This window comes from Triplophysa rosa, unplaced genomic scaffold (assembly GCF_024868665.1).
Source record: "Triplophysa rosa unplaced genomic scaffold, Trosa_1v2 scaffold34_ERROPOS4128799, whole genome shotgun sequence".
Taxonomy (NCBI): Eukaryota; Metazoa; Chordata; class Actinopteri; order Cypriniformes; family Nemacheilidae; genus Triplophysa; species Triplophysa rosa.
The window spans coordinates 67,763-139,851 of NW_026634355.1; the positions used below are offsets into that span (position 1 = coordinate 67,763).

Below are 72,089 nucleotides of genomic sequence, written 5' to 3' on the forward strand. Positions count from 1 at the left end.
AGTGCATTTGCCTTTTTGGAGCTGCGAGATGTAAAGCTTTGATTTGATGCCATCCAGACGTTTGAACCAAACTTCATCATGGTTAATGGTGGTTATTATGGCACTTGAAAAAACAAAGTAAAACATTAGACAAAAGACAATTCTGTCACAGCACATGTACACTTGTAAAAGTACACACCTGGTGGGGTATTCGTCCTTCCTGATGATGTTAATGGCCTGACCTTGACTGTACCACTTGTTGTCATAAAACAGGCGTCCATCCTCTGAACGGGCCACGTGATGATGTCTCTCAGTTTTCATAGGAACTGAAACATGAAGAATGTTTTAATATACACCAGAGAACTGATCTTTTTCAATAATGACAGATAATTTTATAATAATCTATAAAACAGACGACGTGACGCTTAATGAAAGAAAAAAAAATTAAATGGTTTAAAATCTTTCTTACCATCCATTTTTACTCTATGGGGACCCATAGATGCTATAGCCTACATAAATGTAGTATATTAATGCGAGAGAACATCCAATGACTGAATTTGAAAAAAAACTGATCAACTGGTCCAAAAATTATTTAAAAAATAAACACCTTTCTTATGGCAGTCCAGTCTTCAAGTATATCCAGGTCTTGCAACATGTAAACAATGTATGGTCGTAGGACCGTTCAGGAAATAATGTCTTACTGACAGAACTATCCAAATAAAAGTACTAAATTATTGACAAAGTCCCATAGAAAGATGATATCTAATTGTACTACATAGAAACTTTTTCATTTTTGTTAAAATACGGTTTTAAAAAGCAGCAATATGTTCTTTGTTTAATTATAGTCCTTTACTACTTTAATTTACATTTATTATTGGAAGTGTTGTCTGTATATGGGTAGTTGACAAATAAACCAGCAAAAAATATATAATTATATTAATTTTTATTCATAATATTTATATTCATAATATATATTTTGTCAAAATTTTTGCTTTGTCACACCATAAGACAAATGTACAGTATATTTGTCTGCTACTCATATATCATTTTTACTCAGCAAAGAAACTTTCAAGAAAGTCCATATATTGTGTAAGCCAGCTGCCATGAAGAAACGTAAATCTAAAAAATCTCATAAAAGACTTCAGATGTGCAACATTACAAAAGATATCTGACACAACGACAGGTTTTTTCTTCTTTCCGGGACTGAGAGGATCTTTCTTTTTATTCTTCCTCGACTGCAGACCATCATTCCACAACTCTGGCAGAAGAACACACAAATTAAAAACAAGAAGGTATTTACTTGTATACTGTAGCTGTATAGATGACAGGGTTTTTCCTGGCTCAAAATGAGGCGGAGGTGGTGCCATCCTGATCTTGCACACACGCACGCACGCACGCACGCACGCACGCACGCACGCACGCACGCACGCACGCACACACGCACGCACACACACACACACACACACACACAGGCCTACCGTACCTTTAAGTGTCTGAAAAGTTCAATAGTTTAAATTAATCGGTTCAAATGAGTAATTCGTGTGCGAGTCGTTGTGAACGCAAAGTGAGTTCATACTGGCGAATTAGCTGTGTACAGTATACGCTGATTCAAAGATCCAACTGCACAGCTAAAGAAATTACAATGATGTGCGTCATGTTAATTTAAGAAATTTCAAGCAATTAAACATACTTGAATGCAGGGCTGGACTGAGAAGAAAAATCGGCCCAGGCATTTTTAGGCCCGCATCAGCCCTCCACCGAATCTATCGAGGGGGGGATGCATGCATACGTGTCTTTTGCATTCGCGTTGCGTGCATTCGCATTTATAATACGTCCGTCTAAGCGGCCAACGCCTCCGTTACGGCCCCATAAGTTAGCGGCAAACGCGTCCGTTATGGCCCCATACGTTAGCGGCCCACCGGGAAAACGCCCGGTACGCCAGATGGCCAGTCCGCCCCTGCTTGAATGCAAAACAAACAGCCGCGAAACACAGCCAGCTCTTGTTCTGAGTCTGTTAATGCACACAGCATTACTTGTGAAGACACCCGACAAAGTTTGGGCGAGAGTCTGAGGCAGCACGGCATTTGATGGAGGCGGCCGCCTCCAACTTCTCTATGCAGGAAAAACCCTGGATGATTGAAGTATTTCAATCTGAACTGTACCTGAAGTTATATCTATACTGTGTCTGTCCTCCTCAAGTCGCCTGATCTTCTCTTCCAGTTCACTCTGAACCGTGTCAAAAAGCAAGAGCTTCTCACTCTGTGAAAACAAACATCATCAACATGATATGAAATCTCAACTGAACAAAAAATAGGGCCTAATGCTAATAACAGGAGGCAATACACTACCTCCCAATGCTGGCTTGCTGCCTGCATTTCACAGTCATATTTGTTTCTGACAGACTCCAAACAGAGTTCACGATAGATACCTGTAAAACATACATTGCACCAGAATAAATTACCTTTGCAGTTTTAGTGGACAAGTAAACACTGCTCTAGATATACATCCTAAAGAAATATTAAATATAGAAACATATTTCTTATATTTACAGACTGTAACATGCATACTTCATTTAATATCATAAAAATTATGCATGTAGTTTTTGCATGGATGTGAAGCTTTTAATGAATATAATTTTTATTTATTCACTTTAAATTTAAATATGAAATTCATATATGACAGATTCCAAACAGTGTTTGCCTGTAAAAACAAAGCATCAGTATGAATCAAGTTTCTGTGTATGCATGCACTGCTCAAATTGCTACTTGTTAACTGTATTTTCCTGGTACTGACCTGCAACTTTGGTTCGGATCTGCATGTTCTCCTGCAGGGTGGCCAGGGGTTCGAGGTATTCTGGAGCACAGCCAGCTATCACTTCTTGTAATTTAATATCCACCTGACTGAGCCTCTCTTTATACAACCTAACAACAGTTCATATAAAACAAGCAGGACGTCTTTAGTTTAAAGGGATACTTCATCCAAAAATGAAAACCTGTGAAGTATGCCTTTAAGTTCAGTGGTTCTTAATTAGTTTTGACCTGAGACAGATTTTACACTGTGGTCAAGTTATTTAAAGTAACAAAAATGTCCTTTAAATCGAGCAAGACCTGCATAAGCCTATTACATAAACATTATTAAAATTACACAAACTGGCTATTTTGTACATGAAAATATCGCCCAAATATTGCATTTTGCTTATTTTAACAAATGACTGGTAATTCAGCACCAACTTGTTATAAATGTTTTTTGTTGTTCACAGTTTAAAACCTTGACAGGCCTTTTTATTTTGCTACCCTAACTAAGCACAATGGCTAGAGTAACTTATTTGTATCTGCATTTTTTTCTCCCCAACCCTATGGTTTATAATACTCATAATGTCCTGATCTTAAAGAGTGAACACTTACTGATCTTTGAGGTCTGTGAACTGTTTCTCAAGGTTTGTCATCTCATCTAAACACTCCATTCGCCTTCTTTCACAGTCTTCATCATCCATTTCTGCAAGGTCATCATTATGAACATACACGTAAACACATAATATGGTGGTGTTCCACATGATGCGCTATACAATATGTTATGTGTGTAATTGATCCACCTGAAGTATCTCCATCCTGCGATGCGGATGAGCTCACATAATCATCCTCATCTGAGCTACTGGCGTCCTGTTCAGGATAATCTACATCCATTTCTTCGTGATTATTGTCTTTTCTATCACGCGGGTGTACTGGCATAATTTATTAAATCGTCACCGTAAACAACTCACTGGCACTGCGATGAGGACGAATCCACCAGCCGGCGAGCAAAATCCACGTTTCAAACATGGGCTGCGTACCAATTCGGGGGCTGCGTGCTTTGAAGGCTGCATTTTAAGGAGTAGTATCTGACTGCAATATCGGAGGCTGCACTCTCAGGACCGCATTTCTGGGGACGCACTTCTAGGACCCTGCGACAACGGAAGTGACGAGTCGAGTGCATCTTTCCAGAATGGACGACAATCAGAGTGTGAGTGTCAAATTTGAATTAATTTTTCTTAGTTCAACATTAAAAACATTTAACATTTTATTGGAAAGTTAATGTAGCCGAAGTGAGTTGCTAAATAGTCTTGAATGCAATATATAGCCACAATATATGCTTCTAATGCTGTAAAACGAGTTGTATATTCGTTTAGCAAAACTGTACACGACTGGCAAGCGTATGTTGATTTTGTGATTATGGGATGATTATTAATTCTAGACCTAGCTAGCACAATAAACTGTAGCACTCTTCGTTGTGCAACCTTGTTAATTACTCATTGTTTTTCGATTTTAAGTCATTTAAATTAATCTTAATGTTTTAATTGTCTCGTGCTCACAGTCAATTTGTTAATCCCACGATGCATGTCTCTTCATTTTGACACTGTTTTATAATATTGATTGTTACATTTGACATCATAATAATTGACTGTTAAAATACCATGTGCTAGATTTTGTAATGTACTGTGTAGTCTATTCAAGGACACAGCTCAGTGCAGGCTGTTGTATGACAAAAGATGAATAAATAAATGGGTCAAGTACTGGGCTTCGGCCTAATTTAAGTCTATTTATTTATATTGTTTTTTTTGCGTGTGTGTGTGTTCAACTGTTCAGTTGTGATTTTAAATAAACACAATCTTAAATCTGCGCCCAGAGTCATCATTGTGTCTTCACTCTGTACTTGAAATGTGGTTGATCTAGTGACTAAAAAGGGAATACCATGATTTCTTGTTTAATTAAATTTTCATACTTATTATATTATGCTAGTTAGTCATAATAATTACTCAACATTCAGCTGTTAGCAATAAGGTTTAATTGCATGAAATATAGTATTTGTGTGTAATAAACCTTTTAAAAACTAAGTGATAAGAATTGGGTGGATATACTGTCTTAAACCCTATTCGCACGGGATTAGTATTACCTGGGGACCTCTGGTCATTTGTAATTGCAGAGATTGTCTGTGATCATGTAGCGCATTCGCACGGGATAAGTGAAGCCTGTGATTTTACTCAAATTTACTGACTTATTTCCCGGATGTGATGGCAAGGCTTTGCATATAGTTTGAATAGCCTATTGTTGTATGGTGTTTAATGATATATGACCTGTCAGCATTTGAGACCCGCGATCGCGGTGACCTTCTGTCTGGTGCGCGATCACGGGTCTCAAATGCTGACAATGTTAAATCCCCATTCACACAGCCCGCTGATCCCGGAAAATTGCCAAAAAAATTGCCAGAGTGCCTTCTGTGTGAACGCAAATGCATCCCAGATAGATCCAAAAAATGATTCTGGAAAGGGGACCTATAACATTAACGGGAACAGTCCCGGAAAGCGCCCTGTGTGAACAAAAGGCAGAAACAATGCCGTAAAAGCCATGTAGTGATGGCACACATCTATAATAAATCGTAAATAATTTGGCTACGAAAACAAATATAGTTAAGCGATTATTTTTTTTCGTTTGTAAATCAAAAACTACTGTTTGTCTTTAGCTTAAGCATGGATGAATGCAAGAGTCCTAATCACCAAACATAAGGTCAGATGCGAGAATAGAGTTGTCTGCTTCTAAACGCTGTTTAAACTTGAAATTACTTCTATCAAAAATATTAACACGAAAATACACAGCGCTTCAATAAACTTGATCGCTTACGAACCTTGAAAACGGCTGTGTGCACCTTCCGTGCTCGTGCTGCGGAGAAGCCCATGTAACGGTGCTATAATACAAAAACTTTAATTTAGTAATGACCTGCAGCGTTTAAATACACACGTGACTGTGGTTCCGTCAGGCATGGCTGTGTCATTTTATGAAGCTTCACAGAGATTTAATAATGTTCCGAGCATGGATTTACTTTATTACACGTAAGGATTTAAACCTTAACTGGCACTACAGTTTGCTGTCACGTTAAGAGTGCAGATGTGATTGAGCCACAGCACGTCAGCTACTGAAGATCAAATGGTCTATTGGTGAAAATGCTAGCGTTAGCTAATGCTAAAGAATAAACGCTGTGGATACATAAATTTGGTTTTATTTGTCCAATTGTGATGTAAATAAAAATAATGTAAATATATACTTAGACATTAATGTACTGATGGATTAAAGTGAAAAAATGTCTTCTGACTGAATTTCTTATAAGGCCAAGTCATATTCCTTTAACCGACACTTTATTTAAATAGTCAAGACCAATATAGTGTTTTAAGGGGAGATGTTTTAAATCGCTTTCATATTGCCAGTTTGCGTATTTTAAAAGCTATTTTTAATCTATGAAAACATTATACTTACATTGACAAATAATCAACCATCTACATAACTTCAGGGCATGTTTTTTGGGGCTTGACATTAAGCGTGGTCATGTGGTTGTCCTTTGGACAAGTACATTTGTCATTCACTTGTCCGAGTACAAAAATTAGCCTACTTGTACGAACATAAAAAAAACTTCATATGAGAGTGTCAGTATAATTGTTTCGGATTCCGAGTGCTCAAGTTTGCTTCTAAGCGTTTTACCTAGTGTCTGAAGTTGGTTATACTCTCCTTGATTGCTATAGAACAAAGGCAAGCAGTAAATATTATTAGTTCAATTCTATTTATTTATATAGCGCTTTTCACAATGTGCATTGTTCCAAAGCAGCTTTACAGGAGCAAATAAGAAAAACACAGAAAGGTAAAACACAACACAGTGCATGGTGTTTATAGACCAAGCAAGATCATTCTAATAAATAATATCTAATAAATAAATGAATAAATAAATAAATAAATGCAGTCTCCCGGTGAACATGCCAACACTGCACTGCTGTGGCGAGGAACCCAAACTCCAATGATGAATAAATGGAGAAAAAAAAACCTTGGGAGAAACCAGGCTCAGCCGGGAGGGCCAGATCTCCTCTGACGTGTCATAGCTGCACTCAGTGACCCCGACCAAAGCTACCGAGCAACGTCCAAGAAGAACAGGGAGAGCCCACGAGCCGCGACCCAGGAAGCCCCACCCGCTGAAACCGTGCAGGTCCAACCCGGTCCCATTCCGTGATCAACAACAGACAACAGACGAACAACCAGGGAAAAATAGTAATGGCATAATTAACTTTATTCCTCTGTTGTCCGACATCGACCACAAAACAAGACCAACCAGACCAGACCCACACAGTCCCAACAAATGAAACGCCCCGAACCACAACCAACAAGCCCCCCCACTCCCTACAAACACCCACCCAGCAACCTCCAATCAAAGTCACTGAGTGCAGCCATAACTTCAAACTGCTGTCATGTGATGTAAGTTTAGTATTAAATACCAAGTATTGTAAATTCAGCATTAATGTGACAAGTAGTCCGTCTTTGCTCTCGGTTGGGGATGGAATTGTCTGAGCTGGGCCGGTCAGATGGTCACCTTTTTCTTGGGTGGTGATGGAATTGCCTTGGATGGAGCTGGGATGGTCAGTCAGTCCGCAGGCTCTCGCAGGAGGATGGCACGGGATTTTCCGATGTAGCTGGCGTAATCTCTAGTTGGGGATGGGCATATGACGTTCATCTGGGCCTGGCGGAATCTCTCCCTACCTCGGGATGGGCATCCCGAGGCGAGGGCAGAAAGAGAATAATTAGCGTAGCTGCTGTTCATTAGCTATGTATTAGTGAATGCTTGGCTGAAAAGATGTGTTTTAATCTAGATTTAAATTTGGAGAGTGTGTCTGACCCTCGAATAGTATCAGGGAGGCTATTCCAGAGTTTAGGTGCTACGTATGAGAAAGCTCTACCCCCTTTGGTGGATTTAGTTATTCTAGGTGTTATCAAAAGTCTGGAGTTTTGAGATCTTAGAGAGCGTGATGGGTTGTAGTGTGGTAGAAGCTCTGTTATGTAGGTAGGGGCTAAACCGTTTAAGGCTTTATAAGTAATTAAAAGAACTTTAAAGTCAATACGATACTTAATGGGTAACCAGTGAAGGGTTGATAACAATGGGGTTATGTGATCGTATTTTCTGGACCTGGTTAGAACTCTGGCAGCTGCATTCTGAACTAACTGTAGTTTGTTTATTGATGCTGCAGGACAACCACTAAGCAGTGCATTACAGTAGTCAAGTCTTGAGGTCACAAATGCATGAATAAGCTTCTCTGCATCAGCCACACATAAAATATTTCGCAATTTGGCAACATTTCTAAGGTGGAAGAAGGCTGTTTTTGTGACATTTGAGATGTGATTTTTAAATGACAGGTTGCTGTCTAATATAACGCCAAGGTCTTTAACTGTATTTGTTGGAGTAACAGTGCAGCCTTCAATTTGCAGGTCATAATCCGAAATATTCTGCTCACGTGTCTTTGGTCCGATAAGTAATATTTCTGTTTTATTAGAATTTAAAAGAAGGAAATTACAAGTCATCCAATGCTTTATATCGTCGATGCACTCTGCCAATTTGGATAGTTGGAAGGAATCATCTGGTCTTGATGAGATATATAGCTGAGTATCATCTGCATAACAGTGGAAGCTAATTCCATGTTTTCTAATAATGTTTCCAAGGGGCAGCATGTATATGGAGAATAGCAAGGGTCCTAAAACCGATCCCTGAGGTAATCCATAATTTACTTGCGTTAGATTTGATGATTCCCCATTTAAATGGACAAATTGATGTCTGTCTGATAAGTAAGATCTGAACCATTGTAGTGCCTGTCCCTGAATACCGGTATAATTGTGTAAGCGATCTAGAAGTATTTTATGGTCTACAGTATCGAACGCAGCACTAAGGTCAAGCAGGACTAGGAGTGAGATGTTACCTTTATCTGATGCTATAAGCAGGTCGTTTGTAATTTTAACGAGCGCAGTTTCAGTACTATGATGCGGTCTAAAGCCTGACTGGAATTTTTCGTGTATGTCATTATTTTGTAAGAAAGAGCACAACTGAGTGGACACTACTTTTTCTAGTATTAGTGGCAGGGCTGTACGTTAACTTTTACATAGCACTGGTGTTACAGAGGTTTTGTAGCAAAGGCCAAACAGTCGTAGCTAGTGTTGCAGTCGAGACACCTAAACCGAGACCAAGACAAGACCAAGACCAGAGGGTGTCGAGACCAAAACATGACCAAGATGTTGAATGGCCGAGACCAAGACAAGGCCAAGGCAGGCCGAGTCAAGACAAAGACTAGTACTCTCTAAAATTCTAAAAGATCCACATTAAAAAGTCATAATTACAGAATCATGCGTTCTAAGCGTTCTTATCTATTATTCAGTAGCAAAATATCATGTTTTCAGATCACGTCAGACTTTATAATATAAAGAAACAAGATCTAATACAAGTACCTTTTTTGAAATCATATCTTGGATATTGTGGACCTTTGTATTCATTTTGTTGACAGATTTCTTGTAGGACATTCCCCCATTTATCTGGCACAACAGTCAAGGCTTAACTTAAGCCAGGACTATGCCTTAGTTAAATTAGGATATTTAAGTCACTTTTATTAAAATGCCTTGGATAAAAATACTGCTGGTGTGCATCTTGAGACAAAACAATGGCAACGACATATTTTAAGATATGTCAGGGATATTTATTTCCAGTTAAGACAGCTCAAACTTTTATTTTAGTCTGGGACTATAGTCTTAAGCCTTGTGTGTGAAACCGGGCATTAAAGTTTTACATCCAATCACATTAATAATGTTAACACTTAAATCAGACAATGCACCATCATTTTATTGTAATTCCCACAGTTGTGGTCTTGAAAAAAAAACCAGAGACCACTAAATCTGAGACCAAGACAAGACCGAGACTAAAGTCCGTTGAGACCGAGACAAGACCATCACAAAATGGTTGAGACCGGACTCGAGAGACCAAGACCGGTCTCGAGTACTACAACACTAGTCGTAGCACAAGTATAAAACGTCTGTTGTCATCATTAAAAAATGTGCAAGTGCAGTTCATCACATGAATAGGCAGGTAACTGACAAATGACATTAATGTTACATACAGATGGATAAATTAAGGCCATATAATCTTTTTGTTTACCTAAATTTGATTTAATATTTATAAGTAACGTTGCTGTGTTTTTATTTTTTTACTATACAATAGTGGTATATTTGTCCACATTAATTACTGTAGTATATTACAGTATTTACTATAGTAAACTGCAGTAAAATTCCTAGATACTAGTGTTTTTTAACTTTATTATATTATACTATGCATTTACTCTAGTTTATCAATTTACTACAAGGGTACTACAATTTTCGATAGCACATACTATAGTACACTACAGTATTTTTTCGTCTGAGTGTTCAGTTTAACGGGACTTTTATTTTGACGACTTGTCGGAAAGACGGCGCCCGAGTTAATGTTTTTGACGATAGCTTCACTCAAACAGTACAATGCTGGTAAAATAAACTCTTAGCAACTCTGGAGATGAAGTTCATGTGTTCATATCCTCATATAGTGCATACGCAGACAAATCCTAGACCAACACTTGTGTAGTATTTTAAATTGTGCACTTCATTCCCTCAGACACACAGCCAGATGACATAATTAAATAACAGGATTCAGTGTCGGCGAGCCATGCGCTATTGATTCATGTCACACACAAACAAGCACAACGACAAACGAACTTCACACAAGCACGTAGCTCTGTCTAATGCACATATTCTTATTATATGTCGCACAGTGTTATTTTTTTCAAGTTACTTGTCCGGTCGGGCAAGTAAAATTCTCTCTTCTCTCGAGCCTGGTTGTGATAGGTAGCAGGATTGAGTCGGTCTCTGGCTCAGTGCCAGTCAAAGCGTTGAATGTTCTAATCACACCGGTGTGATCGTACGCGTCAAAGGGTTAAAATCATGAAAAGTGAATTTATGACATTAAGCACAGGCTGAAACTCTGCAATTGACGGAAATCCGTCGTAGACTCGCTGCAATTAACGGAAATCCGTCGTAGCGACGGAGAACTTTAATCCATGTGTACTGTACATATTTGTTTCTGTACGTAATATGCATTATATGTGCTTGTGCAGTCATCCATATCTTAGTTCTTAGTGTGTACTTTTTTGTGTGTAACTATTTATTTATGTATTAATGTAAGCTTGTATATAATAACTGATACAGAGAAATTGTCTGGTAAAATGCAAATACAAAAACTATCAAATACGTCAAACAAATGCTTTTGATTTAAATAAGGTTTCATATTGGAATATTGTAAAGTAAAATATTTCAAATGATTAAAATGAATGGACTATACGAAATTCTCACAATACACAGTAAAAATGCTCACTACTATTTCAAAAGATGTTCTTCTCATGTTACCCTGGCTCTTAACCATTTCTCATATTTCTTGTGGTTAACAGTACGACTTTGTCTGTGATCCTTGGAAAACTTCACAAAATTATTAAAACAATAAATTGAAGCTTTAGGTCACAGCTATCCTTTGGTGTGTCCTGCTTCTGAAACATGTCGTCCTCTCCATGATTTCCTGTCATCTGATTCTGACTGGGAGCTGAGAAAATACATATAGCCTAGTATTAATGATTTGAAAATCACACTCGTAACATATGTAACCGGGTGAAAGTAAAATAGCCCACAAGCTGTATAGTTGCCCTCTTTTAATCCCCTGTGCATGTAAAGGTAATATGTGAAAAGGTGTGGCGGCTCCTTTAAGTGATTATCTCCGTGTGTGTGTGAGAGAGAGCGCCTATGCGAGCGTAAGAAGCTGGGAAGCGAACGGGCCTCGATGTGGTGAGAAAATACGTTTATAGAGTTCAAAAGACGTTAAAATAGTGATAAATATCAACTTATAAGTGTATATTGATTTGCCTTAAGGGTCTGGTCGGTGGATTGTTGCGTATTTTGCACGTCCGTTCAGCTTTCTCATTAGTTCGTGGGAGATGTCTTCACATTAAGTGTGCTCTTAAGAGGCGTCTGAAGTTAAGAGCGTGAGTGTTTATTTCAGTTTACGGTTATAATATACACTGTCATGTAACTCATATGTCGTCTGTGTTTATGTAAAGTTGCAAAAAGTTACTTAATTACACTCTCGTATTGTATTGGAGGGGAGAGGTGAAGCACGTTTACTCGCACGTGAGCTGCGGTCCACGTGAGCACTCGGGTTTGAGAGACTGCCGCAATGTGAGTTGTGATGATATGTTTCTTTGTTTTGTTTTATATATCTGTTTTTTGTTTCTAACGGAATTGAACTGTGTTCAATGTGTATTTGTGAATGCTTTTGACCTGATGTATGTAAGCAGCAATAGTATAGTATGGTTTTAAGTGCTGCAGATGTGCTGCATGTGCTTATATGTCTTGCAGTTGTTAACGTGGATTGTTCCATGATGTGTATTTTTCTGTTTTCCTTTTCTCTATAGTCACTACCGTTGTTTATTTGGGGTGGTTAAACATAACTATTGTTATTGAGCCACTGAACAGGCAGACTTGGTTTTTGTTGTTGTTTTGTTTTGTTTTTCTTTTACTTAATACTTTGTCTACCAATTGACTGATGCTGAATTTCTCATGTCCAAAATGTGGCATTGTTTCTCCTAAGCCTGACTTAGTTTTTCTTTAATGCTGCATCCCTTTCGGGTGTAGTCGGGAATAAAAGAACCCCAGTTAATGTGTAGTCAGTGTTTTGTCTTGATTAACAAGTAATAATAAACCCGGCCACATACATTGGTACCAGGAGTGGGGTTTCCTTTTTTTAGTTGGGTTTTTCTTTAATGTACACAATTTGGTGGGTGGTATTTAAACAACGGTAGTGGACAGGAGCGGCAGAGTGCTGGAGGGACCGCAGAGCGAGTCGTCTGTTATTCCTGGAAGAGCCGCTGGAGGGCCAAGGACCAGTGCGCCACGACCACTGAAGGATAGCGCTTTTTGAACAGACTGTTTATGAACTGAGACTTCCTTGCATTGCGCTTCAGTGATGGATGCAGAAGGTATGGATGATGCAGTTGTCCAAGCCGAGGACATTCAAGGAGCAGCTGCTGCGGCTCCAGAACTGGACATTGAGGGAGGTAACCCCATGTTACAGCTTCAGTCGCAAATCCTGGAACTGGGAAGAAGGCATGATCAAGTAATGTCAACTTTGGCTAATATGAACAATGTAAATACCAGATCATATGTGTACATTCCCAGAGAGAAGCAAATTGTACCCTTTAGTGGTGATTGTGGTAAAGACTGCAAACTGTAGACGAGTTTATTGAGGAACTGGAAAGAGTAATAAGGGTGAGAGGGTTGAACACAGAGGATCGGGTAGATTTTATCCTCTCTCACTTAAGGGGCTCAGCTCTTGATGAAGTCAAGTTGTGTATGGGGGGAGAGAATAAACTGCCTCATGATCTGTTCACTTATCTAAGGGCTGCCTTCAGAGAAAAGCGAACAACCTCCCAGTTATTACATGCTTTCTATGCACGAAAACAATGGGACGGTGAGGATTTCCGAGATTATTCACATGCCCTATCGGTGATGTTACATTCTGCAATTCAGCAGTCGCCCAACATTGTTCCAAACATACAGCTTGCGTTGAGGGATCAGTTCATAGAGGGGGTGAGGGATTCAGCTCTTCGCAGAGAACTGCGTAAGGTAGTTCGTGAGCGGCCTAGCGTTACGTTATTTGATGTCCGTGAGGAAGCCTTAATGTGGTTTTCAGAGGAAAGACCCTGCGGGGCAAATGTGGCTAGAAGTCGAAACCTATTGGGTGTGGGTACAGGTGAAGATACGGGGCATGTGAATATGACCACCACCGTACCAAGTGACTTGGGTGTAGCCTTTCAAGAAATGGTTAAAGTAATCACGCAACAAGGGAAAGCTATCAGTGAGCTTACTAATGCTGTCCGTGATCTCACTACCCAGAGGTCCAATCCAGGGGGCGAGAAATCGAGTAAAGCTAAATTTAAGCCGAAGTACACCCGTGATGGCCAACCTATTTGTCTTAGATGTGAGGGCATTGGGCACTTAGCCCGGCAATGCACCACACCGCGCTCCCAGGAAAATCCCGCCTCTGCTGTGCCAGAATCTCCGGTTCAGGGAAACGGGGCGCCTCCATTGTGAAGAGCCGAGCAATGAGAGGAGGGTCAGATGGCTCAAAGACTGGTCTGCTGACTAAAGAGCAGTTCCTGGAACGTGCAGTGGGGAAATGCCCAGAGGTAGAAATTCACATTAGGGGTGTAGCTGTCAGGTGCCTTTTGTATACTGGCAGTAACGTAAGTACCCTGAGTTAGAGTTTCTTTAAAAAGCATCTCCACGGAAAAGACAAAGACATGCATTGTACTACCAAATGGCTAAAGATTACCGCTGCTAACAAGTTGCCCCTTCCGTACTTGGGGTATGTTGAACTAGATATACAGGTGATGGGGTTGACTTTACCTGGGTGCGGGTTCTTAATCGTGTGTGATCAGGATGCCACAGAGGATGACTCAACACCTCCAGGAATAATTGGTATGAATATAGCACAGCGTTGTAAACAGATGATTCTGTCAGAGTTTGACAATGCCCTAGAGGGGACATTGGACTCAGACTGGAGAGCCGCCTTTAGCAAGGTACAAGAGGCTTCTCTGGTTGAGGCAACCACTATGGTCAGAGTAGCAGGAGATAGCAGGGTGCACATACCTGCAGCCTCTCTGGCTATAATTCAGGCTAGAGTATCAAAAGAATTCACAGGAAACAGAAGCTTGGTGGTGTTCGAACCAGGGAACACCCAGTTGCCCAGAGGTCTGGTCCTGGTACCTACCGTGGTGCCACCTGGGAAGCGCGTGTTTCCAGTGCAGGTAGTAAACCTCTCACCTGAGGATGTGTGGCTACCTCCCAAGGTTAGGCTAGGGAATCTTACCCAGGGCCATTGTGTGGAGAGTAGCACTTGCGAAGTGAAGTTCCAGCGGCTCTCTGATGAACATGAGGAAGTCACTGTTAGCCAAAGAACAATTACAGTGGTTGAAAAAGATGTGCAGTGCCCCCTCGAGAAAGTACAAATAGGTGGTACCTTTACCCAACAGGTGGAGATAAGGGCGCTTTTGATGAAATACCTGGATGTGTTTGCCATCTGTGATGAGGACCTTGGTTACACGGACCGGTTAAAGCATGAAATTCCATTGACGGACAACATTCCTGTTTCACAACCGTACCGCCGAATACCCCCGAACCAATTTGAGGAAGTGAGGAAGCATATCGCTGGATTGCTAAAAAAAGGGTGTCATACGAGGGAGCTCAAGTTCATATGCTTCGCCGGTGGTGTTGGTTCGGAAGTCGGACGGCAGTCTGCGCCTATGCGTGGACTACAGGAAGTTGAACTCGAAAACTAGGCGTGATGCGTTCCCACTACCGCGCATTGATGAAAGCATAGATGCTCTGGGTGCCCCCAAGATATTCTCATCAATTGATCTCGCAAGTGGCTATCACCAGGTGGCAGGTCACGAAAATGACAGGCTCAAAACCACGTTTATTACACCATTTGGTTTGTTCGAGTATGAAAGAATGCTGTTTGGCCTATGTAATGCGCCAGCGACGTTTCAACGTCTCATGCAAACCATAATGAGTGATCTGGTGTTTCAGATGGTACTTGTCTATTTGGACGACTTGCTCGTGTACTCTAGTACATTCGAAGACCATTTAGTGAGGCTTGAGACTGTGCTTCAGAGGCTGAGGGAGACCGGGCTGAAGATTAAGGTGGAAAAGTGCCACTTTTTGCAGTCTCAGGTAAAGTTTCTGGGGCACGTCGTGTCAGCTCAGGGAGTGAGCACGGACCCAGAGAAGGTGAGTGCCGTGCAGCAGTGGCCGGTTCCTAAAACCCTGAAGGATCTGCGGTCCTTTGTAGGATTTTGCAGTTACTACAGAAGATTTATTGAGGGCTTCTCTAAGGTTGCGGGCCCACTCCATGATGTTGTGAATCGCTGCAGTAGCCATGCGAGTGCTGCTCAGGCCAATAGGTTGTTTAGTCTCTCTTGGACACCCGAGTGCCATCAAGCCTTTGAGCACCTCCAGGAGAGATTGACCTCGGCTCCAACACTGGGGTATGCAGATTTCACCTTACCTTTCGTGCTGGAGACCGACGCCAGCAGCCTGGGTCTGGGGGCCGTGCTGTATCAGTACCAGAATGGGAGAAAGACTGTTATAGCCTATGCAAGCCAAAGGTTGAGGGGCGCGGAGCACAATGACAGAAACTACAGCAGCATGAAACTGGAGCTCCTGGCCCTTAAGTGGGCGGTGGTGGAGAAGTTCAGGAGCTACCTACTGGGATCTAAATTTACCATACTAACTGACAACAATCCCCTCTGCCATCTTAACACTGCCAAGCTGGGTGCCATAGAGCAACGGTGGGTTGCTCAGCTTGCAGTGTTTGATTTTGAGGTGCAGTACCGTCCAGGGCGGTGTAATACCGCTGCTGATGCACTATCCAGAAGGCCAGGGCTAGAGGAGAAAGAGGAGGTAACTGAGGATTCAGAGTATGATGGCTGTGTAGCAATTTGCAATGCACTTCGCACAGGTACTGTGGTAGAGATGGACTTGGCAGTGCGTGTGGCCAGGGAAGAAGCAGGACTGCTTCAGGCTGCCATAGTGGATGAAGATGATGGAGATGGCACTCTTGAGAACACTCCGACGTTGCCTGGATATACTAGGGATGAGCTTCACCGGTTTCAGGAGGAAGACCCCACCATTACTGTGCTTAGGAACTTCTGGTAAAAAAAAAAGAAGCCCACAAAGCAGGATAGAACTGGTCTATCTCGCTCAGCGCTGTCCTTACTCAAACAGTGGGACAGGATCAGAGAAAAAGGAGTGCTGTTGTACAGAGCCATTGAGGACGTGTTCAATGGGGAATGTCTCCAGCTGCTGCTCCCTGCGTGTCTTGTAGAACCGGTGCTGCGAAGTGTTCATGATCAAATGGGACACCAAGGTGTCGAGAGGACGCTAGCCCTGCTCAAGCCGCGCTGCTATTGGATAGGAATGTATGATGCAGTGGAGAAGTGGGTGAAGTCATGTCAACGATGTGTGTTGGCCAAAATGCCACAACCTAAGATAAGGGCACCCTGGACTCCCTTCTTAGCTTCACAGCCATTAGAAGTAGTGGCAATGGATTTCACTATACTGGAGCCTGCATCGGATGGGCGGGAGAACGTCCTGGTCATAACTGATGTTTTTACCAAGTTCAGCCAGGGGTTCCCCACCCGAGATCAGAAAGCGGACACCACGGCCAAAATCCTTCTGAAAGAATGGATCCTCAAGTACGGTGTGCCACAGCGCCTCCACTCAGACCAGGGAAGGAACTTCGAGAGTGCGGTTATTGCCGAGCTTTGTATGCTGTATGGGATTAAAAAGTCTCGCACTACACCACATCACCCGCAAGGCAATCCGCAGTGTGAGAGATTTAACCGTACGCTCCATGACCTCTTGCGCTCATTACCACCTGACAAGAAACGGAAATGGCCGGAGTACCTACCCGAGCTGGTGTACGCCTATAATGTGACCCCTCATGCCTCGACTGGTTACTCTCCTTACTATATGCTGTTTGGGATGGAGCCACACTTACCAGTGGATGCCTTATTGGGTCAAGAGTCAGTGAGAGAAAAGGAGCCTACCTGGTTGGCCATCCACAGGGAGCGGCTTCGGGACGCACATGCTAGAGCACGAGAGTATGCTAAAAGGAAAGCGGCAGACCGTGTTGCCAAGCGTGAGAATGAGGTATATTGTCCAGAAGTGGCCTTTGGTCAGCAGGTGTACTTACGATATCGTCCCCTTGGACGGAACAAGATCCAGGACGCGTGGGCACCTACAGTATATCAAGTGATGGAGGTTCATGGTACAACCTACACTGTGGCACCAGTGGAGGGAGGTCCTGCTAAAAGAGTCCATAGGTCCGACATCAGGCCCTGTCCAAAGTCGGTTCCAGTGCCGATGCCAAGGAGCAGAGTTACCCCTGTGGCAGTACCCACCCCTAAAGTGATGGAAGAAATGCCTTCATCGTATGTGGAGTGTGTACTCGTGGAGGAAACCAGAAGGACTGAGAAGAACCTGGCAGATCAAGCATGTGGGGAGTCTCCGCAGGCCAGCGCAGAACCAGGGGATGGTGTGGAAGCTGTAGTGGAGGAAGAACATGAAAATTGTGAGAATGTGCAAGGGATTAATGAGGCTGGTTGTGTCAGAGAGCGTATCCAGGCTGAAACTGAGAGAACCGATTTACCTCCAGATGTGATGGTGACAAAGCCGGTCCCAGTTCTTCGATAGCCTCGGACCGAAAATCCTTCGGCAGAAGCACCCTGCCCCTTCCCACGAAGATCTCAGCGCTCCACTGCTGGTATTAACAATAATCTGAACAGGCTGCCAAAGTCTGCTTGTAATGCTGTTTCTATCAGTCCCGATGTTCTTTCCCAGGTTTTAGCTGGTATAGTTTTGTATACATCTGGGAAACTACAAGGAGTAGTTGATAATTAAATGGTGGTTGCTGTCACCGAGGACGATGACTGTAGGCAGGGGAGAGTGTAACCGGGTGAAAGTAAAATAGCCCACAAGCTGTATATTTGCCCTCTTTTAATCCCCTGTGCATGTAAAGGTAATATGTGAAAAGGTGTGGCGGCTCCTTTAAGTGATTATCTCCGTGTGTGTGAGAGAGAGAGCGCCTATGCGAGCGTAAGAAGCTGGGAAGCGAACGGGCCTCGATGTGGTGAGAAAATACGTTTATAGAGTTCAAAAGACGTTAAAATAGTGATAAATATCACTATTATCAGAGTGTATTGATTTGCCTTAAGGGTCTGGTCGGTGGATTGTTGCGTATTTTGCACGTCCGTTCAGCTTTCTCATTAGTTCGTGGGAGATGTCTTCACATTAAGTGTGCTCTTCAGAGGCGTCTGAAGTTAAGAGCGTGAGTGTTTATTTCAGTTTACGGTTATAATATACACTGTCATGTAACTCATATGTCGTCTGTGTTTATGTAAAGTTGCAAAAAGTTACTTAATTACACTCTCGTATTGTATTAGAGGGGAGAGCTGAAGCACGTTTACTCGCACGTGAGCTGCGGTCCACGTGAGCACTCGGGTTTGAGAGACTGCCGCAATGTGAGTTGTGATGATATGTTTCTTTGTTTTGTTTTATATATCTGTTTTTTGTTTCTAACGGAATTGAACTGTGTTCAATGTGTATTTGTGAATGCTTTTGACCTGATGTATGTAAGCAGCAATAGTATAGTATGGTTTTAAGTGCTGCAGATGTGCTGCATGTGCTTATATGTCTTGCAGTTGTTAACGTGGATTGTTCCATGATGTGTATTTTTCTGTTTTCCTTTTCTCTATAGTCACTACCGTTGTTTATTTGGGGTGGTTAAACATAACTATTGTTATTGAGCCACTGAACAGGCAGACTTGGTTTTTGTTGTTGTTTTGTTTTGTTTTTCTTTTACTTAATACTTTGTTTACCAATTGACTGATGCTGAATTTCTCATGTCCAAAATGTGGCATTGTTTCTCCTAAGCCTGACTTAGTTTTTCTTTAATGCTGCATCCCTTTCGGGTGTAGTCGGGAATAAAAGAACCCCAGTTAATGTGTAGTCAGTGTTTTGTCTTGATTAACAAGTAATTATAAACCCGGCCACATTTAATTATTTAATGTCTCTGCTAAAACAATCAATCACGAGACCCGAGCCATAAACGAGAAATAAGATTATTAAATATCTATATCTAATATCTTGTTGAGGACTTTCACTGGCCATCAAGCACAAATAGATAAGTGGAACTTTCGCATCTTTCATGCATTGTGATGGCAAACAGTTGAAATGCCTACTACACCTACCAGTAACTTAATCACATAAAAGCTTCATTATTTATTAGCCGTGAGGCACTTTATTTCAACTTTCTGAACATTTCCATAATTTGCGCTACAACAAATAACAAATATGCCTTTTCATTCTGATGAGGGAAGGGAAAAGGAGACAACATGTTTGGCAGAAGGTAGATTCGAACCGCAATCATGCTGATGAGTCGTACGTTGCCGTAACCCCTAAAACACTCAAGCTGGAACTTGCTCCAAGTATTTTGAGTACTTACCGTCTCTGCTAAAAAAATCAATCTCAATTGCGAGAAAATTAGAAAGCAAATAAGATTATTAAAGTCTATATCTAATAGCTTGCTGAGGTGAGGACTTTCACTGGCCATCAAGCACAAATAGATAAGTGGAACTTTCGCATCTTACATGCATTGTGATGGCAAAGAGTCTAGAAATGGAAGGCAACCCCATACGCCTACAGTAATGGTTTAACCCTACCGCTCAGCAGCCAATAGGAACCATCACGCTTACACGTTCAAACTGGTCAAGTGGCCGGATGGCTCAAAAACACGGGAAATTGACGTCTGACGTCACGCGTCGAGAACACGTTGTTTGCGCGTAGAATACGCGTCGATTTTTCACGGGTAAAGTACACGTACTCTACGCGCAAACAACACGTACTCTACGCGCAAATATGGAAAGCCAGGAGGGTAAACAACACGTACTCTACGTGTTGTTGACGTGTTAAAATTCACGCGTTTTTGACCCTCCTTGGCTTTCCATACGTTTATACTCGCATGTGGGTCCACCGGACCGCGAGTCTCTGCTGACTGACGCGCATCTCTCATATCCGCTGACTGCACGCGCGTGCACGCGCATCATGTACTGTACAGACAAAAGGTGCACTGTAGTTCATCTCTCGCTGCTCCGTCTCCATGGGGTATGTATGCCAACAGTGATGCTATTAGCATCATGCTAAACTCTGACACATGCTAAACTCATGTTGAAGTCGTTCACTCTGTGTAAAACAAACGTAAATTCCATTCAACCTGATTCCTTGTCTTACGTTAAAACTGTGGTTATTTCACCTAGGTAAAATGACATTCAACACGACTTCTACTTGTTTTAAAAAAAACAAAATATAAAAAAATGAATAAATCAACCAATATATGTGATATATATATATATATCTGATTGAGTTCTTTACTAACACAAAAAACTGCAAATACATATACATCTTTAGAGTAGAATTCACTCATAAGATTTTTTAACTTTTTTATTGAAGTTGCAGCAAAAATCAACCCACTTCTTTCAATCCTACAGACACAAGATAAAGACAATTTATTTTACATTTCAGAAAAAAATGAAATAAAGCAATGTTAGTTTCATAAACGGAAACAGACGAGAATAACGTTGAAGTATTTTATTGTTATCTTAGACTTTTGTGAGATGAGTACAAAAATAAAAAAGGTAAATTAAGTGACATGTTGAGTTAAATTTTATTTTTTGTACTTCTTTTCAGTCACAAAGTTATTCAATTTAAGAGTTGTTTGGGAAAGAGAAGATTCTGTAATTTAATGCAGCTTGGAGAACTGCATTTAGGGAAATTTGGGGAAATTGTAATGTTCAATCATTTATTCAATAAAAATAAAAAAAATGTGCATTGAAGAAAAGTTAATATCAGAATCAGAATCAGAAGAGCTTTATTGCCAAGTGTGCTTGCACACACAAGGAATTTTCTTTGGTGTTGGAAGCTTCTAGTACAGACATTCAACACAATGACAATACAATATAATACGATTTACAGTCTAAAAGATTCTAAATTGTGCATATATAAAATAAAGACTATTTTACAGAAAATGGGGGATAATAACATATAAGAGACATTGTACAGGGTAGTATATAGTAGAATAAACATATTAACAGATTGTATGTACACTTGTGCAAATGGATAATTTAGTAAGTAGTAATATGGTTTTATATACAGTATACTGTCAATTATAGTTTGTGGATAGAAAATCGGAATCGGCAGGTTTCACTTGTAGTAAAATCGGAATCGGCAAAGAAAATTGCAATCGGTGCATCTCTAATATATTCCCGTAATTGCTTGCTTTTATATCTAGGCCTATATAAACCTAATCGCTTTACAAACCCAGCCTAAACTATCCTCCCAAAAAACGCGTGATACATGCGAAAGATGGCAACAGCTAAAGAGATCGCTCTGCAAACATATAAACACACAACGCCTCAGCGGGTATAGTGTTGTTAAAATTGCAGAACATAAGTATTTTGTTGCCGTAATACTACTTTTGTGCACTGAATGGTGGGTGTTAAAGCAGCAACGAGTAACTTTTTGACCTCAAAATAATGTCTCTAAAATTATTTTAGTGGTAGGACAACTTTTAACTGGATGAATTTTACTGCCGTTACTACCTAAGCAGCATCCTATCGGCTGAAATTGCACTTTGAAATTGTAACTTTGGTGTTTGGGCCGGTACAAACCCCGCCTATCCCCTGCTTTACGGCATACGTCACGTTTTAGTCGTAGCCTGGGAGAAGGTGGTCAACAGCAGAGCTAACAGTAAGACGAAACTATCCAAAACATCACCATGGCAGAGCCAGGCAAAAAACCAAAGAGGGTTTTGTCGGAGGAAGCAAAGAAAAGAAAGCGAGAGAGTGATCGGACGCGAGGCCGGTCACGAATCAATATCGGACGGGCTTACACTTGGTGACGCGAGCAGCAAGAGGCAACGGGTTGCAAAACGGATGCAGACCTAGCGGTCCGGCTCCTGGATTTGTAAGTGTTATATGTACATTTTTTGTTACTGTCCTGTACTTTTGAATGTATTTGTTATTAGTCTGTGTCATTGGCGCAACACCGGTTCGCACTTTGTAAGCGTAAGGTAGCTGAGAGATAATATATGGTTGCCGGTGTCGATAGCTAGCATGTTGTCGTGTCTCGTCATGAATGTGTGTAGTGCTTGTAAATAAAGACTAAACAACCACACTAAACGTGTTGTGGTAAAAAGTAGCAGATTATTTTGTTCAGACCAGTAAACCACGTCAATGTTGAACAGTTCAAGTCCATGCGTTGTGTTTCGGGTAAATACAAATGTTCCATGTAGCTAGCACACTCTGTGCTAACTTCTAACAATCAGCTGCTACCCCCGAGTCTACTTTGAGGTTGTAGTATAGAAGAACATATGGTAACACGGACTACCGTACACATCACCGTTTCGGATTGTTGCAAACAAACACGTAGCGTATGATGAGTTACTACGGAAACCGGATGTGGTAATACACTGACCAAAACAGAGGTGTGCAGTTACGAGGCACCTATCTTCAGCACATCCATGTTTGTTTCGTTGGTCATGCGTCTCCTAGCAACGAGGCGCGTGTTTGTTGCGTTCGGAAACTCTGCTAGTGTATGATACCAGTTGTGTAGTGTATTTTAGCATTAACCGTTTTAGTGGCGTAACTTTGTTTTGAAAAGTGGTGGGGACAAAGACGACACAAACAATACTTTAATGAATTGTTTCTGTAATAACTCGTTGGGAATATTCATGGGCGTCACAAGCGCGAAAAATGTAGGTTACTCCTCCTCCAGTAAATAGTGTAAAAACTGCGCCGCTTTATCGACGGCTTCAGTGGTGTAACGTTAGTGCGAAAGACGCATGACAAATAATATTGACACTGCTGTGAAGCAGGTTCGAATCCGCTTAAGTCACTATTCTAAATTTTCACATCACATATCAGATCTGCTTCCATTTGGTTTTTAAATATATCATGTTTTCATCAATAGATAATTTAAAGCATGTTGTGCTTTATTATATGTAAGGATGGCTGTTGCCGTACGTAATTAAACGCATTAATTCGTGATAAAATAAAAACTACTGAAACGAATGAGTGTTTTCCCCATGTTAAAAATTTGGTGTTTGACACAGATTACCTTTCGGTGGGTCAAGCATTGAGATAAGGACAATGCTAATAAGGACAAACATTCAAGTATACAGGGGAAACAGATGGAAAAATAATAGGCCTATTTTTAAAAAAATCTTATTTTCACTTATTACTACGGGCATTGCCAGATAGGCTACAAATATACAATGAACTTTCTAAATTTTGTTTTGAACTCATGAAACTACAAAGTTGTGACTTTTTCCATTTATTGGAGTTTTCTATCAAGTATCAAAATGTAATTAATCTTGCAATAGACGATAGCAACAACATGTCGAGAACAATAAGGACGAATAGCACACAAGTGCAATTAAGCGCAAAATGTTTGGTACATGTATGACTTGAACAGCCATTTTCAAATATTTTCATCATTTTATTAAAAATAAATACCTTTACAATCCGATATGTGATAGGGAAAAAGTTCAGCAAACAGCTGACCCAAACCCACGACGACATGAAGCAGGGGCGTAGCCAGAACTTTTTTTTAGAGGTGGCCAGGTAAGACCCAGTGATTTTTTAGGGTGACCAAAAAATCCTTACAGACAGAAATTCTTTAACTTCTACTGTAATTTACACCAATTCTTCATTACACATACTTTGCTGGTCAAACACATACACAAAGAACGTAAAGTAAACAATTTATTTGCAATGCTTTCATGTGCTAACATTATTTTAAAATAATTTGCTAGCTATCATTTGAAGTTAGCATTTTTTTTATAGAAAATAAACATTGCTGTACCCCAATTTAAACTTTCGCAAAAATGTAATTAATGAATGAAATCCAGTTAAACAAGACTGATTTTACTGACCTGATCCTCCTGCTCGCGATGAACTTCTATGGTACACAGACAGTACACTGTCACGAAGCGGTTAGCAGCTGTTCAGCTATAGCGCTCAGACTGTTTGCGTCAGTGCGTCAGCGTATGACATCATATTAACACAAGTAACACAAGTAATGTTCTCGCGTTACTTTCAGTGCATACATTAAATGATCTGCGCAGCACTCCGACACAAATCTTAAAACTGCTTCGCACAACAAAGGTGGCCAGATAGGTTGCCATCCATCATTCAGGGGTAGCCGTGGCCACCATGTAGCTACGCCCCTGACATGAAGTGTGAAAGTGACCTATTAGTCAGATATGGTGACCCATACCCGAAATGTGACCTCTGCATTTAACCCATCCAGAGAGTAGTGAACACACGCACAGCAAGTCGTGAACACACGTACACCCGGAGCAGTGGGCAGCTATCACTGCAGCGCCTGGGGAGCAAGTGGGGGCCCTGCCGGCCCTGGGAATCCCGCCGGCCAGGAAATCGAACCGGCAACCTTCTGGTCACGAGTCCGACTAACCATTAGGCCATGACTGCCCCCCCATGAAGTGCTTCACGCTCTACGCCACTGGAGAAATATACTTTCTTGTGCCTTTCTAACACTTTTTCTATTCCAATCTGAAACTGATGGGTGGAGTTAATGCCTCTGCTTACAAAGCTGGCTACTTGCATGGTAAATAGACACTCCGTTTTTTTGTTTCTTCCAATAAGTGGTGAGGACAAATTTGACTTTAGCAAAAAGTGGTGGGGACATGTCCCACCCGTCCACCCGCAAATTATGCCTATGATACTGTTTACAAAGTCGGCAAGTGTATGATGCCTAGTTTTTAAAAATCTGTTCAGCCATTAAGTGCTGAGAATTCATGAAATGTACTCCTAGTTCCAAACTTAAATATAAAAGCAAGTTATCAAATTTCTTGAAGCTAAAAATCACGCTTACTCTCCCAATTATTTAAGACAGCTCGAGAGGTCTCTTAAGTGCTTAGGAGTTGCCACTAGGGACTTGTGATGGCGCTTAGGAGACAGAGACATGTGGTGGAGAGAGGGGTTGGCCAATGGAACTGTATCATTCCACATTATACACGCATAAATTCGGTAGGCCTACTCCCCTGCATAGGCGTAATTGCGGGTGGCACTTTTTTAAAGTATGAATTTGCGAAAGGCATGAATGAAACAACATCTACACATCATTTTTCATAATCTAAATAAATACATTTAACAAACATCTTTCTGCGCAAGATAAAAGGCACGCAGTCCGCACATGTCATTAATGCTGCGCACATTCGAGTTATGCTCTATGGGTCATCAGTACTGTTGCGCATTCTCATTATGCTGTATTGCTATGGATCCTATTGTTATACTCTATTGCAATGCATTTGCATTATTTTTGAGTGTTCTCATTGTGCTGTATTTTGTTCTCAATGGTATGTGTGATTTCACATGCAAGAAAACATTTATACCGAAAATAACATTGTATTTAAAGCGAAAGTAGGCCCTACTCGACTAAAGCAAATAAAAAAAATGTCAGCACCGGTTTAAAATGGGTAATTAAGAAATGTTGGAAACGTGTTTTTCTTTCATTTCCAATGTCTATATCATAATGTATTCTCTTGAAAATTCTTTACTGTCATATGTGTGTTGAATATAAACTCATTTTAGGAATTTCACCATTTAATGTGAATGTATGGAGTCAAAGTAGGGTCACATATATTTGCAACAAAAAAGATTTGCAAACAAAAAATAAGTTTTGCAAAATAAAAATGAAAATTGAGCAAAGAAAATACAACTCCAAACCAAAATAATGAATTGCGAAAAAAAATGTTTTGCAAACAAAAAGAAGGTTTTGCAAAAAAAAAATTAAGTACTCAGAAATAAAATATTTTTTTCCCAAAGAAAACCTTTAGCAGCAATGATTTTGCAACACATCTTTTCCTTTGCCATACCTACTAATTCATTTGCACCGCACCTTTAATTCTGCGTTTCAGCCACCAGTGCTTTTGCGACTCGGTTTTTCCTTTGTGCTTCACTTTCCTTTGCGTTTGGCTTTGTGGCCCTGGTTTGATGTGGGGGCGGAGTCAACTGATTGGGGCGTGTATAACGGGTCTGGGCATGCCTTCCTCATTACATCATCAGTGTGAGTCACAGTAGACAACAGTGCAACGGATCGATCGTTATGGCAGAGCAGAGGAGGCAGATCTCAAGTATGTCTAGGTGATTGTCTTTACAATTAAACCTGTGTTTTGTTTTTGTTTGTTAACTAAAATGTATATTAACACGTTTGCTCAAGTTAAAGAATTTAGAGATCAATAAATGTGGTGTTTTTTTAAGCAGTATGAATGGCTGCTACATGTATTCTACAGGCCAACAGACAAGTGATAATCAATCTGCCAAAAACGAAATGGTTATTACACTTGCACTGTATAAAATGCTATATATATTTACCTGCTGTATTAGCATAGTTGTAGTACATACACCATGGTTAAACTATGGCTCCTGTAGTAAAACCATGATAAATGGGTCATAGAACTTCACTCACTAGTAGATATGTGCCTGGTTAACCGCGGTTACCACTAAATCCTACTGAAACCGAGTTGGCTGCGATAATGCAAAATATCGTTTGTCCGTGAAGCACGGCTCTGGGATCAGTAGAAATGCTGCTTGATCTAAAAGCAGTGTGAGTTTAAGTCGCTTATAACGTGCATTTAAAAAAGCAACACCCGTCAAACATGATCATTATAAATATACTTTATTATCATGAAAATACCCGAGGAGGCTTGAGGATCAGTGATGAAAACATGTCCTTAGGCATTTCCTAGAACTACTTCTGTTATGGTCTTCTTCTGCGTTGCGTATTTGGAGTTTCTGCATGAGAGCGCCCTCTGGCTTTCGGATGCAGCAGCATTTTACCGTACTGCACTCACAAATTGTGCATAAATCACGTGACATATATTTTCGATTAACCAGGCATATGTCTACTCACTAGACTTATAAATTATGACTTGCTTTAACTTGCTGATTCTCTGTACTCAATGCACATCCTTGGCATTGTTGTGCATGTTTATATTAACTGCGTTATTTGCTCTTTACTCTGTGTCTCATATGCAGATGCCTCTGTTCAGACACAAGACACTTTACATAGCTTAGATATTACAGTAAGTATATTTATGGTTAGAGAGGTTCCATGATTTGTGTAAACATTTTAATGCTCATATAAGGAGTTAATAATTATGTTGTTTTTCCTTTGTTTTGGCTACAGGTGCTCTGGAAGAAACGCAATGAAACATCCAAGGCTCAACTCACACGATCATTCTGTTTGATCATTTACACACACTGGATTCTTAATCATGTTACTTGGACAATCACTGTTTTTGTTTTGTGGTTGTTAAGAATAAGTACCTTGTTTGTCATCAGCTGTTAACTGCCCGCTGATCTTCAGAAAAATTATCCAGTTCTTGCACATTCTTTGCTTTACCAGCATCATATTATGATATAAGGCTCAGCAAAATGTCTCCATACCGATGCTTACCTGGTCTGAACTATATCTGCATGAGGGACACATCTGCTACAACCAGCATTTGGTCATATTTTCAAACAGCATATTTTATTTGAACTTTTATACCTCAACAAAATGTTTGGTATCATATGATTTAAGCAGAATTGTAACAATCAAAACAGAGATGTAAAATCATCTCAAAGCAGTTTAAAGGTTACACTTAAAAAATGATTTTAGGATATTGCTCACTTTATTTAAACAATTTATTTTTTGTTTTAACACCATTGTATTAGGTTTTATGTTCAAACACAATTGCATTGTGTTAAACGGACTAAAAACAGTAATGCTTTGGCTTAACTAAATGTTTACATTTTAAATTAACATGTTTCAATCAAGTAGATCAAAATCACATTTGATGCTTGTTCAATTTACTAAAATAAATCAAGTAACACAACATTAATTAATTTAGTTGTATTAAAGTAGCGTTATTAACTAGGAACAGGATTTCCACTTCCCATCATGCTTTTCACGGGGCTGAATAGGGAGAGTAAAAGTTGCAATAAAATGTTATTTTATACATCTTTTATCAAAATGATGAAACAGGGATATTTTTTCATGTTTAATACTCTTTTATGTTTGTATTTAAAATAGTTTCTGGTATGTTAATGTTTTTTGGGGGTTGCCATTGTGGTAAAGTGTAGAGCATGTGCTTGGGTTGAGGACCTGCTAACCAGATTTAAAATTGCTTTAATAAAAAAGCAGGTACTTGGGGTATGCCGAAAGTTTAACAAAACCAACTTCTGGCTAACTCTGAACAATAAGAGCTTTATTTAGCTTATTTAGTGTGTTAAAATAACAGCTAATATCTTACCTTAAACCAGCTTAATTCAATTATGGACAGCGGTTCCACATAATGGAAACATGTTATCTCTACTTAAATACTTTTAGTAGGATGAACTTATTTGATTCAAGTTATTTAGACATTATTTGGACATGGTTGTTTAAGTTTACTCAGTTCAGTTTAGTTCATCATACATTAAGTATTTGAGTAGAGATAACATATTTCTGTTGTGTGGAACCACTGTCCATAATTTAATTAAGTACGTTTAAAGTATCATTTTTTTCAGTGTACTTGTAGTGATACAGTATGTTAATGTGCCTATTCCCCATCACAAAACTTTCTGTTTTATTCTTGACTAACTGTTTATTTATATTGTTAATAAAACAAACACATTTGATACTTTTAAAGCACATTTTGATATCACTTTTATATTGAAAAGGTTACCGTTGATTACTTACTGTGCAGACACGTGGAAAACTGCATAATAATACTAAAAAACATTAAACTAAAGCATGTCATCCAACTGTATTTTGTTCCGTCATTTGTGCAAAATAGCAGTGTAGGCTTTCAGCCTAATGTTCTTATAATGTACGCCTTTCTAACAGTGACTTTATGATGTAAAGAACTTTAAGAAACGTATACACGACTATTACAAAAAATACAAACATTCACTTATGCTCAATCAGGTAACATTATACAGTATATTAAGAATCCAGTGTATGTAAATGATCAAAAAGAATGATCGTGTGAGTTGAGCCTTGGATGCTTCATTGCATTTCTTCCAGAGCACAACACCTGTAGCCAAAACAAAGGAAAAACAACAGAATTATTAACTCCTTATATGAGCATTAAAATGTTTACACAAATCATGGAATCTTTCTAACCATAAATATACTTACTGTAATATCTAAGCTATGTAATGCATCTTGTGTCTGAACAGAGGCATCTGCATATGAGACACAGAGTAAAGAGCAAATAACACAGTTAATATAAACATGCACAACAATGCCAAGGATGTGCATTGAGTACAGAGAATCAGCAAGTTTAAGCAAGTCATAATTTATAAGTCTAGTGAGTGAAGTTATACGACCCATTTACCATGGTTTTACTACAGGAGCCATAGTTTAACCATGGTGTATGTACTACAACTATGCTAATACAACAGGTAAATATATATAGCATTTTATACAGTGCAAGTGTAATAACCCTTTCGTTTTTGGCAGATTGATTACCACTTGCGTTGTCTGTTGGCCTGTAGAATACATGTAGCAGCCATTCATACTGCTTAAAAAAACACTGCATTTATTGATCTCTAAGTTCTTTAACTTGAGCAAACATGTTAATATACATTTTAGTTAACAAACAGAAACAAAACACAGGTTTAATTGTAAAGACAATCTCCTAGACATACTTGAGATCTGCCTCCTCTGCTCTGCCATGACGATCGATCCTTTGCACTTTTATCTACTGTGACTCACACTGATGACATAACGAGGAAGGCATGCCCAGACCCGTTATACATGCCCCAATCCGTTGACTCCTCCCCCACGTCAAACCAGGGCCACAAAGCCAAACGCAAAGTAAAGTGAAGCGCAAAGGAACAACCGAGTCGCAAAAGCACTGGTGGCTGAAACGCAGTATTAAAGTGGCGGTGCAAATGAATTGGTAGGTACTGCAAAGGAAAAGATGTGTTGCAAAATCATTGCTGTTAAAGGTTTTCTTTGGGAAAAAAATATTTTATCTCTGAGTACTTAATTTTTTTGCAAAATTTTCTTTTTGTTTGCAAAACATTTTTTTTTTCTCTCAATACCTACGTTTTATTTTGCAATTCATTATTTTGGTTTGCAGTTGTATTTTTTTGCTCAATTTTTATTTTTATTTTGAAAAACTTATTTTTTGTTTGCAAATCTTTTTTTGTTGCAAATATATGTGACCCTACTTTGACTCCGTAACACTTCGCTTAAATTACGACGGAGCTGCTTTATAACCAACTTTTAGGCACAGCTTTGAGCCAAGAATTGTTTTACTCTTAAGTCAATTCTTAGCAGTGTTCTTGTAAGTAATTCTCAGAAGCTTGATATATACGGGCCCAGCCCTTATGGAAATTTACCATGGATTTACTACAGCTAAAATTGAAAAACCTTGGTTTTACTACAGTTAAAACAAAAAAACATGGTTACTGTAGTAAAACAATGGTTATCACAAAATAACCATGGTTTTGAAAACCACGTTTTTTGTCAAAACCATAGTAAACGATGGTTACTGTAGCAAAACCATGGTTCCCTTTCTGTCGGTCTCTCGACGTTGTGTCAAACCGACAGAATGGGGTTTGTCTTGAGAACCTATCATCTTCTGAGTATTTAGAAAAGGCCAATGAAAATTGGCGAATGAAATTGGCATGCTGGGCTCCTCCCCGGATGTCCGGGTATAAGAGGGAAGCCGGCGTGCTCATTCATTCACCTTTTTGTTCTTCAGAGCCTACGCATCTGGTGAGCTTCTCTACGATCTTGGTGATCATTCTTTCTGCTGGAATCTACGACGTGGACAGCGGACGGTCCCTTCCTGCAGTGACTCTCCCCTGGGCGTCTCGGCAGTTCCGGAGGTGTTCGAGCAAATTTCCTTTTCTAAAAGAGCAAATTTCTCCAGCGTGGCTTGTCCCGCTGTTCTCATGGGTGCAACACACTCATCGAGGAGGGGAATGGACACAATGCCTGCTTCCAGTACGCTGGGGCAGACGTTGTGGATACGTCCTGCCCGCACTGCGGGCGGTGACGATTCAGACGTTGCGTCACAGGTGGCTGTGTTCCCACGGGACTCAGCCACCACCTCGTTTGCTCCCCGTTCCGTGGCGGCAGGACTACGGCCCTGCCGTCCGCTATGGCAAGCAGCGAGGGTGATATTAGGATTACTGTGAGCGATAATCCGCCAGCCACGGGCTCACGGACCGTTCACACCTCGTCTCGCTCGTCTGACCGTTCCCCAGGAGACGGTCCGCCGTCTTATTCCTCAATCACGTATTCGGACACGATGCGTGATGATGAGATGTCTCTTGCAGCATCGGGGGGTGACGTACTGCCATCCGACTCCGACGATTCCTCGGGCTCCCTCCCTCGGGGGGTCGAGCCCAGGAAAAAGCGGATGTCGAGATGTCGGCCATGCTTTCCCGGGCCGCCGTGAGTGTTGGGTTGCAGTGCCCGCACTGCCTCTCCCGGCGCTCGCGGCTGGCTACATGGCGCCTCGGGTTTGAGCGCGGCTCCAAGCCGCGCCCGCCCCCAGTGCCGTGTTTACCGGAAGTGCATGAGGAACTTTGTAAGACCTGGAACGCCCCTTCCCAGCACGTTTCACGTCAAACAAAGTTCTGTCACCCTCTCTTCACTCGAGGTTGAGACAGCTGGAGGATACTTCGGTGTCCCCCAGGTGGAGTATGCCGCTGTGGTGCACTCGTGGGGGGCTCAACCTAGACTCCCGTCCAAAGCATGTGGTGTCTCGGCATCTCTGGTGTCGAGAGCTTACATTGCGGCGGACCGAGCTGCCTCCTCTCTCCACGCTATAGCTCCTGCCAGACCAGGGCGTTGAGAGAGCTCCACGAGGGTAAGACCGACCCAGCGCTTATGCAGGAACTCATGCGCCGCCACCGACCTCGCTCTACGGGCAACCAAGGTGACTACGCGGGCCCTGGGTTGGACGATGTCCACACTTGTGGTCCATGAGAAACTCCTCTGGCCAATCCTTGCGCAGATGAGTAACGCTGAGAAGGTCCGCTTTCTCGACGCACCCGTCTCGCAAGGGGGGGCTGGTTGGTGTTACTGTCGAGCCGTCGGGGGGGGGCGCGAGACCCGCACGCGGCCTCCCCCGGAGGGTTCTCGACAGTAAGAAGCAGTCCTTCGTGCCGCAACTCGGCCGCCTCGGCCGTCGAGTCCCGTGCACTGTCTGCTTCCCAGCAGCCCTGGTCCTCTTCAACGCCCTCCAGCTCTGGTGCCCCCCACTCAGGCGGCCCCCCCTGGAGGAGACAGCAAAGAGGAGACCATCGCCCCATCAGCAGCCGCGGCGCAGCGGCTGTCATGGGAAGACCTCAGGGGGATCGAGGCTACCATTGGGCCCGACCCCAGCCACATTGCTGGGAAGTCGGATAGGGACGGATCCTGCCCCGTCTCTCCATCTGCTGGCCCCCTCCGGGGGGCTGGCTCCCACTTACTCTCAAAAAGGAGAGTTTCCTCTCTCTCTGGGTTACCACAGCCGCTCTCTCCCTCTGTACGACGGTGAACGGCAAACTCGACATTGCGTCATGGCGAAGCGCAATGTCGAGTATAAACACCAGCCCTCAGCACTCTCAGTCAGACAGTGCGTTGAGCTGCGCAGTCGCCAGGCAGGAAAAACAGCAGAGCCGATCTCCTCCCCGGGGGACCTCCCCCGGCAAGGAATCCGTACTGCTAGCCATCGAACCACCCCCCCCGGGGGACGATGAAAAAGATCGTACCTTAGTCCCCGTCTCATTCTGGGTGCCTGTCCGGCTTCCCAGGCTGTCAGACTGGCTAGGGAAGATGATCCGTCACGGCTACGCGATTCAGTCGCCTCACGCCTGCCAAGTTCAGCATCCGATATACCTCAGTCAGAGGCTAGGATGTTCCCGTACTTCGGGCCGAGGTCGCCACCCTTCTGGTGAAGGGGGTGATCGAGCCCGTCTCACCAGACGAGATCTTCAACGGGTTTTACAGCCTGTACTGCATTGTCCCCAAGAAAGGCGGGGGGTTGCACCCTATCTTGGGTCTGTGTGTTCTGAACAGGCACCTACACTATAGCTGCCTTTCACGTTGATCACGCAGAAGCGCATCCTGACGTCCGTCAGGTGTCAGGACCGGTTCATGGCACTCGACCTGAAGGACACGTACTTCATGTCTCGATCCTCCCTCGACATCGGCCGTTCCGATGGTTTGCGTTCGAGGGATGGGCATATCAGTACCGGGTCCTCACCTTCGGTCTGTCCCTGTCTCCACGAGCCTTTACGAAGGTCGTGTAAGCCGCCCTCCTTCCCCGTAGGGAAGGAGGTGTGCGGGTACTAACTATCTCGACGACTGGCTCAGTTTTGGCACACTCTCGAGATCTGTCGTGTACACACAGGGACCTGGTGCTCCGGCACCTAGATCGGTGGGGCTACAGGTCAACTGAGAAAAGAGCAAGCTCTCCCCGGTGCAGAGCTTCCCCAGGGGAAGGGGCACGTTACGGCATCCCAGGCAAAACCTGGTCTCCATGTCTGGACGGGACGAGGAGATCCTGAGTGACCCACCCCCGGTCCGGTTGGGACGTCACTCAGGCTAAGGGCTTCGGCCACTGGGTGGCTATACGCCCATAGGTGGCGCCTCTTCTCGTCCTGGTGCTCTTCTCGGCGAGAAGACCCGCGGAGTTGCTCGGTCGGGTACGACGTGCTGGGTAGCCTCTGGGACAGCCCGACCTGGTCATTAGGTTCCTAAGGGGCGCGAGAGGGTGACCATCTTACCCGCACTCCGTACCCTCTTGCGACCTAGGTGGCGGGCCTCAAGAGGCCCCGCCCCCTTCGAGCCTCTCGGGGTTGCCGCTCTTTCTCAGTCTTGATAAAGACGGCTTTCCGCATTGCGCTCACCTCCAAGAGGGTAGAGGATCTACTTGCACCCTCCGTGTCCACAGATTGCCTAGAACTCGGGGTTGGGATTCTCACGTCATCTTGAGACCCCGCCCCGGCTACGTGCCCAAGGTTCCCACCACTCTCCCGAGAGACCAGGTGTTGAACCTGCAGGCGCTCCCCACCGGGGAGGAAGACCCAACCTATTCGTGTTGTGTCCAGTACGCGCACGGCGCCTCTACTTGGACCGCACGCAGAGCCCAGAAGCTCTGAGCAGCTCTTTGTCTGTTTCGGAGGTCAGCAGGAGGGCTGTCTCCAAACAGAGGCTGGCGCACTGGATCGTGGATGCCCTCGTTAGGGCATATCGATCTCAATTCGCCCCTGCCCGTTGGGCTGGCTCAGGGCGCCTCTCTGGCAGACATCTGCAGAGCTGCGGGTTGGGCTATGCCTAACAACTCCGTGAGGTTCTAATACCTACGCGTGGGACCGGCAGCCGGTAGGGCTTACGCCTGCGGAAGCCCTTCCCCCTCCGGGGGGAGCAGTGGCGATCTTGCCTCACTTCTTTCCCTCGGGTAAAGAACAGGCATTTCATCCATCACTAAGCACCCTTCCAGGGGACAGGCTGGGCAGAGCAGCCCTGCCCCCTTAGGCTGGGGAATAGTTGAGTTATCTCCCACATAGCTCTAACCGGACCTAGTGCTCCAGACGTGGTAACCCTCCCTCCGTGGGCTGTTCCGTCTGATGTATCCTCATGAATGGTTCCCACCTTGGCAACCCATGACCTCCCCAGGTGGACTACCACCTTGCGGTTAACTCCTGCAGTCCGCACATTCCTCCCATGAGTTCTCCCCTGATGGTGAGACCATGTGGTGTCTCCACTATTCCTCCCTACGGTAGGTAGTGGCCTCTGCAGCGTTTTTCCCCCAGAGGGGAATAATGCTTACCCAGTGGCCCGTACGGTGCCGGGCGGCTTCTCGCCATTTAGAGAACTAGGCCTCCGCCCGTGACGGCCGGTGATAGGGGCTTCCCAACTTTGTGTAAAGCTCTGGGTCCCCCTACCTCTCCACTGGAGGGTCATAATTTCGTGTTAGCGTCTTCGTCTGACTCGCCCAGGCCAGTCAACGTCGCTCCACAGATATTGTGACGCGGCTCAGTGCTGTGGAGTTTTCCATAGGAACCCCATTCTGTCGGTTCGACACAACGTCGAGAGACCGACAGAAAGGGAACGTCTTGGTTACGGATGTAACCTCGGTTCCCTGATGGAGGGAACAAGACGTTGTGTCCCTCATGCCACAACACTGGCTGCCCACCCCAGCGGTCGGGGGAGGATGCTTTAGGCTCCTCAGACCAACAGGTGAATGAATGAGCACGCCGGCTTCCCTCTTATACCCGGACATCTGGGGAGGAGCCCGGCATGCAAATTTCATTCGCCAATTTTCATTGGCCTTTTCTAAATACTCAGAAGATGATAGGTTCTCAAGACAAACCCCATTCTGTCGGTTCGACACAACGTCTCATTCCCTCCATCAGGGAACCGAGGTTACATCCGTAACCAAGACGTTTTGCTATAACTAATCAATGCACCAAAAAACTATGGTTACTACACTTGTACCACAAAAAAAAAAACGTTTAATTTTCGTAAGGGAGATCTTTAGCTTGAGTACAGACCAAACTTCCCTTGCATTTACAACAAGTCAACTGAAAGTGTCATGTGCAATTATAGATGAAACAACAGAAAAATGTGTTGAATTTGTTTGTGACGGCCTATGACTTTAAAACAACGTCAACCCAGCTAACACAGTACGTTCTGACAGCGTCGCCAGTTCGTCTTCATTTGGTCACCATGACATTACTTTGTGACCACGTTCTGATGACATCTTGGGTTCCATTTCTTAGAATTTTTGCTTACGTTCCAGAAACATCCTAGCCACGTCCTCAAATAACGTCGTGAATTAATCCCATGGAGAACGTTGTAGCGACGTGATGTACTGGTCTTCAAATAACCTGGACACTGGTCATTTTTGCTTACATTCCAGAAACGTCTGAGCTATGTCCTCAAATAACCCGCCACTAGACCAACACAAACATGACAAAAAGCGGCAGAATCATGACACATTACTTTTTACCTCACTGCCTGATTTTACTTTAGCGGTTTATTAACATTCTTTCTTTACTTTATACCTTACAGATGTGAGAGTAAACACATATTTTAGTGATTTTCGATCGATTTTGAGCATTTAAATGGACGGACCCGGATGTTTGTGAGTGTGACTAAAGAAGTTTTTGATTGTTGTTTCTAAAAACGGACAACCTGCTAAATTTATGTGGTAAAACTATTAAGCCTAAACATAATGTTTATTCATCTCTGTCAATGAATATCTGTATTAAATCCTCTATATTGTGTTTAATTATTTGATTATTTATGTCATGTACTACAGTATAAATAAAATATCTGATTGTGATGTACAGTGCTGTGTTGAGTTTTATAATCGTTATACTGTGCTTTATACATATTTGAATAGAAAATTACTCCGATTATGTATAAAATTTAATCTTTAATGCACAGATTCAATCACAAATTAATTTAATCCTTCATGTGAGGGATGATAATTCTTAAATTAAATAAAAAAAAGATTTTAACAACGTGACTGTTTGGTCGTTAGGACGTGCTCATCACGTCCCAGAAACGTTATTTGGTATGTCGCTGCGACGAATATGGTATGTTCCAGGTATGTCTTCAGGGGGTATTCACCATGTCCCAACAACGTCTAATGTTATGTCGTCAGGACAAATATGGGAATCACAAAGTTACATCGCTGGAACGTTATTATGGTACGTCGTGGCAACGAATATGGTCCGGTCCAGGTACATTGACACAACGTAACTGTGTTAGCTGGGAATATATTTATTAGCCTATCGCAGCAGACGTCTTATCATAGCGGACTTACAAACGTAGCACCTCAGTGACACAGCAGCCAATATGAGAAACATTTTTATTTATTCTGTTTCTTTCATGTTTTATTAAATGGGAACAAGCACAAAGACGGCCTATTATATTAAAAGATCTGCATGTAGAAGCTAGCGCACTGAAACATAAGGCTTTACCTGCGAGCTTTTGCAGCATCAGAACAAATTGTGAATGATGCGTGCAGAAGCAGGACAAGATAACATATATTATTGCCAGTGTTGTACCGAAATTCGACTACCCATGAGATTACGACTCCCCTACTTCTGATGGGTTAATTCACGTAGGATGCTGCTTTGTGATTGGTCCCTATCTCTAAATCCCACCCCTGCCCCCACACCTAACCCTAACCTTCGTAGGGGAAAAAAGCGGAGTGGTAATGTCACGGGGAGTATGATTTTGATACAACACCGGTAGTGTGACAGAATCCCTCTGAACCGGGTGGGAATGACGTCTATCCGGTGCCCAGGTCCTTCGAACAGACAGCCGTCTTCTTAAAGGTCCAGTGTAAACAGTGTAAAACATCACCCGCGAGTAGTCGACATCAAGCTTTAAATGTTGCGACAGAGCATTAATGTCGACTAGTCGAATAGTTTGTGCAACCCCTAATCTAGACTGCTATTCTGTTCACAACAGAAACAAACAGAAAACCACTGCAACTGCTTTTTTTTTATTTGATTGTTTTATGTGCTCAGCACAATTAAATAGACACAAACATTTGATGTTACTCATATGCAAATAGGCAGAAGAATGTGTGAATCTTTCTCTCTCTCTCTCTCTCTCCCTATATATACAGTGAGGGAAATAATTATTTGATCTGCTGATTTTGTAAGTTTGCCTGCTTACAAAGAAATGAAGTGTGTATACTTTTTATAGTAGTTTTAACTGATAGAGTTACCTGATTTTAACAAAAAAATAAGAGGAAAAAATGTTACATAAAGGTTATAAATAAGTGTTTTTCTATAGGACTACGGTCTAGAGACTGGCTAGGACATTTAAAGTGCTTCTCCTTCTCCACTCTTTGGTTGTCTCTGCAATATGTTTTGGGTCTTTGTCATGTTAAAGGGACATCCACGACCCATCTTCAGTGATCTAGTTAAGGGGAGGAGGTTTTCGTCCAAGATTTTACGGTACATGGGCCCAGGGGCGTAGCCAGAACTTTTTTTAGAGGTGGCTAGGTAAGACCCAGTGATTTTATTAGGGTGACCAAAAAATCCTTACAGACAGAAATTCTTTAACTTCTACTCTAATTTACACCTATTCTTCATTACACATAGTTTGCTGGTCAAAAACATACACCAAGAACGTAAAGTAAACAATTTATTTGCAATGCTTTCATGTGCTAACATTATTTTAAAATAATTTGCTAGCTATCATTTGCAGTAAGTTAGCATTTTTTATAGAAAATAAACATTGCAGTACCCCAACTTAAGCTTTTGCGAAAATATAATTAATGAATGAAATCCAGTTAAGCAAGACCTTGTCTTGCTTTTCTTGACCTAGTGGCAGAACCATGATAGAACCTCTTGTTTTATGTGTAGAGAGACAGTTATGGCATTCCATATACTCCCTCTCTCCAGTGTGGCGTCTCTGTTCCCGCCCTTTTGTATCTCTCGTTATTGGTTGTTTATTAGTTCATGCCCCACACCTGTTCCCCTTTGATTTGTCCCTTTATTTAATGCCCCTTTTGTTCTCTGTCTTGTGTCGGGTCATTACACTGTGTTGCGTTTGTCGTGTGGGTGAGTTGCTGAGTTCCTGTCTTTTAGTTAGTCTGGTTTATTTTGTAGTTATGTGATATGTTACTAGTCTAGTCTTGTCAGTTTAGTTAGTATTGTTATTGTTCCCCCTGTTTACCCCCAAGTGGGTCTTTGTTTTGTATTTTGTGTTTTATTTTATTAAACGTCCATGTTAACCCCTTACCCGCTGTCTGCATCTGGGTCCTCTGTCTGTGTATCCTTGTCTGTTGTCTCACCCACCACCCACACTCGTGACAGCACCAGCTGTGCATAAGTTACAACTTAGCCTACTGTAGTTTTGATTTAAACAGGCATTAAGTTGCAACGTACGCACTACAAAATATTTTTGAGTTGCACCATTCAACTTAGTTGAAGCGTAATGTTACGTATAAACTAAATATTTACGGAAGCCTCCTAACGGAATAAGCTCTTGATGATGCTGACATTTACAGTCACGTTCTGCCTTAAGACCAAATGGTGCAACCGAATAACACAGATTTAGTTACAAACTAGCTAGTAGTAGTTACTAAGCCTCTAGTGGGACTATACGTTCATGTTTAAGAAAGAACTTACGAATGGCTGGTGCAACCCTACCCTGATCCTTCTGCTCGCGATGAACTTCCATGGTACACAAGACAGTACACTGTCACGAAGCGAAGAGGTTAGCAGCTGTTCAGCTAATAGCGCTCAGACTGTTTGCGTCAGTGCATCAGCATATGACATCATATTAACGTGAGAGTAATGTTCTCGCGTTACTTTCAGTGCATTCGCTAAATGATCTGCGCAGCACTCTGTAAACTCCGACACGCATCTCAAAACTGCTTCGCACAACAGAGGTGGCCATCCATCATTCAGGGGTAGCCGTGGCCACCATGTAGCTACGCCCCTGCATGGGCCCATCCCTCAGCCCCTCAAAGCGGTGATGTCATCTTGTACCCGTAGCAGAGAAAAAGCCATAAAGCATAATGTTTCCAACACTGTGTTTCTCTGTAAGGATGGTGTTCTTGAGGTCATAGTCAGCATTTATCTCCTTACAAAAACAGGAGTCAATTTTGGTGTCACAGCACTTTCTCCAAAACCTTTTCTGAATCATTTTGATGTTCATTGTCAAACTTCAGATGAGCCAGGCGGGCCTTCTTGGGCAGGAGGACCTTGCGGGTGCTTCAGGATTTCAATCTATTGTGGCATAGCATGTTACCAATGGTTTTCTTGCTAACTGTGGTCCCAACTGTCTTGAAATCATTAACAAGCTTCTTCCGTGTAGTTCTGGGCTGATCGTTAACCTTTCTCATGATCATGTTTACCCCATTGGGGAAATCTTGCAGGGAGCTCCAGGCCAAGGGCAATTGATAGTTATTTTGTATTTCTTCTATTTCCAAATAATCGCACCAACAGTTGTATCCTTCTCACCAAGCTTCTGTCTGTATCCTATTCAAGAATTGTGCAGGTCTACAATCTTGTCCCTGACATCCTTTGAAACCTATTTGGCCTTGACCATGGTGGTGGAGAGGTTCAAATGGAAGATACAGATTCTGTTGGCAGGCATCTTTTATATACATATCTAGCTGACTTAGAAGTATACTTTCTTAAAGTGACAGGACTAATCTGTGGTCCATATAGGCACTTAACCAATCTGTGGAGCCAGAATTCTTGCTGGTTGGTATGGGATCAAATATATATTTCACTGACTGAAATGAAAATCAATTTATAACCTTTAAATATTTTTTTTCCCTCTGATTTTTTGGTTGATATTCGGTTTCTATCAGTTAAAATAAACCTACCATAAAAATTATAGACGCTTCATTTCTTTGTAAGCAGGCAAACTTACAAAATCAGCAGGGGATCAAATAATTATTTCCCTAACTGTATATATATTCTCTCTCTCTCTCTCTCTCTCTCTCTCTCTCTCTCTCTCTCTCTCCAGTATATACTAGAGAGAGAGAGAGAGATTTTAGAGATTATTAAGAGACTGCTGTAAACTGTGTGTCTGTATAAGAGGTGTTTTACTCTATATGAACTGATTTTTAGGACAGTGCTCTTGGAATTCCTCAAAGATATGTCAAGAGCGTGTCTGTATATGTTACGATCACCAGTTGGAGTGCCCTACAGATCAACTAGATGGTACTCCATCCCACACCTTTTCCGTGCATTCAGAACTTAATTTCCCACAACCCCCTGCAATAGACTGATTACTGCCACACCTGTTGCCTATCACCTGGTCTATTTAAACCCTGTTCATTATATCGTTCATGGCGAAGTATTGTTGTCCTGACAGCATTGCAACGCGTTTACCTCGGTCCTTGTGGCCCGGACAGGTTTTGCGGAAAGCCCTAATATGGAGATGGTGTGGGTGTGTTTTTAATTCACTTGGATGAGGTTAAAGGGATAGTTCACCCCCAAAAAAATATTCTGTCATGAATTACTCTCTAAACTCTAAAAAATGAAAGTGGTTCTTGGCACAAAATTATATGGGAACCACTTTTAGTTCTATATAGAACCATATACAACACCTTTGTCAAATGATGCTCAGAATATCTTCTTTTATGTTCAACAGAACAAAAAAATATATAAAGTATTTTTTACTATGGTAGGCTGTCACGAGTGGTGAGGAAGAACCCAAGCGCAGGCAGCGGGGGTGAAGGGGTTAATACACAATACTTTAATTATAAACAAAACACCCTCGATGGGGGAAAAAACTGAACTGAGGATCCTTACAAAAAATCAAAGACTTCCCACGTGGGGGCAAAAGGTAAAACAAGAACAGCAAAAACACGACAAAACGTCTTACAAAAAACACGGCAGGGTAACTAAGGCAAAAACACAAAACTCACAGTTCACGGACAAGGCAAGGAACAGGAACACGGGCAACAACATGAGAACACGAACAAGGTACAATCAATGAGCACAGGACAATGAACACGAGGGTATTATATAGGGTGACAAACAAAGGAAGATAACGAGGGGCAGGTGAGAAACATAAGACATGGCAAAGAAGCAATACAGGAAACGAGAGGGGCAGGGCCAATGACGAGACACGAGAAAGCACATGGAATGTCAAAAAATAAACACCCCATGGCTTTCTCACACTAAACACAAGGGATCTGTCACGATCCTGCCGCAAGACTAGAAAAATCATGAACAAGAAGGCAGGACCGTGACAGTAGGCAATGGGGTCCAATAATTGTTTGGTTATAAGCATTCTTTCAAATATCTGTTTTTGTGTTTCAGAAAAAAATACATTTATAAAGGTTTGGAACAACTCAAAGGATTGCTAAATGATGACAGAATTGTTATTTTTGGGTGAACTATCCCTCTAAGAACAAATTCATGTGCTTATGCATGTGTTGTGAATTAGGTGGCAAGTTTTTGTGAGATGTTCAAATGTGCGTATTAATATGAATAATCTACGCAAATATTAGTGAATGAGACCCAATGTTTGTCCTACAGATAACATCTCCTATTACAGCTAAAAATATCCAGCAAATTCTAGCAAACACCCTTTAAAATTTTAATTGACCTGAGAATACTGTAAATGTAAAATATGTAATTTAAGTTATCTAATTCTAAACTACAATATTGTTAGAAATCCTCATGATTCTACTGCTGTATTACACAGGAGGGGTGAAAGGTTATACTTCAGCCTGTGCTAGTATAGAGATGAGGTGAGAATTGTGAATGTGGGCAAAGAAAAGCAGCATTTTGTACCTCAAACATTCTGCTTACAGCAGCAAGGTCTGATCTTGGCATTACGTGTAAATACATCAGTCAGTGCAGACCCTCTCTTTACATACCCCCCCGCCCCCATTCTGTACCCTCCTCCCTCTTTTGCAGTAGTAAATTATCAAAACTGTGTTTGAAAGTGAATGAGGGTGACTTGCTCTCTCTCCCCCCGTTCCTCTTTGACATCTCAGTTTTTTTCATACTTGCCACCATTTCTGGGCTAGGTGATAACTGCCGGTAATAGGATTAACATTGATTTCTTTTTGCAAGAACAGAGATGTGCCTGTTCCAGCTATTTATTGAACTGCCGGCTTTGAACTATCAAAACTGACTGGTGGAAAAGACCTAATGCAGCATTTTAAAGAGAAGAAAAGCATCTGTGCATTTCTTTCTCTGTTTTTTGTTATTCTTCCTTTCTGTCTGTCTCGCTCTCTTTTTTTGCTTCTTTTTTTGCTTCATGTCACTAGGACATAAAAGAAAAGATACTGGTGCTGGTGCTACTGTTAATGCTACTGGTGTTAATGGTAACCCAGTTAATGACTTCATTCATTTGCATTGTTCCCTTCATCACCCCATCTTAATATCGAACAGATTGCATGTTTTATTTTATTCTGACCTTGAAATGCGAGATCTGTTAAGTGAGTCCCATCATGTTTTCTTTTTCTTTTTATGTACTGTATATCAAAGCAAAAGCACAATTGTATTGTTTACTCTTTTATTGCTCTGGATATGTTAGGAGTTCTCATTTATGTTTGATTGAAGAATCAACTGTCTCACATGTGTTTCCCAAAGGTTGGTTGAATAAAAATGCATTTAAACAATAACAACAACAATGCAAAGTTAAGCTCTGATAACTGATGAAATGTTTGAGTTCACGTTTTGTGATTGCAAAGTATCTTAAATCTAAGCACACTGAAACTCAATAGGAGACATCTGAAATGTATACAACAGTCTCGGTTGTGTTCCCATATTTGTATTGCTGTTTGGGAGAAACAGTTAGGATAGTGAAGGTCTCATTTGTGATTCTTTGTAGGAAGAACAGATAAGGCTGGATAGAGCAAGTACTCATGACCACATGCCTGCTTTCAAAACACAAAATAGTACAGGCACAAATATTAAGACGATAAACCACTGTGATGCATTAGCGTGGTGACAGATGCTTGTTTACATTTAGTCTATATTGGATAGTTACAGCATTTATTGTAAAAACATCTTATCTCTTCATATTTCCAGGTTAATACATATAAACCATGTATGATAAGAGCTTGTGACATCATACATACAGATAAGCAATAACATACTGAAGCAGACATTTTAGATTCATCAAATTTCTTTTTTTTTCAAACGATGATGGCATGTGCAGTAAGGCCCTTTTTCAGGTGGATCTTCTGCTAATTGCTCTTGAGTGAGTTTATTGATCACTGAAATGAATCAATAGTACACACTAATTACTCTAAAACCTGCTAATTGCTACCCATTTGCTGCATTAAGGACCATCTCTTAAAAGAGCTGTGACACATATACGTATTCATTTGTTTGTTTATTAAGTTTAATTATGACACAAGTTTGAGACACATCGGATACATCTGTTGAGCTCTTCAGAAATTCTAGAGATAATCCACTAAAGTGCTGTTAGTGCAGTGTAACAAGAAAAAGACACAATGCATGCAATATCAATGAAACACATTAAAACTGCTAAATAAAAAAACTGAAAATACCAAATAATTCATCATTATTTACTAAAATAACTAATAATTCTAGTTATGTATTCTACAAATTAATTTAGTTTATCAGACTATCAATTATCTCAGTCTCTAAGACACTTATATGGAAGAAGAAAATGATTAAAACACATTTAAAGTAATCTTTTATGCTCTCAGAGATTCCCAGCCTCAGCTTGACAAAGTTCAGATTTATATAATACTCAGCGTATACAGACAAGTGAAAATGTAATAAAGCTAACATGTTTTAACTATTTAAAAATAGACATAACCATTGATTGTCACAGCTAAAACATTTCAAATGTCCTTTTCAGAAGTGTAATTTCCTGCATTTGCTCGCAACTAGTATAACTATTTTACCATTTAGGATTTATTTTACACAATGAAAATGCTTTTGTTCCGACCGAGAATGTGCAACATTTTTTTTTGCTAAATATAAATAAATATTTTAAAATGCATTTATTTTTTATTTTCAGTAACAATTTACAAAAGGGATATTTGTTAACTTTAGTTAATGCATTAGCTAACATGAGCATTTATTCGTCTTGGCTTCTGTTTTTTTTAGCATTTACTAATACATTAGTCAAAATAAGTTGATACATTAGTTAATACACATAAACATTTATATTGCCATGAACTGACAAGTAAACAAAGATTACATGTTAAAAACCTTATTGCTAATTGTTAGTTCATTTTAACAAATGCATTCACTTGCCTTAACATATAGGCTACATATTTTTTTCATCTTATTTTAAGGGTTACCATTTTTTATTTATAACATTGTTTCCCTTCTGGATTATATTGTATAGCGTACCAAATAAGTCCAGACTCCCACTGGTCTAAAAACAAAAACAAACACAAAAAATAAACATTCATGACACCCCTTTCCTGTTCACTGGTCTATTATATGTATCCAGAGACAGCATTTTAGTGTATCCACAGAAAGTGACATAACTGTCACTTTGAATCAACCTTTTACTGAAACATGTATGTCCCAATCAACTGGATAAATGTCCATAAGGACTCGAAATCAATTAGGCAAGCGCAGACAAAGAAAGAGACAGAAAACTATACTCCGCCCCCACTAATCAAAGCCAAGCCCCAGCCAAGGCACATAAGAAACACAACAAAAATGCAGTCATTAGCAACTGGTGGTGAGCTGCTGGAAGTGGACTGGAAGTGTTTTATTTATTCCTGTGATGCCGTGCAGATCATTAACCTCCGCTGTGTGTCGAGGGAATGGTGCCGGTGGTTGCCGCACCACTGCTCAGACAAAAGAGCTTTCACGCAAACGTGTGGGCTGCACACACCTCTCCTCTGCCCCTGATTGCTGGGGCCTCTGAATGGGGGTCATGACCACTGATGTGTTTCTCATGTGGCTGAGGAAAGGTCATGGAGGAGGTTCAGGTCAGCGACCTTCACTTGTTGACGCGTCGTTTGACACAAAGGACACAGGTTGTGCGTTGTTTGGGTGCTGACAGTGAAGATCACAAATGGGATCTATGTGTCCTGTATTTCATATCATGGTTGATGTGTGAGATCGAATGTAGCACTGGTCAATTAGATAAGCTTTACATTTACGCATTTGGTAGACCCTTTTATCCAAAGCAACTTACATTGCATTATACTATACATTTTTTTCTAAGTACGTGCAATCTCTGGAATCGAACCCATGACCTTGCTATGGAACTATGCTCTAACCACTGAGCTACAGGAAAGCTCGGTGGAAAGATAACCAATAACGAAAAATGATTAAATATTTAAAACTGCATTTAGGAATATTTTCTTTTGGTTACCATTTACCGAAAATAATGAAATAATTGAATGTTCACTACAATGAACGAAATCTCAAATATGTGCCTTTGACTCAGTCTTTCAGAAAACAGGTACATTTGTCAGAAGGGTCCGTTTGCACATGAAGGCTCATTTATCTTTACGGCCCCTCAGAGACACACATAGACTGAATATTACAAAAAGGTATTTCTTAGTGTGAAACAGCAAGCTCGTGCACATAAATGTGTGTGTGTGTGTGCGTGTGTGTAACATTTCGATATGGGCCTTAGTAAGATAACTTAGCCGCACAGACCTCAGTCTGCTGTGTATTTCTGTTAACAGTTGTCAACAACGATTATCACACACTTATATTATCCTATTTAAGGGAAGCAGCTATGACATTCCTAGCTTCATGATACGTTAGTCATACTCCATTACAACAAAACCATCTTTGCAGTTCAAACATAAAACAGAAATGTAGCCTCTTTGATAAAGTGGGGGTCTGACGTTTATGCCAGTGAGAAGCCTTACAGCAATCTCCCAGCTGAATTACATCAGCCATTATCACAGACAAACCCACTGCACCAAAACCAAGCACAGAATATACAAATCCATTCACATTATTGTTGCTATCTTGACTGTTATTTTAACTCAACTCAACTTTATTTATATAGCGCTTTTTACAATTTTCATTGTTACAAAGCAGCTGTACATGAGACATTTTGACTATAAGCAAAACAATTAAAGTTATACCTGTAAAAATAAGAAAAAGGTGAAAACGCAGAAGACAGACATACCCACATACAAGACACATCACACAAGCAATATGCACAAGTACTAACACACACACATGGATGCGCAGACACACACAGACAAGCACGCACACACACACAGACAAGCACGCACACACACAGACATGCACGCACACACACAGACACGCACGCACAGTGAAAGCACACATTTAAGATAAAGGAGAGAGAAACACAGTTCAAATATTAAATGGACTATAAATTCCTATATGCAATATTAATGAAGTAAAACTTTAAAATTCTAAAGCAGCCCCCTCAGCCAGGCAAATAGTGCAAAACAGTATTCAAATGGTGGTGAGGAACCCAAAACTCCAATCGAGAAAAAAAAAAACTCAGGAGAACCCAGGCCCAACCAGGGGATTACAGTTCCGCTCTGAGAAAAACTGCTGCCTCTGCACAAGCTAGACAGAGCTTGCACAACAAGGCTAAATAAAATAAATAAACTTACTAATAAGGTAAATTATAGATTTAAGATTATCATTAATAATCTAATAGCATTTGAAATTTTGTAGTGAAGATGTGTCAAGTCACCACGTCCTTCTTTATCCAGCTCTATCATCTCAGCTCTTGAGAGGTCGCCACTTCCCATTTTCCGCTCTACCATCAGGTCTGGGCATGAACTGCATCCTGCTCGCTGTGGTAACCTTGGAACAATTAGACAAGACTGGCTGAGAGTAGCTGTTCTGCACTCTTTGATGCAACAAGTACATCAGTTGTGTTTTTGGTTCCGGTTGATCTAACTAATGCAGCCTAAACCCTCAGAGGATTTATACTATGGAAGTGTAGTGTATGCAAGATTAAAAAGATGCGTCTTTAGTCTAGATTTAAACTGACAGAGTGTGTCTGCCTCCTGGACATTGCAGGGAAGACTATTCCAAAGTTTAGGCGCTAGATAGGAAAAGGATCTACCACCTGCACTTGATTTTGAAATTCTAGGTATTACCAACTGACAGGACGCCTGAGAGTGTAATGCACGTGAAGGACTGTAATACAAGAGGAGTTCACTCAAGTACTGAGGAGCTAAACCATGTCGAGCTTTATAGGTTGATTTTACAATTTGACAATGAAATTAAGAGAGGGAAAAGAAGTGTAGAATTAGTTTAATTCAATTCTTTGGTGAGTAAAGAAGAGCTACATTTACTTGAGCTGTCCAAGGACTTTAGTAGTAGTATGAGCTAGTATTTTGCTTCTTGATGTTCCTAGCCGTGTGCTGTATGCCTTGCCTTGCCTTGCCAATCCTTCCTCACCCCTGTGGATTACCTGACCCTTTGTTTTGACGTTGTGTCGGTTCCTATTTAGTTTAGTATTTTGCACCCCTTGTTTTTTTTGTTTGTTAATAAATCTTGTTTAACCCCTTCACCGCTTGCCTGCACTTGGGTTCTTCCACCCCCGATCGTGACATCTTTTCCTCTAGGTGTCAGAACTTAGATTTGTCAGCGAACTGCTACATTATGTCCAGCCAGTAACAGCCGTTATTGATGCACACTGATTCACATCTGCCATGTAAATTTGCATGCAGAACTACAATTGATACAAACTATAAGATAGTGGATGACCACAACATTAAAGGCATAGTTTACCCAAAAATAAAAATTAATTTAATTATTTATTCACCCTGATGTCATTCAGAACTTTGACTTTGTGGAACACACAAAGACATTTGTCTCAGTGAGCACACAATGTAAGACAATGGGGGCCAACGTTTTTGGTTCCAGTGTTCTTCAAAATATCTTCTTTTCTTTGTTCTGCAGAAGAAAGAAAGTCATAGAGGTTTAGAATGACAGGAGGGGCAAATGATTAAATTCATTTGGGTGAATTATCCCTTTAAGATGCTTTCACTATGTTTTATGTGCCCTGCTTCAAGTGGGCTTCGAACCAGCGTCCGGCATGGGAGACGTGCACTCAAAAGCCTGTGGGATACTTCTTTTTTTACGTGTGTGTGAACGTACGTGTAAAGCCGAACAAAGAGTATACTGCTACTGTAACTGGTCTTACTTGCCCTGCTCCGAGCAGGCCTCGAACCAGCATCAGTCCGGCAGCCTCTGGCGTCTGTCGCAAGAGTACCTATTATGGTCGGGGAGTGAGGTTTACTCTCTCTCTCACTGGCCTCATTTACATTTACATACATCACAAACACACATCACATAAACACCCCACACTTGTATTTAAATGGAAGCAGCAACACTGTACTGTAATTTTTCTATATGACCACCATGTCTACCATGTGACAATGACGTGTCATATATACTGTTAAATTGATCTCTTGGCAATTTTCATTTGCATGTAAATGTAAACTATACTTGCTGTAATGAAATACATAAAAAATCGCATTGAATACACACATTCCTAAACTATGTGATATGACATTCTATTTGATATGACATTCATGAGGTCAGTACATGTGTGTAAAATTTCTGTTTGTTTCCACAAATTCCAATTTGCGGAATTTAACTAAGAAAGTATTTGATTCAGTCAGGGTGTCAAAAATTACCTGGAGCTTCAAGAAATTTCAAGAAATTAAACAGATATTAAATTCATATTGTCTTGAACATACAGTAACTGACAACATCTGCTAATGATAACTACAAAGATATTCATTACCCAGCTAACACAGTTAAGTTGTGACGACGTACCTGGACCAGACCATATTCGTTGCTATGACGTACCATAATAACGTTCCAGCGACATAACTTTGTGATTCCCATATTCGTCGTGACGACATTGGACGTCAACATTACCTGCTGAAGACATACCTGGAACGTACCATATTCGTCACAGCGACGTACCAAATAATGTTTCTGAGACGTGATGAGCACGTCCTAATGACCAAACAGTCACGTTGTTAAAATCTTTTTATTTAATTTAATTTAAACAATTATCATCCCTCACATGGAAAATTAAATTAATTTGTGATTTAATCTGTGCGTTAAAGATTACATTTTATGCATAATTGGAGTAATTCTCTATTCAAATATGTATAAAGCACAGTATAACAATTATAAAACTCACAATCAGATATTTTATTTATACTGTAGTACATGACATACAAAATCAAAGACTTCAACACAATATAGAGGATTTAAAGCAGATATTTATTGACAGAGATGAATAAACATTATGTTTAGGCTTAACATTATATTGTTGTCTTACCACATACGTTTAGCAGGTTGTCCGTTTTTAGAAACAACAATCAAAAGCTTCTTTAATAACACTCACAAACATCAGGGTCCCGTCATCTAAACGTGCTAAATCGATCGAAAATCACTAAAATATGTGTTTACTCTCACATCTGTAAGGTATAAAGTAAAGAAAGAATATTAATAAACCGCTAAAGTAAAATCAGGCTGTGAGGTAAAAAGAAATTACCGTTAACGTTTAAATGAGGATAGCCCGCGAATCTTTGCATAACAACGGCGCGTGCGTGGAGACACGCACACACATACATAACAGACGTGCGCGCACAAAATAAATAGTTATGATTGTAATATCGAGTTATACTCCAGTTTAATAGCTGTCTGAAATCAGATTAATAGCATTCGTTTTGACATTATAACAGATTTTATTCTAATCATAAATTTCCCATACAATAACATACTAAACAGAAATGACCAGATTCATTAATCAAATGACCAGTGTCCAGGTTATCTGAAGACCAGTACATCACGTAGCTACGTTCTCCATGGGATTAATTCACGACGTTATTTGAGGACGTGGCTAGGACGTTTCTGGTAGGTTAGCAAAAATTACCAGATTAATTAATCAAATGACCAGTGTCCCTGTTATCTGAGGACCAGTACATCATGTTGCTACAACGTTCTCCATGGGATTAATTCACGACGTTATTAGAGGACGTGGCTAGGACGTTTCTGGAACGTAAGCAAAAATTCTAAGAAATGGAATGTTGCCAAGACGTCCTCAGAACGTGATCACAAAGTAATGTCACCATGACCAAATGAAGACGAACTGGCGACGTTGTCAGAACGTACGGTGTTAGCTAGGTATTCAGTCTAATAAAAAAATCTTCCTGACAGAGGTCTTACCTTGCAAGAGGACTTAGAGAGATAAAGCAAAAGTGTGTGTTAGTCAGAAATTGGGATTTTAAATTTGAACTTTATTAGTGTGAATATGTATCTTATAAAGTGTCGCTTTTACATATTCTTTCAGAGCATCTGTCGGTGTGCAGTGCACCTGAAGACCAGAAATCCTTTCTTAAAGCGGCAGTTCGCAAGTTTTTTGGAGTAAAAATTAGCTAAAACCAATTATTGAGCAAGTACATGAAAGAACGGTGTTTAAAACTGTGTCACTACCCTTGCTGGATTCACCACGGAAAGCTCGTAATAATGGTTTGTAATTTGCCCTGTCGGGTCGACTTTTCCGGCGATCCTTATATGGTGTCTTTCGTCTGTGCGTCATTTCGTCACATTCATACACAGAACGAAGAGGATCCGGCTGCTAGCCAGCGCGTCGATGCTGTGAGTGACAGGCGATTTGTAGCGTGTACTCACAACTGTTGGGTAGGATTTCATACAACGTTTAGTATTATTTATGGCGGCGATAAGTACTTTTAATTTTAAACGCCAAGCAGTGTTGACATCTGGGGATTCATTTGTGAAAAACAAGAAAGAACGAACTGAAGACGGTTTACAAAGAAACAGGGAATGTGATCGGACTCCTGCGGAAATTTATATTGGCAAGGCATTTCAAAGGTGGCGTGAACTCCGTGATCTGAAAGGATTGTAAACGGATGCAGAAATCGCTTTATTTCTTCTGAACAGGTAAGACACATTTTTAATATTTCAATAGATAACACAAAAACCGTAGCGCACTTGTTGTGTTAAAATAGACGGGTACAGTTTCATCGGTTGTTCTTTCTCTCTTTATGTTCATTATGATAAATGTAATTTAAGACCTATTCGCCCGGGATTAGTATTATCTGGGGACCTCGTGTGATTTAGAAATTACCTCCCCACATCTGTATTTCATTAGCACGGACAAGTGAAGCCTGTGATTTTACTCAAATTCACGGACTTATATCCCGGATATGATGGCAAGGCTTTGCATATAGTATATATAGTTGTATGATGTACAATGATTTATGACCGTACCTGTCAGCATTTGAGACCCGCATTCGGGGATCTTCTGCCCGGTTCGCGTTACTGTAGTTTCCATGAGAAATAACAAAATGACCCAGCACCCGAAATAATATCAAAACACTTCAACACAGCCTCCATTTGCGCTATTTGTGTCTGTTCTGTCCTCACTAGACGTATCACTTCTCTATCCAGCTAGACAGACAGTGAACAGACGAGATGTTGGTTCATAGCTTTTAATCTTCCAATAACTTCCATGAATATTTTCTCGTGTAACTTTAACGTTAACATTTTTTGTAAAACTATAAACAGACATAGAAAATACAGCAATTAGAAATATACACATACACAGTACATAGTTGACTTAACAGTATTTACTGCCCAAATAAAGCATTCAACGAAACATTAAATCAACACATTAAACATTACATTGTCATGTGCATTTGTTAATTCTACTCCTTGTCTTAGGTAATGACTTGTAATCACGGAATCCAAATTAGCCTAATAATCATAACAAAAGATCGCTAGCATACGGCACTGACTAATGCTAACGCCTTGCACGTCACTTTACGTTTCGTTTTTAACAACATTTGCGTCTCTGAATTAATGAATTTACTGATAACATCTTAAACCTACTAAACATCATATTTATATGACAAATAATAGCAACTTACAGCCTTATGCGGACCACGACTTCACCGCACGAGCCGCTCTTCAGCCATGACACTTCACAATGAACTCCACTCACACAAATCATACAAAAGTTACCATACGCCATCCTCACCACCAGAGGGCGCTTAAAGGTCAACATATAACCAAATCAAAACTTTCCTTACAATTAAACTGAACCATAACACTCCCCGCCTGGTATAAATTCTTTTATACCACTATTTAACTCTTATCAGTCTTCGTCTCACTACTTCGGGGAAGCAGGAGAATAAGTTGAGTCACTGGTCGCAAGTAGACACGAGAAGTCCCTTGCTTCACAACTTTGACTTCCACTTTTCTGACCTTCTTGTCTTCGCTTGGGAAGGTTTTAGTAATGAGTCCAATAGGCCATTCATTACGTTTAACTTGTTCATCTTTCAACAAGACTACATCCCCTTCTTGAACGTTATCTTTGTCATGAGTCCATTTTCTTCTTGGATGAAGCACTGACAGATATTCTTGTCTCCAGCGCTTCCAAAAGGTATTTGCAAGACCTTGAACATGTTGCCATTGCTTTTTATACATTTATTTTATGTCAAATGTCCCTTCAGGAGTGGGATCAACTCCTGCCTTTGGAGTTAGAAGCATAGACGGTGTCAAAATAGTTGGCGAGTCTGAATCAGTACTTATGGAAACCAATGGGCGAGCATTAATGATTGCCATGACTTCTGCCATTAGTGTTGTGAGGACCTCATGAGTAAGGCGAGTAGAACCTGCCTGCAGAAACATGGCGTCTAGAATGCGGCGAGCGATGCCAATCATTCTCTCCCATGAGCCACCCATATGTGATGAGTGAGGCGTGTTGAATGTCCATGTGCAGCCTTCGTTGCTGAGGTAGTCTTGGATCTCAGGGTAATCTGTGCTGATTTTTAGCTACTTACAGGCTCCAATAAAGTTGGTGCCGCGGTCTGATCTGAAAACTTTGGAAGGGCCTCTAACTGCGAAAAACCTTCTCAGCGCATTAATAAAGCATGAGGTAGACATAGATTCAATTACTTCTATGTGCACTGCTCGAGTCCCTAAGCAACTAAATAATACTGCCCAGCGTTTGCTTTCTGCGGCCCCACCTCTAGTCTTGCGAGTGACTACACTCCAGCGCCCAAAAACATCTAAGCCGACCCTAGTGAACGGGGGCTCCATGGTGAGTCGATCTTCTGGGAGGTTGGCCATTTTTTGTTCAACAGGTTTTCCTCTAAGCCTGCGACAAGTGACACACTGATAGATTACACTTGAGACTAGTTTCTTGCCTCCAATTATCCAAACACCAGCAGATCGCAACACTCCCTCAGTGAGGTGACGCCCTTGGTGGACGACACCTTGGTGGTAATGTCTCACAAGCAAAGTTGACACATGATGTTTTTTAGGGAGTATCAGAGGGTGTCTTTCGTCGTATGGAAAGTCGGCTAGAGACGTCTGACCCCCCACCCTTCACAGTCCATCTGAGTCTATAAAGGGGTTTAGAGTCCACAAGGGGCTTGTTTTTGGAATTTGTTCCCCTTTATGCAGTCTCTTAATGTCCTCTTTGAATTCATATTGTTGGACGCTTGAGATGACTGTAAGTTTAGCTTGAGTTTGAAGATTTGTAGTGTTTTGACCTGAAGCTTTGGACTTGTTTCTAGCTAGAGTAGTGAGTTTTGCCATACCTCGTATGAGATGTTTCCATGTTGAGAATCGTTCGAACCGGTGTGGTCTGAGGGGTTCGATGTTGGCCTTGGTTGCATAGACATTCACTTCTGGTCGAATCTCTGAATTGTGCTCTAGTTCTATTAGCTCAAACTCTGATGTATCTGTGGTAGATAAACGCTGAGGCAATTCCTTCGCCAAGAATGGGGGTCCGGTGAACCAGTATGTTTGTGGCAGTAAAAGTGCTGCTATTGGGCGAGTAGCAATGTTTGCTGAGTTGTTTTCTGATGAGACATGACTCCACTGTGTTGGTACTGAAGATTTCCTGATCCTAGAGACTCTGTTCGATACATAGACATAAAATCTTCTTGACATGTTGTAGATGTAACGTAGTACGATCTTACTATCCATGTAGTACCTTACAGCATGAAGCTCCAGGTCGATTTCTTGGCATATAAGCTCTGACATTTCTGTAGCAAGGACAGCGGCGCATAGCTCCAGCCGTGGAATTGTGTGAGCTGTTTTTGGTGCTAGTTTGGCTTTTCCCATGACAAATCCGGTTAGGTGCTGTCCCTGCTCATTGACGACGCGCAAGTAGGCGACAGCTGCTATTGCTGTGTATGAGGTGTCACTGAAGACACAAAGCTCTCTGTGTTGTGTTGAGGAAAGGGACAATGATACGTACGGTCTGGGAATGTGTAGGTGTTCTATCTCGAGAAGAGAGTCTCTCCATACAGACCATACTCTTTCTTTGTCTGGCGATAGGGGTTCGTCCCAGTCGCATGGTTTGGACGTTAGTTCTCTTATGAGTGCTTTTCCCCGTACAGTTATAGGTGCAACAAAACCTAAGGGGTCGTACAAACTGTTAACAGTGGATAGCACACCTCTTTTGGTGAATGGTTTTTGTTCTTTGGAGACTTGAAATGTGAACGTATCCGATTCAAGACTCCAGCTGATGCCTAAACTTCTTTGCACAGGTAATGGGTCATAGCCTAAGTCAAGGCTTTTGATGTCTTTTGTTAAGTCATTTGCTGGGAACGCCTCCATGACCTTGCTGCTGTTTGAGGCAATTTTGTGCAAACGCAGATTTGACTCAGCCAACATTTCCTGTGTTTTTAGCAGGAGAGCAATTGCTTCAAATTCAGTTGGGAGTGAGGTTAGCCCATCGTCTACGTAGAAGTTTCTGGTGACGAAATGCTCTGCATCCTTGCCATATTCCTTCAAACTGGCTTGAGCTGCCTTGCGTAGCCCGTAGATTGCAACCGAGGGAGACGGACGGTTTCCAAAAACATGGACTTTCATGCGATACTCGATGATCTCTTTTGTAACTTCATTGTCTTTAAACCAGAGAAATCTCAGGAAATTGTGATGATCTTCCCTTACTGTGAAACAGTAGAACATTTGCTCCACATCTGCTGTTATTGCAATGGGCTCTCTGCGAAATCTGATTAGAACCCCTAGCAAAGTGTTGTTGAGATCTGGGCCGCTTAAAAGGACGTCGTTGAGTGCTACGCCCTCATGTTTGGCGCTTGAGTCAAAAACCACACGGATTTGCTTGGGCTTCTGTGGGTGGTACACCCCAAACATGGGGAGATACCAACACTCTTCACTAAGCTGTAAGGGAGGTGCGACTTCTGCTTGCTTGTTGTCTATGACTTTTTGCATGAACTGTACAAAGTGCTCTCTCATTTCAGGTTTTTTGTCGAGACTTCATTTTAGCGTGACAAGTCTTCGTAAAGCCTCGGTTATTTGGTAGACGTTGCCTGGGTGTAACAAAGGGAAGGGGAGCAACCCAGCTGTTTGTCTCATCCTGATGCATTTCGTTCTGCATTATTGTGAGAAATTGCACATCCTGTTGAGAAGGTGCTAACTTTTCATCATCCTCCCTTCTGATGAAGACAGTTCACCGAGATTGTCTGTTTTCATTGCCTGGTAAGTATCTGTGCAGATTTGAGTGTCTTTTAGTTGACTTACAGCTTTGTCCTTTATTTGCAGGACATTGGTACATGGACTGAGGTACGATGGACGCCCGTTGAACAATGTGTTAGTTTTATACGCTGCGACGGATCTTGATTTGTGTGCACCATTCAAATAGACATCACCCACAATAACCCAGCCGAGGTCAAGGCGTTGGGCGAATGGAGCATTATGGGGACCATTACGCTGCTCTCTCACTTTGTGCAAACTCAAGATGTCTCTACCCAAAAGCAACAGGATTTGCGCATTTGAGTCTATGGGATGTATCTTGTGCGAGAGCTCCTTTAAGTGTGGGTAGTATTGGGCAACTTCAGGCGAGGGGATCTCTGAGCGATCCTCTGGGATCATGTCACATTCTAGCATTGCAGGCAATTGCACCTTTATGTGACCATCTATGGACTCGGCAATAAAGTCTTTAGCCTTTCTCCCTCTCGATTGCATGATTCCTGAACATGTTTTTAAAGTATACACTTCCGTGCCTCCTTTAACACCAAAAAGGTCGAAAAAATCTGAACGGGCAAGAGACTGATTGCTTTGTTCATCCATAACAGCATACAGATTTATTGCCTTGTCCCTCCGTCCTAATGGATACACTTTGGCCAGGCATATTTTAGCACAAGACCTTGAGCCGCGCTGTTCGCCACATACCTCTGTGCACATTGTAGTAGCTGCGACTGATGGTGTGCTGGTCTCAGGCTCCCCGCCTGGTTGTTTCACCTCTGTCGCCGGTGTGATGCTGTTAGGAGGGGGTGGGCCTGGATGTAGCACTGTATTGTGTCTTTCACTCCCACATTCTTTGCAGGTGAGTTTAAACTGACAATTTTTGTCTTGGTGTTTGGTTGATGCACAACACCTGAAGCATATATTTTTATCCTTCAGATACGTTTTTCTCTCTTCTAGGGACTTACTGCGGAAACTACGACATTTTCTGAGGGGATGCGGCTTTTTATGCAGAGGGCATTGTTTGTCTGGATCCTCACTAACATCTGTTGTTTCATTACTCTGTGCTATTTCTGTCTTTTTCACCGAAAGCATAGGGCGAGTACTGTTTTTAATGGGTCTGTCATACTTGGACTGAGCTGCTGACAGAAAAGCGAAACTAGGATAATTTCTTATGCGTGCTTGCTCCCGTACAAAGTTAGAAAAGGTAGAAAATGGTGGAAAAGTGGCATTGTAATCTACCTTGTATTTGGATGCATGTGAGATCCATCTTTCTTGTAGGGAGTAAGGGAGCTTTTCCACTATGGGATTAACACCACGAGCTGTATCCAGAAAGGCTAGCCCAGGTGAATAACCCTCTGCTTTAGCTAGTTGTAGTTCAAGTAAGAGGTCTCCTAGCTCTCTTAGCTTATTTGAGTCTCTAGCTGTAATCTTAGGAAAGTGTTCAACCTTTTGAAAGAGTGCATGTTCAATTACCTCAGGTGCTCCGTAGGTCTCTTCCAAGCACTGCCAGATCATTTTTAGGGCTTCAGAGGCATCATTGATTTGAGCCGCACTGATTCTTTTAGCTTGTTGGTTTGACTTTGGTCCAAGCCATTTTACAAGTAGATCTAATTCTTCTTTAGGGGACAAGGATAAGTCTTTAGTGACGTTCAGAAATGATGATTTCCAGCTACGATAATCTTAGGGGTCATCATCAAAGGTTTGCAAGGTGGCTGACACTAGTTCACGTCTCATTATTTATTATTTACTTATTATTTATACGTCTCATTATCAATATTTAGCCATATCATTTACCGTAGACGTCTGTTGAAGATTTGGGCGCGATGAGCTGAATGTCTGGTGTTGGTGATTGAGAACTGGATGTGATAAGTTAGGATGTGGTGTTGACGTGTACATGGACAGCCGTTGTTGTCTATGCTGCTGGTTTTCTTGCTTGGTTACAGGATTATTGTAGAGAGTTGGTGATGGTTCTGCGCCTGTGTTATGTTGGTAGAAGGGGTTCGTAGTTGATATTTGAGGCTGTGACGGCACATGGTTGTTTTGCAAGAATGCTTGACTGTCAATGAAATTTTGAACCTTTTCCTTGGAGTCCACAGAGTTGTCACACAGATGATCTTTGCGGTAAGGCTGTTGCTCTTCATACTGTGCGGCTGCTTCTAGTATCTCTGCTTCTACTGCTGCAGCTGCTGCTTCTTTCTTTATCTTTAAAATAAGTAGCTGAGCCTGCATTCCAGCTTGTTGTTTCATTACTTCAGCTTCCTCTTCTGCATAGACCACCTGCGCTTGTACAGCTTCAGCTTTAGCTCGCGCTTTGAGAGCTGCTACGCTTGCAGATGACCTGGTAGACCGAGTTGAAGAAGTAGAGCACCGGCTTCTCGTTTCCATCACCTCCTCTTGTGGTTTCAGCATGTGGCTCCCTGGCTGTTGTTGGGTTTGCGGGTCCAATGGTTGCCACATGATGAGTTGATGACTTTAGTTTACAGCTTCTGAAAGGCGTTGTCTGATGATAGAAGGCTTTTTACTGTTCTGTCCTCACTAGACGTATCACTTCTCTATCCAGCTAGACAGACAGTGAACAGACGAGATGTTGGTTCATAGCTTTTAATCTTCCAATAACTTCCATGAATATTTTCTCGTGTAACTTTAACGTTAACCTTTTTTGTAAAACTGTAAACAGACATAGAAAATAAAGCAATTAGAAATATACACATACACAGTACATAGTTGACTTAACAGTATTTACTGCCCAAATAAAGCATTCAACGAAACATTAAATCAACATATTAAACATTACATTGTCATGTGCATTTGTTAATTCTACTCCTTGTCTTAGGTAATGACTTGTAATCACGGAATCCAAATTAGCCTAATAATCATAACAAAAGATCGCTAGCATACGGCACTGACTAATGCTAACGCCTTGCACGTCACTTTACGTTTCGTTTTTAACAACATTTGCGTCTCTGAATATGAATTTACTGATAACATCTTAAACCTACTAAACATCATATTTATATGACAAATAATAGCAACTTACAGCCTTATGCGGACCACGACTTCACCGCACGAGCCGCTCTTCAGCCATGACACTTCACAATGAACTCCACTCACACAAATCATACAATAGTTACCATACGCCATCCTCACCACCAGAGGGCGCTTAAAGGTCAACATATAACCAAATCAAAACTTTCCTTACAATTAAACTGAACCATAACAGTGTCTGTTTATGTTCTCATTTGTTTCGTGTTATATCATCTGCCATGTTATCTGTGTTTATTATGCGCTACTGATGTACAGTGAAGATTCTCACCGCTGCACTGTCACAGGCCACGACTCAAAACATAAGACTCATCCGCGCAGTTGAGCAGTGCCGAATCACAACTCACGCAAAGAAATATCTCCGCACATCACCTGCAGTAGCAATTACAAACTGAGATGGCGACAAAGAGGCCAATCCTATGGACTGCCGCTTTAATAGTGATATTTACATTTTTTTCCTGTTGATACACACATATACATTTCATATATATACTGTATACATTAACATTTATTCTCATTCTCAGAATATGTGTGCTGAGAGAAGAAACAAAAGTCAGAGAGAGAAAGAGGGAGAGTGAGAGAGGTAAGGAGGTTTGTCACTCACTGCATGGTGATGATTCTGTTCCAGCGTTATCAAAGCAACCCTTGAGAGGCCTACAAATCAGCATTTTACTGGTGGTAATAAACTTGAGCATCCAATTGAATCTAAAGGTTGCTCAAATTTATGGGGAATTTTAATGGTGGAGTAATTTCCTCCTTAAACTGGTTAAATGTCTAAATGTGTAGTATTTAATTAAAATGTATGTTTATAAGTAAATATTTAATATTGCTGTGGTAAACTGCCTGAATCCATATATGCTTTATAAATTACTATACCTTACTCTGTAATATGCTGTTAGATACTGACAATGAAAGCTACGGGATATTGTGTTTTCCTTTGATCAAATAATGACAGTCTTCAAATTTGAAAGACAGAATCACTATGCCATACTCTGGATAAGCCTGAAACCACACAGAGCAAAATGTCATTATTAAAGACACAAAGTCTGCACAAACCATAATACAACTAAATTTATGCAGCGGACACAACAGATGCTCAATTTAATACATCAAGTTTTGAAAAAACTGGGAAATAAAAGAGGAGGCTAGAGTAATTATTTTGGCAGGGGTGAAGAAAACAATGTGGTGTGGCAGCAAGCTTGAAAGTGAATGATTGAGGGAAGGGGCGAGGGAGGGGGGGCGGGGAGAAATAGAGGGGTAAACAAAACAAACCTCGACAAGGGCAGTGGAGGAAGAAGCAGAGAGGTCTGGGGGGTCACGCTACGTGTTTGGGGGCTGCAGAGTGTGCCAGGAGCATGGCAGTGTCAGGCTGCTGCCAAGCGGAAACCAGTCTGATTTATCAGGAGGGCCGCACCAGACACCGCCTCACACTCCCCAGTGCCCCCTGCCTTTATGGAAGGCCTCCCTGACGGCTCTGATAGCACAATCAGGGCCATGGCAGAGCCCAGGCAATTTCTCCTTCACTCTTTGATAACCCTGCATGCCTACTGAAAGCCAATGGCTATGGCAGCCTCAGCACCACAACAACAACAACTCAATTGTAATGAATGACTGTGTATTCTGAAGCAGAGGGGAAAAATAAGGTTATGCCCTGGTACAATGCTACAAGGAAGTTAGTAAGGCATAACTGCTGTATTTTTCCCTCTTTTTTCTATATATACTTAGATGCAGGTTCAGATGGTCAAGATCTTTTCTAAACATCAGTTTGATTTATGTTCACAAACAATTAAAGAAAAAAATACAATATATGTAGACAGGAGACATAAAGCATTTGTGGTCATAGGGTTCAATTTATCTTGTTATAATGACAAAGAAACTTTGAGAATATCAAAAAATTGAAACCATTTAATTTTATTTTTCATCAGCTGTTGCCCACCACTTCTTCCAAAAGAGGCAGGATGTTCCAGCAATTATGCTAAGCAATTAAAATAAAATTGCAGAGAAAATGTACTGTGGGCATATCTGAGAACATCTTGACATTGGAAATATCTTGTTTCAGAACTGATCTAACAAATGAACCAGACGAAGATTTTCAACAACAACAAAATAATCATTCGGCAACAAAGATTAGACTAAAAACTAAATGTGATATCACAAAAGCAAGGGGAAAGGTTACAGTGGTTGGCATGACAATTCATGTTGTTTCCAGAAAATGTATTTTTAGTTTGGGGTCAATATTTGTCATTTGTGATCTGTTTGCAGGTTTGACAGAATAGCACAGTGATTATGATAGGATCTTCCAAACACAAACTGGGAAGGAAGATGGTTCTCTGTCTCCACCAGGCTTCCCGCTTTTCAAGAATTGGATTTTTACTATAGGCTGCAGCAACTCTTATCGCCCTATCAGGCTCTCCTATTGTGCAGCCAGGCTCTGGAAGAAAAGCCTCCCAGCCGCTCTGAGTTTGTGTCTTGTTTTTCATTTATTTTACCCTTTAAGACCCCGGGCCTCTCGTGGTTCTTAATATTTACCCCCACCAAGAAAGGGGAGGTTTTGTGGGTTTGTCTGCTTTTCGTCCATCAGATCAAAAAGGTGTGGGTCAGGCTGGGTTCTGCACTGCACACACTGAGCCTTATATCAGACATGAGAAAGCTGGCCGAGCCCATGGTGAATTCTTAAGGGAAACCTATAAGGAAATCTAGGCATGTGTCTACACCAGTCAATGCACCATATTCCATATGCTCAGGGGACGTTTTCTCATTACTAGCTGAATTGTGCAGACAGAATAGAAATAGGCACAATGATTGGCCCACCCGTTTTTTTTTTTTTTTTGCATATTTACACAAACTGTTATGTGATTTTGAAAAAAAAAGTATAGATGGATAGATAGCATCATTGAGAGCAAACAGATGTAATTTATGTATATTTCAAAACGGCGTCATCTATGCATACAGTTGATATTCTCTGATTAATTCTCTAATTCCATTTTGCAAGGAAATGTATTTAATTATTTTTTAAACACTGTGGAACCCTAAATCTGGTCATCTAAATTGATTGGTAGCAATAGCCATTCAGGATTAATTTGACTTTAGATGCTAGAATATGCTTATTGGCCTAAAACTATTCTGATTGTAAATTTTTAAAGACAGACAAATGTAAAAACTTTTTTTGCCTTTGATGCCTTTGGTCTGTGTTGCATTCATATTTCAATCGAACTGAAACTGGAGTTCGTTTGAAAGTGGATCGAGACCCATCTTTTCATCTGTCTCGGTCCGCTTGTTTGGTGCGCACCGGGGTTTGGGTGGCAGAGTTCACACTTACAGAAATAAACCTTACTAACAGAGCAATCACACCAGAATTCAATCAAAACAAACATGGCATATGTGAACACACTCTTATTTTACTGTGACTAGGTTATAATAATATGCAATTAAACACTTTTCTGGCATCTTTCTGGTCTTTGAATTGGCTTATAATGTATTTCTGCTTTCAAAATTTTCCAGTTGACCTACATCCACACACTGAACCGCAGACTTCATCCAAACTCACCCTTGACCATTAGAGTTGCAAGGTCAAAATACAAAAGAGCTTTTGAGGTTGGAAAGCTTGGAAACACAGGCCTCTGTGTTATCAGAAGGACCTTCAGACCTGCTGATGCCTCTGATTCCATACAGACCCTTCTGTTCAGTTGTAAGCATAAGTTGGGCTCCTCTGTATAGCACTACACTACTCCATTCTACATGCTATAATACACTTGCCTTTGTGCCTTATCCTTAAAAAAAATTCTTATAGTCATAAACCATGTTAACGCTATGTTTATAAAATTTGCCTTACTGTAAATGTCTGAGACCACAAATATTTTAGTTTACATTTTTCTATGGATTTTTTATTACAATTCCTTGTAATGGAACCAGAAGTGAGGATCTGCTATACTTCAGTATTCTGACATAGTTCTCAGTGAAACGGAATATCGAATGAGAAAACAAGTCGGTGTGGTTTGTGTTTTCCACTTCAAATAGTTTGAATGTATAAAAACAGGCATTTCATTTTAAAATGTAACTGACAGTTGGAGCGAAGGAGTTAATGGATGTTCTGTCCAAGCTGTCGAACTGACGTCATTCGAGAAGGAAAGCCACGAGAAGTTGGAACCATGGATATGTAACTAGATGCCACATTCAAGAGCTCCAGACATGTTCACGTGTCCGCCATCTTGGAACGATCAACTGACGACACTCACAGTTTGCTAGAATGCCACAACACTGTGCAGCCATGGCTGTGAAAACCACAGGGATTTAAATTCCCAAAAAATGTGATACCCTTTAGTTGTTGTCATGCGTTAGTTTAGCAAATATAATATAAATTATATGCTTATTATATAATATGCTTTCCTGTAGCTTAGTGGTTAAAGCATGGCACTAGCAACACCAAGGTCGTGGGTTCGATCCCAGGATTGCACATACTCAGAAACAAATGTATAGTATAATGCAATGCAATGTAAGTTGCTTTGCATTAACAGCATCTGTCATTCTCTAAAAACAGTGACTTTCTGACTTCAAAAGTCAAAAAATGTAATTCAGTTTTCATGCCTAAAAGTTGATGATTAGTATGCACTGGCATAATTTCATTGTTACCAATAATAATAGGCAACTTGAATAGTGTTCCTTATTTAATTATTTTAATTTACTTATTATTTACATAGAGTTTTCTGTCATTGGTGTAACACCAGTGACAATAACACCAGTGACAAATTCCCATGAAAGGCTATTTTTCCAAAATGGTGGCTAAGTAACCTCAAAACTAGCATGATAAACATGTCTACTGACACAAACCAAAGCAACACTTAAAAAAGCTTTTAAAGAACCACACCAAAACTGACATTTTAAATAAAATGTCTAACTTATATTAAGGAAAGAGACACTCACCATGTGTGTGCTTGAACAGAGCGTGGTCTTTATTGACCTTTGACCTTGAAAAGTACTTGCATATTTTTATTCTTTCAAAATAATACCAATGACACAAAATCAAAGGACAGATATATATTTTTAATTATTTGTATTAATAATTTATTATTTTGGTTGGCATTTTTATGTATTTATTAGGCCCTATACTTGTGTTTGATTGGTTAACTTAATTAAAAAAATAAATGAAAATGAATGTTTATACACCATACAAAAGAGTTAAACATAGGGAGGGGGACATGTGTTTTTTCAAGTACAAATGAAATTCAAATTAATTTAGAATTTTTTTACAAGACTATAAAGACTTAAATAACAATCATCATTATAAAGAGGCGCTGAGTTGCGTATTTATAGCTAAATCGGGTGGATTATTTTATTTGGAAGCTTTTTACATGCCTGTAAAGTTTAGGGACAGGTTTGTGACCATATTTTGAAAATGACCCATCTGCTAAATGCATAAATGTAGTAACTATAGTGTTATTTACACAACAGTAAATACGTTTTCATATTTATACACACTTATAACTATAGTTGCAAACGCACAGTCAACTTGCTCTTGATTGATTAACGGACCGGCTTGAAAGGGTTGCCAGATCTGTGAAACAAAATCGTTCACAAGCTTAATGTCCCTATACTGTAAAAAATGTTCTGTAAATTAATGGTAAAATGCTGGCAGTAGAGACGCCAGTAATTTACTGTAATTTTACGTTATTCATGCTGTGAAATTATTTTACGGCATATTGCTGTAAGAAATAAAGACAGTACATAGCTTTTTTTAAAACAATCTTTATTGCACTATATTGTCCTTTGGGCTACACATGTCTGCTTAACATAAAATATCTATAATAAAAAAATATTAATAAAATTATAAGCTAATTTTTTAGAAAGGACAAACAACTTTTATTTAAGAGCAGCAACACAAAAAAAGAATGACTCAAGTACCAAGCAACCAAGTCAAGTTTTTCAGTAGCAAAACATAGTTGAAACTTACAAATAAAAACAATGGCAATAAAACAGGTTAAATAACAGAGGCTACCCCTCTAAACTTGACATGTTTAAAACTGGAGAGTACATTTATTAAGAGTCTTGTGAGATACTGAAGGTACTGGCATTCAAAAATGTAATTAGGAACTATCCATCAACCATCTGTTGCAGATGACCATAACGTTGGTTGCTTGTTTTTCTCCCTGATGTATTCCATGGAACACTGTAAAACTGCATAAAACAAAAAAAAAACTCAAATTAAATTTAATCAACATTTAGATAAGCGTTGACACAAAACACTAAATATGCAGCGATATAAGGCTCAAATATGTCGGAAATGAGACAAGAATAAATAGCTAATTTTCCATGTGACCAATATCAGTATTATACGGACATGGTGGTGGGGAAAATATGAGAGGGAAGAGACAAATATTTTTTAAAGCTTTTGCGTTACCTCGCAAAACTTTTGCGTTCACCCGAGAAACATTGCGTTCCCTCGCAAATATATTTGCATTATCTCGCAAAACTTTTGCGTTCTCTCGCAAGCATACAGGTGCTGGTCATATAATTAGAATATCATCAAAAAGTTGATTTATTTCACTAATTCCATTCAAAAAGTGAAACTTGTATATTATATTCATTCATTACACACAGACTGATCTATTTCAAATGTTTATTTCTTTTAATTTGATGATTATAACTGACAACTAATGAAAATCCCAAATTCAGTATCTCAGAAAATTAGAATATTACTTTTGTATTACAGACAAAGTACGCACACACACACACACACGCTCAGTGAGAGCACACATTTAGGATAAAGGAGAGAGAAGCACAGGTCAAATATAACAGACTATAAATTCCTATATGCAATATTAATTAAGTAAAACTTTAAAATTCTAAAGCAGCCCCCCGGGTAGGCAGATAGTGCAAAAACAGTATGCAAACGGTGGCGAGGAACCCAAAACTCTAATCGAGAAAAAAAACCTCAGGAGAACCCAGGCCCAACCAGGGGATTCCAGTTCCCCTCTGGCAAAAGCTGCTGCCTCTGCACAAGCTCCAGAGAACTTGCACAACAAGGCTAAATAAAATAAATAAACTTAATAATAAAATAAATTATAGTTTAAGATTATCATTAATAATCTAATAGCATTTGAAGTTTTGTGGTGAAGACATGTCAAGAGACCGCGTCCTTCTTTATCCAGCTCTATCATCTCAGCTCTTGTCAGGTCCCCACTTCCCATTCTCCGCTCTACCATCAGGTCAGGCCATGAACTGCATCCTGCTCGCTGTGGTAACCTTGGAACAATGAGACAAGACTGGCTGAGAGTAGAGTACTGTTCTGTACTCTTTGATGCAACAAGTACATCAGTTGTGTTTTTGGTTCCGGTTGATCTAACTAATGCAGCCTAAACCCTCTGAAGATTTATATTATGGAAGAGTAGTGTATGCAAGATTAAAAAGATGCGTCTTTAGTCTAGATTTAAACTGACAGAGTGTGTCTGCCTCCCGGACAGTGCAGGGAAGACTATTCCAAAGTTTAGGCGCTAGATAGGAAAAGGATCTACCACCTGCACTTGATTTTGAAATTCTAGGTATTACCAACTGACAGGACGCCTGAGAGCGTAATGCACGTGAAGGACTGTAATACAAAAGGAGTTCATTCAAGTACTGAGGAGCTAAACCATGTAAGGCTTTATAGGTAATAAGCAAGATTTTAAAGTTAACGCGATGCTTTATAGGTAACCAGTGCAAGGTTGACAGAACCGGGCTAATATGTTCATACTTTTTTGTACGTGTAAGAACTCGAGCTGCCGCGTTTTGGACCAATTGGAGTTTTTGTAATAAGCCTGCAGGGCAACCACCTAACAGTGCATTACAGTAATCTAGTCTTGATGTCATGAATGCATGAATTAACTTCTCTGCATCTGCGATTGACAGCATATGACGTAGTTTAGATATATTCTTAAGATGGAAAAACGCAATTTTACAGGTGTTGGCGACGTGGCTCTCAAATGACAGATTACTATCGAATAGAACGCCAAGATTCTTTGCTGACGACGAGGGTTTTATGGAACATCCGTCAATAGTTAAACAGTATTCTTGGTTGTTACTTATAGCAGTTTTCGGTCCAATAAGTAACACTTCCGTTTTGTCCGAGTTCAGTAATAAAAAGTTGTTACTCATCCAGTTTTTTATATCGACTATGCATTCCATTATTCGATGGAACTGCTGTGTTTCATGAGGCTTCGAGGAAATATAAAGTTGAGTATCATCAGCATAACAGTGAAAGCTAACTCCGTGTCGCTTTATTATATCTCCTAGAGGTAGCATGTATAATGCGAAGAGCAGAGGCCCTAAGACTGAGCCCTGTGGTACACCGTACTGGACTTGCGATTTGCGTGACACCTCATTGTTTATTGCTACAAATTGAAAACGGTCGGATAAATAAGATTTAAACCATTTCAAAGCTATTCCCTTAATGCCGACATAATTTTCGAGTCTATGTAGGAGTGTGCTGTGGTCAATGGTATCGAATGCAGCACTAAGGTCTAGCAGCACCAATAACGAGATACAACCTCGGTCAGACGCCAATAGCAGATCATTTGTAACTCTGATCAAAGCAGTCTCTGTACTGTGACATGCTCTAAATCCAGACTGGAATTCTTCATTGATGTCATTCCTTTGGAGGAAGGAGCATAATTGAGTTGAAACTACTTTTTCCAGAACTTTAGATATGAAAGGTAGATTCGATATAGGCCTGTAGTTCCTTAGTTCTCTAGGGTCGAGTTGGGGTTTTTTGACAAGGGGCCTTATAACAGCCACCTTATATGCTTTAGGCACATGTCCTAATGTCAGAGATGAGTTAATAATACCAAGAAGAGGATCTATAATTTCTGGGAGCATCTCTTTCAGTAGATTTGTAGGTATAGGGTCTAGTATGCATGTTGTTGATTTAGATGATCTAATAATTTTAGACAGCTCATCTTGATCTACGGTATAAAATAATTGCATTTTCTCCTTAAGGGCGCTGTAGTTAGTTTGTTCAGCGGGTTTCACTTCTGATTGCATTGTTATAATTTTTTCTCTAATATCTTGGATTTTATATGTGAAGTAGTTCATAAATTCATCACTGCTATGCTGATATACAGGATCAGAAGTCACTGACGATTTATTTTTTGTTAATTTAGCCACCGTGTTAAATAAAAACCTAGGGTTGTGCTGGTTTTCTTCTATTAGTGATGAAAAGTAGGCGGATCTAGAAGTTATTAGGGCTTTCCTGTATTTTCGAATACTATCCTTCCATGCTGTACGAAATACCTCTAATTTAGTTTTCTTAAAGTTGCGCTCCATTTTTCGGGCCGCTTTCTTTAGAGCCCGAGTGTGTTCATTATACCACGTGGTGGGGCTGCCATTTTTAATCTTCTTTAAACGTAGTGGAGCAACTTTGTCTAGCGTTACCGAGAAGGTGGAATTAAAATTTTCAGTGCTAAAGTCAAGATCTTCAACGTTATTTCTCATGATTTGAGACAATTCGGGCAGATTATCGAGAAACGCATCTTTGGTAGTTGAAGTTATTGTTCTACCATATTTGTAACAATGAGTTTTATTTGCAGCCGTAGGCCAGTGAAGCAAACATAATACCAGATAATGATCCGAAATGTCTTCACTCTGCTGTAGGATTTTAACGTCGTCCACATTTATACCGTAAGACAGTATTAAATCTAAAGTATGATTACGAAGGTGAGTGGAGTTAAGAGTGTCTTTGAAAGCCATTCAACTACAGCTTGTTAAGCAGCAATTTCAAACATTACTTGATAATACTTACTTTCTGAACCACATACTCTCTAGAAAAGTAAAAAAAAAACATTTGACATATGTGGGAAAACTCCACCTGGCCAAAAGTACCTGACTGAAAATGATTCGGGACGCTAAAGAACTGTGAACTTACTGAACTGACGAAACAATCACGAACTTTCACAAAACTAATTCTCATGCTCCAGAAAAATACTGCATTGTACTGTTATTTAACCTCTGATATTTTCCTATGCTAAAAGGATATGCAAAAATATTCAGTTGATATTAACTGTTCTTTAATTTAGAAACAAATGTAAAAAAATAGGATTTGTGGTAACTTTCACGATTTTTATGTTTTTTTTTCAACTCCACAACACTGGAAACCCCAACTGAAGCAACATAAAATTACATGTTTTAACCATGTGAATTATAATTTAAACCTAAACAGTGTGATAGAAGTCAAAGTAAAAAAAAAAAAGCTAACAAAATACATATTTATTGTAGGTGTTAAGTTTTCAAATGTGCTAGGGCTAGTTCAGGCAAATTGATTCCGAAATGGTGAGTCCATTAAAACCCATGGAGTCATCATGGAGTCATTATTTCCACAGTTTATTCATCATGTTTGGTCAGACTTAATATTTCTCCAGTCACGGTAGTGATTGTTGGTTTCTAAGAAAGCATAAACAAAGTAGAGACAACAATGCAAATATATTAATAAACTGTAAACATACCCAAATGATTATATAAATCATCTTTAACAATCAACCAAACAGAATATCAAGAAACTCCTAATTATCATATGTCAGCCAAATAAACTTCACTTGAAAACAATCAAATTAGACAAGCATAAAATTTACATAATCAAGCACTCAACAATCCCAAACCATGTTGGTGCATGAGAAAGCACACTGTGAACATGCAAGTGGAGCTGCTCAGTGAACTGAATAAAGCTCATTAATAAAGAGTCAGAGGTGTTCTCACTTAGGACCAAGTCAGCCAATCACAATGTGACAGTTTTCTACAGTAGGACTGAGTAATAAAATAAGTAAATAGAAAAAACATATTTTTTGCAGTATTTCAGTTGGAGTAAAACATGTGTAGCCTATATATTGGCCCTATATGTCTGATTGTGCCTGTTGGGTTTCTGCATATACTTGATGGCTGATTTGATTATATTTATGCTTGTGCTTGGTAATAAAGCGATCAATGTTTGTGAAATGCCAATTATGTGTAATGAGCTGGTGCAAAAAAGTCTGCCATTTTATAATTTTTAAGACCGCATGTCCACTGGGATGGACATTAAATAAATAAAATCCTGTGTTGTACAACTAAAATATCTTTAGATTTTTTTGAAAAACATAACATAATCAAATAAAATATAACAGGGGCAAGACAATGAGGTTACCATTAACTTGGTAAACAATCTGTGAGGTATTATTAAAATGATAGAAACATGCAGTTTTATTGATCTAACCAAAAAAGACGTAATGTCCTTTCTTATTGAAGCAGGGTCTGAAGGGGTTAACACAGCCCACAATGCATTGCATACAGTACAACAGTAGATTACTGTTGACAGATGCCTGTAAATTAACAGTAGTTTCTTAAACTGCAAAATATTGCCCAGGATGCATTGTTTTCTACAGTAAACAATAAAATAACAGAACTTAACATGTATTAATATTACATGTACTAATCATCAAGACTGACAGCTAAATAACAAAATCCTTCCACTCATAACCTGCAGGGAAAAAACAACCCGCAGCAACAGTTAAAATTTGACTCAATTCAATGGGAAACTGCAGACTTGGTGACACATACTGGCTCTCACTGTTCCAATATGTATAGCGGCCCTAGTAGTAGTATCTGCTACTAATGTGGCATCTAGTTATTTATATCTATGAGTTGAACTGCATTTTCAAGTTTTGATTAACAATTATGAGGACACATGAATTAAAACATGCGTACATTTTTAAATATAGCTTCAAGCAGCAATTATGGGGTCAAGCCGTACAAGGGCACAAAGGGAAATAAATGTGGTCATGTCTGATCATTGGTTTTTGAAAATCATACTTAAAACCATAGGTAAAAGAACTAGAAACACAAGGAAATTGCTTATAACTTTCATACAATTAATATGAGGTGAACTACTGATGTTGTATATAAAGTTTCTTGTCAACATTCTAAAATATTGCCAATATACTGCCATATAACCACACGAGAATGATTCGATCAATTAAAAATCGTTCAATAATTTGTGTCAGGAGTGTCTGTAAATGCTGTATACCAAATTTTGTGTAAATCTGACAAATTTTGTAGGAGTTTTTATATAATTCAATATGGCACACAGGAAGTATGGTGGAATATGACAAGTTTGATATCAAAGTACTCGGCTTGAGCCAACAAATATACTCATGTAAATCACATGACATTATGTTGATTTTTCATTCGTTATAAGCAATTAAATATCTTGACCACTAGAGAAGCTGGCTTAAAACTTTACAGGTACTCTCAGAATATGGTCACGATGAACCGCACCAAGTTTACTAGAGATACATCAATGCGTTCGTAAAATACTGCATTTTATGACAAAATTTGAAATAAGTGGCACCCCAAATGGCTGACCAAATAACATTTTGTGTGGTTCGACTTGGCCTGACTCAAGGAATCAAACGAGATCACTCTTATGATTTTACATAAAAGATTTCAGAAGTTTTAAGCAAAAATAGCATTTTTTAAATCCTTTGACCAGTAGGTGGCGCTGTGCCGAAACTTGATGTGTCACCTCAGGTCCAGATGACATATACCAATTTCTTATTGATTTACAGCCTTAAAACCATTTTAGCATGCTCGTCGAGTCATCGTC

The 72,089-nt window shown here is 40.5% G+C and overlaps 1 protein-coding gene and 1 long non-coding RNA gene across 2 annotated transcripts in view; both read right to left on the reverse strand.

The window, feature by feature from the left end:
- Positions 1 to 4,175, reverse strand: part of brms1lb (BRMS1 like transcriptional repressor b) — a 7,577-nt gene extending 3,402 nt beyond the window's left edge. The window contains exons 1-10 of the mRNA XM_057327992.1: positions 3,572 to 4,175; positions 3,384 to 3,474; positions 2,773 to 2,900; positions 2,328 to 2,407; positions 2,142 to 2,238; positions 1,148 to 1,237; positions 587 to 651; positions 449 to 488; positions 179 to 305; positions 1 to 103 (exon numbers count right to left, since the gene is read on the reverse strand). The exon at positions 1 to 103 is cut by the window's left edge and continues 3,402 nt beyond it. Of these exons, the coding sequence (XP_057183975.1) occupies positions 1 to 103; positions 179 to 305; positions 449 to 488; positions 587 to 651; positions 1,148 to 1,237; positions 2,142 to 2,238; positions 2,328 to 2,407; positions 2,773 to 2,900; positions 3,384 to 3,474; positions 3,572 to 3,707 (957 nt within the window). The 5' untranslated portion in view covers positions 3,708 to 4,175. The remainder of the gene's footprint in view (positions 104 to 178; positions 306 to 448; positions 489 to 586; positions 652 to 1,147; positions 1,238 to 2,141; positions 2,239 to 2,327; positions 2,408 to 2,772; positions 2,901 to 3,383; positions 3,475 to 3,571) is intronic.
- A 25,024-nt stretch (positions 4,176 to 29,199) lies between these two features.
- Positions 29,200 to 30,239, reverse strand: LOC130550512 (uncharacterized). The gene is made up of 3 exons (XR_008962438.1): positions 30,197 to 30,239; positions 29,685 to 29,731; positions 29,200 to 29,580 (listed from the first exon to the last, which is right to left on the reverse strand). It is a non-coding gene; the product is annotated as an uncharacterized LOC130550512 (long non-coding RNA).
- Between the last annotated feature and the right edge of the window lie 41,850 nt (positions 30,240 to 72,089).